This window comes from Crinia signifera, chromosome 4 (assembly GCF_055691185.1).
Source record: "Crinia signifera chromosome 4, ASM5569118v1, whole genome shotgun sequence".
Lineage (NCBI taxonomy): Eukaryota > Metazoa > Chordata > Amphibia > Anura > Myobatrachidae > Crinia > Crinia signifera.
This window is the reverse complement of record NC_139220.1, coordinates 184,749,946-184,822,034: the sequence shown is the minus strand read 5'-3', so window position 1 is coordinate 184,822,034 and position 72,089 is coordinate 184,749,946. Positions and strand designations below refer to the sequence as shown.

The 72,089-nt window shown below is 45.9% G+C and overlaps 1 protein-coding gene across 1 annotated transcript; it reads right to left on the bottom strand.

Annotated features, from left to right (window-relative positions):
- Positions 1–20,660: 20,660 nt before the first annotated feature.
- CHRNA3 (cholinergic receptor nicotinic alpha 3 subunit) lies at positions 20,661–67,501 on the bottom strand. The gene is made up of 5 exons (XM_083179699.1): positions 67,410–67,501; positions 59,220–59,264; positions 29,324–29,433; positions 24,240–25,236; positions 20,661–20,926 (listed from the first exon to the last, which is right to left on the bottom strand). The coding sequence occupies exons 2-5, from the start codon at positions 59,244–59,246 to the stop codon at positions 20,804–20,806; spliced, it is 1,257 nt and encodes a 418-aa protein (XP_083035825.1). The 5' UTR covers positions 59,247–59,264; positions 67,410–67,501; the 3' UTR covers positions 20,661–20,803.
- Positions 67,502–72,089: the final 4,588 nt, after the last annotated feature.

Sequence of the window (72,089 nt, the reverse complement as noted above, 5' to 3'; positions counted from 1 at the left end):
AGCATAAACAGGTTAGGATGACCCTGTCTGTCTAACCCTCCCCTTTAGAATGTAAGCTCTCACGGGCAGGGCCCTCTCTCCTCATGTGCCTTTCTTAGAATATATAAACCACTGCCACCCTGATAATTGCTTCAGTGTCCTGTCCCCTGATGCAACTATCCGTATTAACCATGTACTTGTCCTAAACTGTCTTGTAATGTAATTTGTTTTGTGTTTGCTCATAACTATGCTCTGTAAAGCACTGCGGAATTTGTATGCGCTATATAAGAAACTGTTAATAAATAAATAATAAATAAATATAAGTTGAAGAGTGTGTGTGCGTGTGTGCGTGTGTGTGCGTGCGTGTCTGTTGCATCGCGGACACACCGTGGCACTCAGAGCCACCAATTTCAGCAACAAGATACCTCTGGACCCGGTGGTGTGCACCTCAAAGCCGTTTTTGGGGAATTTCACTTAGAAATTTAAAAAACACCAAGTTTTAATTTTCCTTCATTGATGATCTGGGAAAAAGATTGACGATCTAGGAAACCATTGAGGAAGAAACAACTCCACACCTGATTTCATTGCTGTGATTGAGTATGAATGACACATTCTAACATTATGGTGAAGGCTTTAAACCAGGCATGTCCAACGTTGGCCCTCCAGATGTTGTGAAACTACACATCCCAGCATGCTTTGCAATAGTTTTAGCGGTACTCTTTACCTAGAAGGGCGCCCGTCGTGGTGATCGCGGGTACATTTATGTCTGGCCGCGACGCGACCGACGCGATGGCCGCGATTTCCCATTGAAACCCATGTTAAACATGGAAATCGCGTCGGTCGCGTCGCGGCAGTCCATAAATGTACCCGCGATGCCCGCGACGCGATGCACCCGATTTCCCATAGGAATCAATGTTAAATGTCCCGACCGACGCGATTTTACTGTTAAATGGCTCAATGGACCCGATTTGGCCATAGGAATCAATTTAAATGGGCCACAGAGCCCAAATAGGCACAATTAACCCAAAAATGTCCCCCTAAATTTTTAACGCCACCCCACGATCCACGGCAACCCGAAGCGTGGCGAGCGCAGCGAGCCCGCGAGGGGCGGCGGTACGCGTCCTCCGACCTTTTCATGCCCTACTATCCACTAGGGCGTGGAGTGAGAATAGAATAGTGTGGCGAGCGCAGCGAGCCACCGAGCCCGAAGCGTGGCGAGCGCAGCGAGCCCCACGAGGGGACGCGGATACCTTCACAGTTATACGCGTCCCCTCGCGGCCTTCACAGGTGTCCGTGGCGACGTGGACACCTGTGAAGCCCGCGAGGGGACGCGTTTACCTGTGAAGGTATCCGCGTCCCCTCGCGGGGCTCGCTGCGCTCGCCACGCTTCAGGCTCGGTGGCTCGCTGCGCTCGCCACACTATTCTATTCTCACTCCACGCCCTAGTGGATAGTAGGGCATGAAAAGGTCGGAGGACGCGTACCGCCGCCCCTCGCGGGCTCGCTGCGCTCGCCACGCTTCGGGTTGGCGTGGATCGTGGGGTGGCGTTAAAAATTTAGGGGGACATTTAAGGGTTAATTGTGGCTATTTGGGCTCTGTGGCCCATTTAACATTGAATCCTATGGCCAAATCGCGGGCATTGAGGCATTTTACATGAAAATCACGCTCAATCAGCCTTTTTAACATTGTTCCCTATGGAAAAATCGCGGTCATCGCGGGTAGCAGATTTTTATGTACCCGCGATTTACCCGCGATGCCCGCGATTTTTACCCCCGACGCCCGCGATTTCAATCGCTGGCGCCCTTCTAGGTAAAGAGTACCGTTTTAGCATTCTCTAATAGCAAAACTGTGACAGCATGCTGGGATGTGTAGTTTCACAACATCTGGAGGGCCAACGTTGGACATGCCTGCTTTAAACAAATAGGAATAATTGAGGATATACATAGACCACACATAACACACACATGTACACATTGTACACGCACACACACACACAGTACACCACATATGCACACATAGCACGCAACACACACACACACATATATATATATATATAGTGCACCTCACACACTTACACATTGGACAGATACACACAACAAAACACACACATAACACACCACATGCAGTACAACACAAACCCATATACACTACAACACACACCCAAGAACAGTACAACAAAGAAACAGAACACACACACTTAAACATTGTGCAGATACAGAAACACACAGAACACACACACTGAAACATTGCCAGGATACACCCTGCACACTACACCAGGGTTGCCGACTTTTTAATGCTCCTCTCCGGGAGAAGCCCGGAGAGGAGACTTTCCTTACCCGATCGGGGGGCGGGGGCTTGGCGGTGACGTCATAAAGCCCCGCCCCCACTACGGGAAATAGAAGAAATGACTGCTGTCCATGGAGGGGGCGGGGCTAAAATGACGCGATTGTGCCATTTTAGCTCCGCCCCCTCCTCTGAGACCCGCGGATTGCGGCATTTACATGCCGCGATTCGGGGGATTCAGGGGGGTCCACTAGATTCCGGGAGGGTTGCCCACCCTTCCGGGGGGCCGGGAGGGGGTCCCGATTTTCGGGAGACTCCCGGGAATTCCGGGAGTGTCGGCAACCCTGCACTACACACACACATATATACGTAGCGCACCTCACAAACGTACACATTTTGCAGATACACATAACACCACTACCAGTACAACACACACCCACTTTTACAACAACACACACCCAAAAAAGAGTACAACACACAGAACACACACACTTAAACATTGCACAGATACACAAAGACACAACACACAAATACACATACTGTATATACATAGCACACCTCACACACTTACGCATTGGACAGATACATACAACACAATACACACAACCACATACAATACAACACACACACAAAAACAGTACAACACACACAGAACACATAAAAAAGGATTTGCCATTTATTTAACAGTCTGTACCGGCAAATAAAAACTTTACCTAATGTACTGTTTTTTTCTTTTTTTCCATTATCCGTCTCTCCAGTCCTCCAACCTGTCACTGCGCTCCCCAGCCGGTTGCACTGAGAAAACTTTGTCCTGGCCAATGCACCCATTGATCAGTACAAAGTGGGTACACTGCACTCACCCTGTTAGTCAGTTGGATGTTAGGCGCTGCTCTGCCTTAAGGGTTTCCCAGACCCTTTTGATTCATAGATAATGTTTGGTTGATGGGCATGAGCGCTGCATGTATTTGTTTGAATGTTATGAGTGTAAGAAGTTGAAGAATAAGACTGAGATGAAGATTTGTCACGTTAAAGTGTACAATTTTCTCAATAAATCGTGAAAAAAATATGTGTACATAGAAGTACAATCAAGAAATGAAAGTAGGATTAAAAAGTAAATTCTGATTCAAACTGATAATTGTTTGGATGGGGGTGGGTTGCGAAACAAATCTATAGGTGGAGGGGGGTATGGATATTGGTGGCATAATTGGTGTTTGGTACACCTATAGGGGGTCCCCAGTTAATGAATAATTTTCACTACAGTGTCACTGTAGGGGGATTTCCAATTGGGGTTCAGGTGGTCTTTTAGGGACCCCTTTACAATCCTGTTGGTCTCTTCTCCTGGAGCCTACTGTCTCCCACAGTGATTGACTATCATTAAGGGAGACCATAGGCTCAAGGAGATGAGACATACGGGATTGTAAAGGGTCCCTAAAAGACCACCTGGACCCCAATTGGGAATCCCCCTATGGTGATACTGTAGTGAAAATCCCATCATTTGAGGACCCACTGTAGGTGTACCAAACACCAATTATGCCCACAATATCCATGCCCCCCACCTATAGATTTGTTTCGTAACCCACCGCCATCCAAACAATTATCAGTTTGAATCAGAATTTACTTTTTAATCCTACTTTCATTTCTTGATTGTACTTCTATGTACACATATTTTTTTCACGATTTATTGAGTAAATTGTACACTTTAACGTGACAAATCTTCATCTCAGTCTTATTCTTCAACATAGTTTGGACATGCCTGACCTAAAGTATCTGTTGGTAGAGCCTTTCATTCAATGATTTGCAAAAGGCAATTTATAATATTGACACCATAATATCGATAGTTTTATATCAACTTGGTTAAAATGTCAACATGTAGCATGTTGGCATCTGGAAAATGTTTCCATGGACAAAATAGCAACATTTGACGTGAAAACGTCAACAGTAATGTCCGGGTTAGGTTAAGGGGTTAGGGAAACTTTAAAGCTTACATCATGGGTCCTCAAACTGCGGCCCTCCAGATGTTGTGAAACTACAAATCCCAGCATGCCTTGCCACAGTTTTGCTATAAGGGAGTGTTAAAACTGTGTCAAGGCATGCTGGGAATTGTAGTTTCACAACATCTGGAGAGCCGCAGTTTGAGGACCCATGGCTTACATTAACACCATGTCAACATGATCACTGTCAACATAATATACCAAACCCCTTTATCCAGGATAAGGTCCTTTTTTAAATAAAATAAAATGTTAATGGCATGTCTTATGTTTTTTGGGGGGTTTTATAGCTTAGTTTCTTACTCCCATTTGATTTATTGATTTACTTTTTTATGTTTGCATTTTGTACATTTGGAAGCTTTATTGGTTGTTCCATTTATTTTTTTTAATTTGTATTTTATTGCCCATGTGTTTTACTTATGTATTTTCAATTTAATTTTGGTTACAAACCCTAGCCCTCACTCTATTTCCTAATCCTCACTCGCCAGCGGATTTCTGACCGCATTTCATGATAGGAACCACGATCAGTGGCTTTCTGAGGAAGCAGCTGATCATTTAAATCAGGCAGGGAAACATGTCAAAAAGAGACCCTTGATATATACACTGGCCAGAGAAGCTCTACACCAGGGCTGGGCAACACCGGCCCTCCAGATGTTAATCAACTACACATCCCAGGATGCTTTGCATTAGTTTTGCTATGTGGCCATGCTGAAACTGATGCAAGGCATGCTGGGATGTGTAGTTCACCAACATCTGGAGGGCCGGTGTTGCCCAGCCCTGCTCTACACCCTGTGAGAAATCTTTTGATAAGGCTGCATAAATTGGTAAGCACAAGTAGCTTGGAGTATTCAGTTGGATGTCAGAGGGCAACAGTGAATGTCCCCTATCTTTTAATACATTGAACTCTATGAGCAGACTAAAGGTACATACATACTGGGCGTTTTTGCCCAGCGTGTATGGAAGAGCAATGAAGGGACTAATTCAGCATTGATCGTTCATGTGAGAATTCACAGTGGACTGCCATCCAGACAGATAGGAAAGCTGCTCTGCAAAATTGTGGATGAATTGTAAATGGACCACTAATCGCTTTCCATTCACAATTTCTGAAACATCAAAGAGACTTTGGGTGAAATTTACTAAGATGTGAAATACACTTCACAGGTCATGTTGCTATGGCAACCAATCAGAAGCCACTTCTTATTTATTTACCACCCTCTAGAACAGGCATGTCCAACCTGCGGCCCTCCAGATGTGCTAAAACTACACATCCCAGCATGCCCTGCCACAATTTGGCTATTAGGGAATGCTAGAATGATGGCAATGCATGCTGGGATGTGTAGTTTTAGCACATCTGGAGGGCCGCAGGTTGGACATGCCTGCTCTAGAAGATAGTAGACAGGATGTGATCGGTTGCCGATAGCAACATGAACTGTGAAGTGTATTTCACATCTTAGTAAATTTCAAATGTGAGTAGGTCTGAGGCTTCCACTAATCTGCGACTGAGGCATGGACACACCTGCATTTTTTTAAACACACCTAGAAACACACCCGCTCCCAACACCAGCTTCCTGTCAGTCAACTGCAGCTCTATTGCGTTTATTTATATAGTGCATACATATTACACAGCGCTTTACAGAGAATATTTGTCCATTCACATCAGTCCCTGCCCCAGTGGAGCTTACAATCTATATCTGTACACGCACACACAGACATTCTAGGGTTAATTTTGTTGGGAGCCAATTAGCCTACCTGTATATTTTTGGATTGTGGGAGGAAACCGGAGTACCCGGAGGAAAGCACAGGGGAAATTTACAAACTCTGCATAGTTATGCCCTGGTGGGAATCGAACCCAGGACCTTAGCGCTGTGAGGCAGCAATGCTAACCATTACACCATCCGTACTGCCCTGGTTATGATCCATAGCATTTTCCGTCACTATTTTCCCTTGTGCAATGCATACAGTTCGCATGCATAGTCAATTATTAATCGCTTGATTATCAAATGCTCTGATAACTGATCCATGCTGAAATAGGCCCATAGTATGGTTAATGTCATGAGATGCTTGTATATGCTACATATAAGTATTTGTAAGTGTTATCAGTCTGTTAGTTGCACCAGCTTGCCTAGTTATTAAAGTAGGCTTACATAAGATGAAGCATGTAGAAAGCGGAACAATAAGATAATGAGACAACTCCAGTCCAGTTTGTAAAACTCATTTACGAGGACACAAATGTATTAATAGTCCGGTCACCTTTGCTGTTTTCTACTAATGCGTGTCCCATTTATGCACACTGATGCAATCACAGTCACATCTGGGGTAAAGTGATGCTAATCTAAACCAATCAGGTATTACATATAAAACTTAATCCATATACAGTATTTTAATAGATACAAACATCATTAAGTTTAGCCACATCTCATAATCAAATGCAATTCAAATAATAGTATTCAGACCTTATCCATTCTTATAGAGCCACAATGTGTGGTAAATATCCACAAATATTGATGTTAGTTCTTGTGAGAAGTAAATGGTCCCTTTAGAGTATAGGTATTACAATATCACCCCTGGAGGAGTAAATCCTTTATTGGAAGCAAGCAAGAAGAGACCTCATCTAGTATGGCGGTTTATAGGGTCCAAAGACTCAGTACTCCACATCTTGTAGTGGAGGTCAGTATTATGTGGATAGCAGAGGTGGCCGGTCCGGGTAGTCTGCAGATAGTGTGGCAAGCCATTATAGATTTAGAGATGAGGGCTAGAATGAGCACTTCACGCGTTTCGCTGCCTCCAAAGTACAGCTTTGTCTTAGGTGAAGCTTAGGGTGCTTTAGAATTCTATAAATACCTATGTTAGAAGATAAGTAGTACCTGTGTTCAATTATCATCATCAATGGTTTAAAATCAGAAGGCAAACCTATTTAATATATATGTAAATTAAAAATAACAGTTCTTAAAATTATAAAATTATAAATGATACATTTAATTCCCATGACAAAATTCTGAAAGTGTATGCCGATAATTGACCAATCATTTACTTGTTATAGATACTTCCTGTTCAGGGAATGTGCCTCTATAGAAACAAGTGAACAAACTGTATAATGTGCTATAGCTCACATCAGGGGCGGATTGGCCATTAAAGTTACCGGGAATTTTCCCGGGAGGCCGGCCGACAGTGAGGCCGACAGCTGCTGGTGACACTGTGACATGTGACTGAAGGGGCCGGCCACAGCGGAGTTATGGGTAATAGCAGCAGTGGCCGTGCCCGGAAGTGGTCCCCATCTCCAGCTTTGTGCGTGTAGGGGGCTTCCTGCTTCTTCATTTTTACAGAGGAGGCCAGCCGCAGCGATCACCAGCAACTCAGGTGGTGCAGCTGCGGCTGGGAAGACAACGGGGGAGCCAGTCAGTGAGCGTACTGAGCAGAGAACACATCCTCTCTCCCTCTCTCCCCCGCGCTGCTGCTGCTGCTTTCAGTGGCTGCTGCCTGTCACACTACAGGCAGCAGCGCCAGCAGAATGAAGCCCTTCCCAGCTCCCATGTCCCAACCCCCCTCTAACTTACTGTACATCAGTGACTGTCACCAGAGACTGGACAGGGGGCGGAGCTACACGGATCGGATGGGCGGAGCCACACGGGGCAAGGGGGCGGGGCTACACTGGAGAACAGCAGGGCTGATGAAAGGAGAAGATGAGCTGCCACAGATTTTAAGGTAAAAAAAAAAAAAGTGTATGAGAGCAAGTAATACTGTCAGCAAACTGTGTCCAGATGGAGCCATCCTCATTGTACCTGTCCCTGGCGCAGCAATCAGCGAGAGTGCGCTGGGGATTCTGGTATCTGTGCGTCTCCAATGCTTGCCCCCCCCCCCCCCCCATACTACCGGCAGCGGATGTGGGCGTTACATATAGGCAGCGATACTACTACCGGCAGCGGATGTGGGCGTTACATATAGGCAGCGATACTACTGTCGGCAGCTGGTCTGGGGGTTACATATAGGCAGCGATACTACTTTCGGCAGCTGGTGTGGTCGTTACATATAGGCAGCGCTACTACTGTCGGCAGCTGGCGTGGGTGTTACATATAGGCAGTGCTTCTACTGTCGGCAGCTGGTGTGTGCGTTAAACATAGGCAGCGATACTACTGTCGGCAACTGGTGTGGGCGTTACATATAGGCAGCGCTACTACTGACAGCAACTGCTGTGGGCATTACATATAGGCAGCGCTACTACTGTCGGCAGCTAGTGTAGGCATTACATATGGGCAGCGCTACTACTGTCGGCAGCTGGTGTGGGCATTACATATAGGCAGCGATACTACTGTTGGCAGCTGGTGTGGGCATTACATATAGGCACCGATACTACTGTCGGCAGCTGGTGTGGGCGTTACATATAGGCAGCGCTACTACTGTCAGCAACTGGTGTGGGCGTTACATATAGGCAGCAATACTACTGTCGGCAGCTGGTGTGGGCGTTACATATAGGCAGTACTACTACTGTCGGCAGCTGGTGTGGGCGTTACATATAGGCAGCGATATTACTGTCGGCAGCTGATGTAGGCGTTACATATAGGCAGCGATACTACTGTCGGCAGCTGTTGTGGGCGTTACATATAGGCAGCCATGCTACTGATCGGCAGCTGGTGTGGGCTTTACATATAGGCAGCGATACTACTGTCGGCAGCTGGTGTGGGTGTTACATATAGGCAGCGATACTACTGTCGGCAGCGGATGTGGGCGTTACATATAGGCAGCGATGCTACTGTCGGCAGCTGGTATGGGCTTTACATATAGGCAGCGATACTACTGTCGGCAGCTGGCGTGGGCGCTACATATAGGCAGCGATACTACTGTCGGCAGCTGGTGTAGGCATTACATATAGGCAGCAATACTAGTGTCAGCAGCTGGTGTGGGCGTTACATATAGGCAGCAATACTGTCGGCAGCTGGTGTGGGCGTTACATATAGGCAGCGATACTACTGTCAGCAACTGGTGTTGGTGTTATGTATAGGCAGTGCTACTACTGTCTGCAACTGGTGTGGGCGTTACATATAGGCAGCGCTACTACTGTCAGCAACTGGTGTGGGCATTATGTATAGGCAGCACTACTACTGTCAGAAGCTGGTGTGGGCGTTACATATAGGCAGCAATACTACTGTCAGAAGCTGGTGTGGGCGTTACATATAGGCAGCGATACTACTGTCGGCAGCTGGTGTGGGTGTTACATATAGGCAGCGCTACTACTGTCAGCAACTGGTGTGGGCGTTACATATAGGCAGTGCTACTGCTGTCGGCAACTGGTGTGGGCTTTACATATACTGTAGGCAGCTACTACTGTCGGCAACTGGTGTGGGCATTAGTTAAAATCAGCGCTATTACAGTTGGCAACTGGTGTAGGCATTAGGTATAAGCATGGCTACTACTGTCAGCAACTGGTGTGGGCATTAGGTATAAGCAGGGCTACTACTGTCGGCTACTGGTGTGGGCATTAGCTAAAAGCAGCGATATTACTGTCGGCAACGGGTGTGGGCATTAGGTAAAAGCATCGCTACTACTGTCGGCAACAGGTGTAGGCATTAGGTATAAGCAGGGCTACTATTATCAGCAACTGGTGTGGTTGTTATGTATAGGCAGCACTACTACTGTCGGCAACTGGTGTGGGCATTATGTATAGGCAGCACTACTACTGTCGGCAACTGGTGTGGGCATTATGTATAGGCAGCGATACTACTGTCGGCAACTGGTGTGGGCATTATGTATAGGCAGCACTACTACTGTCGGCAACTGGTGTGGGCGTTACATACAGGCAGCGATACTACTGTCGGCAACTGGTGTGGGCATTATGTATAGGCAGCACTACTACTGTCGGCAACTGGTGTGGGCGTTACATACAGGCAGCGATACTACTGTCGGCAGCTGGTGTGGGCGTTACATATAGGCAGCGATACTACTGTCAGCAACTGGTGTGGTTGTTATGTATAGGCAGCACTACTACTGTCGGCAACTGGTGTGGGCATTACATATAGGCAGCGCTACTACTGTTGGCAGCTGGTGTGGGCATTACGCATCGCTACTACTGTCGGCAACTGGTGTGGGCATTAGTTATAAGCATCGTTACTACTGTCAGCAATTGGCGTGGGCATTAGGTATAAGAAGCGCTACTACTGTTGGCATCTGGTGTGGGCATTACGCATCACTACTACTGTCGGCAACTGGTGTTGGTGTTAGGCATCACTACTACTGTCAGCAACTGGTGTGGGCATTACATATAGGCAGCGCTACTACTGTTGGCAGCTGGTGTGGGCATTACGCATCGCTACTACTGTCAGCAACTGGTGTGGGCATTAGTTATAAGCATCGTTACTACTGTCAGCAATTGGCGTGGGCATTAGGTATAAGAAGCGCTACTACTGTTGGCATCTGGTGTGGGCATTACGCATCACTACTACTGTCGGCAACTGGTGTTGGTGTTAGGCATCACTACTACTGTCAGCAACTGGTGTGCACATTAGTTTAAATCAGCGCTAATACTGTCGGCAACTGGTGTGGGCATTAGCTAAATGCAGCGCTATTACTGTTGGAAACTGGTGTGGGCATACGGTAAAAGCAGTGCTACTACTGTCTGCAACTGGTGTGGTTGTTATGTATAGGCAGCACTACTACTGTCGGCAACTGGTGTGTGTGTTACGTATAATCAGTGCCAAGACTTTTGGTAACTGGTGCGGACAATATGTATAGTCAGCGATACTACTGAGGGCACAGTGGGCATTATGTTATGCAAAGCTACTACTGTGGACATTTTTGGGGGAAATTTACTAAGATGTGAGTTGTATTTTACATGGGATGTTGCTATGGGCAACCAATCAGAAACTACTTCTCATTATTTTAGCACCTTCTAGAAGATAAAAGATAGCATCTGATTGGTTGCCCATAGCAACATCCCATGTGAAATACAACTCACATCTTAGTAAATTTCCCCCTTTGTGTATGGGCACTACTATGAAGTGTAATGTGAATAAAAGGCACTAGTGTCATATGAGCATAAAAGTGTGCAGCATATTGTGTGAGGGGAATTACGGCGTGTGGCATAATGTGTAAGCGCAACACAATGTGTGGCATAATGTGGAATAGGCAGCACTGTGGCATTACCACGTGAGCCATAATGTGTAATGGCATTATGGTGTTATTGGTACTGTTATGTTGCCATGCCACTTCCCCATGAAGCCACACCCCTATTTTTTGGCGCGCGCCTACGGCGTGCCCCAGTTCATGGGGCAGTCACAAATTCACTTTCTGGCACAGGGCACCAAAATGTCTAGTTATGGCACTGGTGCTGTATAATGTGAATAAGATGGTTTACTGTGTGACGTAAGTTGAAATGAGTGGCCTTGCCCCATCCACATAGTTTTTTTGTGTGTGCGGTCCCTTTGTAAATTAGGAGAGGGCGCAAATGTAAAGTTTGCAGGAGGGCACCGAACACCCTAGCACCGGCCCTAACCACAAATGTTTTTTCTAATGCATTTCATCACACAATCGTAGCCCCGTGCTGCCCCCCTCTCCACGCAGCATTTTACTGCGATTCGATGACCTGTGTGGTGATAGCAAAGCCGACATATGCAATTGTAATTTAATTTGGCTCCCCCTCCCCACAGGCCCGATAATCGAGGTAAAATGTCATGGAGGGGACGAATTATGTAAGAAGTCTAGTTACAACACTGAGCAACAACAAATTCTGCTGTTGCTGTGCTGCTTTTCAGGCTCTGAGTCCCAATATTTACAGTAAGTGCAAGTGTGTGTGAGGCAGCATTTGTATTTACATATGGCGCCATTATCATTCAGCCCAACAATGCGCCAAGATGGGGAGACGCTAGCGTCTCAAACACTTGCTTGTCCCATTGCTGCGAATGTGGTGCACAAGTATCACGCACGCACGTCCCAATCTCAGCTAATGGTGCGTCGAGATGGGCAGACATGCCGCATTGTTGGGTTGAATGAAAACTGCTCCAACTGTAATTAAAATAAATAAGTATATATAGTGGGCCCCTACCTTTAAGGGCAAAGGAATATTATATATATAAAGCAGTGCCACTCAGGGGCTTGTGCAAAACTTTGTTTTAATACAGTATGTCACATATACTACAGCATTTTGAGGTGTATAACCCCTTTATTAAGGTGTTGTTTTCGCTGAGGGCACTGGGGCAGTAGTGTTGTGTCAGTGAAGTGCTGGACTACTTTCTAACATATATGTCATGTATTACCTTTAGTAAAGTTGTGGCAAGCGAAGGTGATCTAGTCAGGTCGCTTAGAAAAGGGTCTGAAATTGCCCCATTAAGGCTTTAGGAGGGGAGCTCATAACCATGTTCCCCCTCTCTGAGAGGTGCTCTCCCTCCTCCCATTGTTCAGAATTATACATGGGCTGAAAACTTCATATACATATTTTTTAAGTATATGTATTCAAAGTAATCAGCCCTGTTTCCTGCAGTGTCCTCAGCCGAATTGTTTAGGCGGCGCAACACCTGTAACTAGGTGGAAACACGTGCATCTTTCAGCTTCAAGTTCGGCAGCAATACTGATGTAGTAACCCCGCCTACTATTATGATGGCCATGCCCATTTTGATTTGGTGCCGCCCACATGAGGCCACTTCCAGAAATTTTCCAGGGCCACTTTTGGTCCCCAATCCGCCCCTGGCTCACATCTACATTGTACACAGCCTATTAAGCTGACCATGCACTGCACAATAACCATGAAAATCACCCAACTAAATGATGTGCTTGAATGTTTATTGTTCATTGTATGGTACTAAATAATCTCCATTTACAGCCTGGAAATAAATTAGCTAATAAAATGGTTTGGATCATTTGGTTTGGTTATTAAACATATCCTATTCACCAGACTGTTATTCAGCCAGCTTTATGTTGAGATCACCACCATTGTGTAATGTACTGTATAGAGGTGCTTCAACATGGCCTGGCCTACTACTGCTATGTAGATGATACACAAGTGTATTTGTCCTTTACTCCAGGCACTGAGAACCCAATAACAATCCTAAATGGCTGTATCGCTGAGCTCCAGGAATGGATGAGTGCCAGTCGGCTGAGACTGAATCCTGATAAAACAGAGGTGCTTATGATAGGGCCTCAACATCCAAGGACAATACTGCAGCATAGGCATTCAACCGGACTGACACTTGGGTACTGAATTACAAAACTCTGATCATGTGCGGAATTTTGGTGTTGTGCTGGATGGTGGCTTGACACTTATACATCAGATATCAGACACAATTAAATCCAAATTTTTTTTCATCTGAGGAACATTCCTTATAAACATACTTGCCTAAAAACAGTTTCAGGGAGATTATAGTTGGTAGTAGAATTTTGCACAGCACCCCATTGAGGGGGCGTGTCATGCTAAACCCAAAGGGTGTGTCTAGTTCCATATATGGAGAGATTTTGAAAAAAGATCGCGAATGTGGCACCTAGAAGCGTGGGTGTGTACTGCTAAATCTGAGAGGAATCTTGTAAAATTACTTATATCCAAAAGTAGATGAGCCCCAAAGCCGGTAGTAAGAGCTACTATACTTGGTAAAGTGCTAGGAAATGGTGCAGATTTTCAATGTAAATGTATCTATCTCTCATTCCTTTTTTCCCAAAAAATTTAACAGTGTAATGTGGGCTAGGTGACATGATGAAGATTGCTAGACTAATGATGGAGAGAGGGAGATTGCTGCTATTTCAGGAGTCTCCTGCAGAATGCAGGAGGGTAGGCAACTATGCTTATAAATGACTGCTGCTTTTAAAATAAAACATCCGAGTTCAGCCGACATACCACCCGTCCACTGTAGTACATGCCTCCAGAACAACATATGTGCAATGTCAGCACTGGCGGCTGTGCATGGCTGAATAATTTCATTATGTTTTGGTTCAAGGCCAATCATGTAAATTTTGCAAACTGAAAACCGGATTTAGAATCCAAATTTTAAACTGCTCAAAGAACCAAGCCGGAGCTCAATTAGGATTCACATTATTTCAGTGGGTTCAGATTTATACAGAACCAAATCACAAAACTGTAATGTATATCAGGGTTGCCTACCTGATCCTCTCCTTCAGGAGAAAATGCTCTGTTCCTGGACTTCCCTGGTAATGTATGATTGCCATCACCTGTGGTGAAACACCTGTCTAATCAATTACCTAGCTCCCCACAGGTGATGGAATCATACATTACCAGGGAAGTCCAGAAACAGAGCATTTTCTCCCTGAAGGAGAGGGTCAGGTAGGCAACCCTGATGTATATTCACACAAATAGAACTGCAGTAAGATCTTGTTTTAGCATAATTAGACACTAAATAATCTTTTGAGTTTTGTTCCGTTAGATAAACCGTTAAGATAATATATGATAAACTGTAGTTAGTGCATCCTGATAAAGTTCATATCTAAGGCACATTTTCATATTTCATGTACAGCTATAGTTCATGTGTGGCTATTGCACTAAGCAGATTGGAAGTCACACAGGGGTATATAGTACAGTACTTCAGCATGCTCAGTAAAATTAAAAATGCTTCTTTTTTGTCTTGTCTATCAGTTGTTTAAATTCACAAAAAAGTTTGGAGGACAGTTCCCTTTCCATGAACTTGTGCTTAACTCTTTGAGTGCCAGCATCTCTGTGAGAGATGTGCAAAATGTCTGCTAAAAATGCCAGTGCCGCTCACATTTGTTATATAGATTCTAATAAAAAATGTTGAGTAAAAAAAGATTATATATCTTATATAAGGGAAACATTACAGGTCATTGTGATGAATAAAAATGTTTTCTTGCCAATTTTTACACCTATTTTGACAAATTCACTTGGTACTCAAATGTTAAATCACAACTTCGACTATAGGATTTTACCAATTTATATTTAGCAGAATGATTTAATTTTTCATCTACTTGTGATAATAAAAGTTATATTTTAGATAACATATTCTTTGCTTTCTAAGGTGCCGATACACTAGGTCAGTAGTAGCCAACTCCAGTACTCAAGAGCTACCAACAGTTCACATTTTCCAGACAACCTAGCTGCTGCACAGGTGCACTCGTTACTCACTGACACATTTTAAAAGACCCACAGGTGGAGCTAACTACCTAACTTGTGATTCTGTGAGGAGACATGGAAAACGTTAACTGTTGGTAGCTCTTGAGTGCTGAAGTTGGCTACCCCAGCACTAGATAGTACTTACCTCAAATTTTGTGCTGTCACCCCAACATCTTAGGTACTTGTGTATTATCACTGCGCCAGATTTCATCCAAATCGCATCCGATATCGCATCCGATTTATCGGCCGATTTTTGGCCGATTTGATCTGCGATGCGATTGTGCGTCCGATTTACGTCCGATTTTCGGCCGATTTTTTTGCCGATTATCGGCCATTTCCTGATGATTTGCATGTTATTCCATCCTTGCACACCCCCAGGTACTATGCGATGGTATGCGATGTGATTTTCGGGAAAATGTCCCTGATTGTACAATTAAATATCGCATAGCAACGCATGCCAGCAAGTGTCATGCGATGTGATTTGCAATGTTAAATGCACCCCCATTGTTAACGCCATCCCCACTATCAACGCCAACCCGAAGCGTGGCGAGCGCAGCGAGCCCGCGAGGGGCGGCGGTACGCGTCCTTCGACCATATCATACCCCCAATATCCACGTCGGCGTGGAGTTGATTTTAGATAGTGTAGCGAGCCCGAAGCGCGGCGAGCGCAGCGAGCCCCGCGAGGGGACGCGGATTACTTTACATGTATTCCGCGTCCCCTCGCGGGGCTCGCTGCGCTCGCCACGCTTCGGGCTCGGTGGCTCGCTGCTCTCGCCACACTATCTAAAATCAACTCCACGCCGACGTGGATAGTGGGGGTATGAAAAGGTCGGAGGACGCGTACCGCCGCCCATCGCTGGCTCGCTACGCTCGCCACGCTTCGGGTTGGCGTTGATAGTGGGGGCTGGCGTTAACAATGGCGGTGCATTTAACATTGTAAGCACCCATCAGGGTGATTGTACAATTACAAATCCAATCGCTTCACATGCATCGCATGGCATGCATCACATGCCACTATATTGCATGCGATGCACTACGATGGAAATTGGGGGTGTGCAAGGTGTGCAATAATGGAACAGCATGAAAAATCGGTGAAAATCGGCCGGAAATCGGCCGAAAATCGGCCAAAAATCGGCGATTTGCGGCCGATTTCGTGGGCGCCGTGATAATACACAAGTACCACATCTTATTTCAGTGTATCCTGACAGACAGTGATTGCCAGGGGAATATTTTATTATTTAGTTACATAATAAAATAAAATAAATTATCTTTTTGCACACAGGGAGATCAAGGGCTAATTCTAAATCGCACAAAGGGCATGCAGCAGCATCTATTGGTGATCCTCAGTCTAACAGAGTATATGGGTTTTGGGAGTTCTGCACACACAAACCAATTGACACCCTTATTTTGTGGGTGAAGTGTCCACTTGGTGTTTGTACACACTAGTGGGGGTGCTATCCCAAATTTCTTTTTTCTCTTGCCGTCCTGATCCTCAGTCTAAAAGTTTATACAAATGGCGCTATAGACTAATTTCCTTGTGTACAGCCACTCATCTGAATGTGCTGTACTACTGGTCGGTGCATCATGATACACCACCATCAGGCTCACCAACAGGAAGTGGCACCACCAGTATGGAGGTGCGGTATCTACATCTGACCATGGACTCATATACCTGCATCTGTGTGTCTGTGAATACAGCCATTAACATTTCTGGATGGCTTTGGCGGGTTAACATCAATGGCCACCTTTATTGGTTAGTTTGGTACTCTTTACCTAGAAGGGCGCCAGCGTTTGAAATCGCGGGCGTCGGGGGTAAAAATCGCGGGCATCGCGGGTAAATCGTGGGTACATAAAAATCTGCTACCCGCGATGACCGCGATTTTCCCATAGGGAACAATGTTAAAAAGGCTGATTGAGCGCGATTTTCATGTAAAATGCCTCAATGCCCGCGATTTGGCCATAGGATTCAATGTTAAATGGGCTACAGAGCCCAAATAGCCACAAATAACCCTTAAATGTCCCCCTAAATTTTTAACGCCACCCCACGATCCACGCCAACCCGAAGCGTGGCGAGCGCAGCGAGCCCGCGAGGGGCGGCGGTACGCGTCCTCCGACCTTTTCATGCCCTACTATCCACTAGGGCGTGGAGTGAGAATAGAATAGTGTGGCGAGCGCAGCGAGCCACCGAGCCCGAAGCGTGGCGAGGGGACGCGGATACCTTTACAGGTAAACGCGTCCCCTCGCGGGCTTCACAGGTGTCCGCGTCGCCACGGACACCTGTGAAGGCCGCGAGGGGACGCGTATAACTGTGAAGGTATCCGCGTCCCCTCGCGGGGCTCGCTGCGCTCGCCACGCTTCGGGCTCGGTGGCTCGCTGCGCTCGCCACACTATTCTATTCTCACTCCACGCCCTAGTGGATAGTAGGGCATGAAAAGGTCGGAGGACGCGTACCGCCGCCCCTCGCGGGCTCGCTGCGCTCGCCACGCTTCGGGTTGCCGTGGATCGTGGGGTGGCGTTCAAAATTTAGGGGGACATTTTTGGGTTAATTGTGCCTATTTGGGCTCTGTGGCCCATTTAACATTGATTCCTATGGCCAAATCGGGTCCATTGAGCCATTTAACAGTAAAATCGCGTCGGTCGGGACATTTAACATTGATTCCTATGGGAAATCGGGTGCATCGCGTCGCGGGCATCGCGGGTACATTTATGGACGGCCGCGACGCGACCGACGCGATTTCCATGTTTAACATGGGTTTCAATGGGAAATCGCGGCCATCGCGTCGGTCGCGTCGCGGCCAGACATAAATGTACCCGCGATCACCACGACGGGCGCCCTTCTAGGTAAAGAGTACCGTTAGTTTAATTGTTTCATCCATCCATGTTATCTCTGCTTTACTCTTTACTGGCATATGGGCAAATCAGAGTCCAGAGAGAGAGAAGACTTCATGGATTCAACAGGTGGCAGAGCTAGTCTCCATGTCCCTGTACCTAGCCTCGATGGCGGAAAGCTTTTGGTTCTCCCCCATCAATAGCAAAAAAATGCAACACGTGACATAGACCATTGATGGTTTTGAATCATCGATAGCTGATGTCTGTCCCTAGCCCCAAAAATGTAAGTGCTTATTGGTGTTAGATGGTCCCTTTAATGACTGTGTTCCATATATTGTGTATGCCTGTCCTGTCTGCATTCCATCCTATGTAGGCCTGTCCTGCATGTGTTCCATATCCTACGTCATCATGTCCTGTCTGTGTTTCATACGTATATTGGGCCAGATGCACTAAGATTCAAAAGTGATAAAATGGAGAGTGATAAACAACCAACCAATCCGCTCCTGCCTGACATTTTTCAAACACAGTTTGTGACGTGGCAGCTAGGAGCTGAGATGTTGGTTGTTTATCACTCTCCATTTTATCACTTTTGAAGATTAGTGCATCTGGCCCATTGTCTGCCTGTCCTATCTGTGTTCCAAATCGTATGTATCTGCCTATCCTGTTTTCCATATCCTATGTTTCCGCCTGTCATATCATAAGTGTATGCCTGTCCGGTGTGTGTTCCATATCTTGGTTGTCCTGTATGTGTTCCTTACCATGTGTCTGGTTGTACTGACTTTATTCCACACATTGGGGCAAATGTATTAAGCCTGGTGAAGAGATAAACTGGAGATAAAGTGGAAGGAGATAACGCACCGGCCAATCAGCTGTGTTTGAAATATGACAGTTGGGAGCTGATTGGCCGGTGCGTTATCTCCTTCCACTTTATCTCCAGTTTATCTCTTTGCCAGGCTTAATACATCTGCCCCACTGTGTCTGCTTGCCCTGCCTGTGTTCCTGACCATGTGTCTGCCTGTCTGAATGTGTTTAATATATTATTTCTGCCTGACTTGTCTGTGTTCAATATCCTACAGCAGGCATGCCCAAAGTCAGGCCCGGGGGCCAATTGCGGCCCGTGCTGTCATTTCAAGTGGCCCACAGCCTCCAGCTGGAAGCGGGCAGAGCATCAGATGTGGGAAGCACAGGACACTAAAGGTGGGGCCCGGCGAGCGCGCCTTTACCTTGCTGTCTGTTGCAGTGAGGAGGTGCCGGCCGCCACAGTCAGATGTGTTTGGTGTCCTACCCCTGCTGCTGCAATCGTATATCACCCTACTCCACAATCACAGTGACAGCAGTGTTTGGGGAGGGGGGCAGCAAGGGGGAAGATTGCTCCCATAACATGCAGAGCGCAGGAGGGCAGCAGCGGGAGCCCAAGGATCTCCTGTCCTTGCAGTGCATGCTTTGCCTCTCCTTCCTCTGGCTCACACAAGGGGCTGGAAAACATACAGAGAAGGGAGGCAGCAGAGTGGGGGACATACAGTGAAGGAGGGTCAGGATGGGGGACATACAGTGAATGGAGGCAGTGATGGCCATTCAGAGAAGGGGGAGCAGGGCAGGCTGGGGGACATACAGTGAATGGGGGCAGAGTGGGGTACATAATGAATGGGGGTCATACAGTGAGTGGGAGTTATAGAGTGAAGGAGGGTCAGGCTTGGGGACATACACTGAATGGAGGCACTGATGGACATTAAGAGAAGGGCGGCAGGCTGTGGGACAGAGTGAATGGGTGCAGAGTGGGAAACATATAGTGAATGGGGGACATACAGTGAAGGAGGGGCAGGCTGCGGGACATACAGTGAATGGGGGCAGGCTGGGGGAAATACAGTGAAGGGGCAGGCTGGAGGACATAGAGTGAATGGGGGCAGAGTGGGGGACCAATCTGATGTGATTAATGATTCAAAGAATGTCAGGCTGAATGGTCGGCCCACACATTTTCACCTCACCAAATCTGACCCTCGTCGCAAAAAGTTTGGACACCCCTGTCCTACAGTATGTATGATTGTCCTGTTTGTGCTTCATATAGTGTGTCTGCATATACTACCTATTGTATGTGTGAAAGTCAGACACTAGTGGCAATATTTAATTGGGTACAAATTTGTGAAACATGCGGTATGCTGGCTGATCTCAGAAGTATTTTTAAAGAGGCATTAATTTTCAACTTAGGTAAAGATTTTGATTCTATTAACTGAGTTGCAGGTGTGACTAAAAGTGCCTTTGTGGCTGCATCAGATCCACGATGTGTGTATTTATATATGCACTGTATATTATTTACTAATGTACAATTATAAAAATGTCCAAAATATAGAACGTGTAGACCAATGTGCCCTCACTGTCAAGACATTAATAAAGCTAAACAGAGCTTATTTTAGGAGAAATATTTTAAATTTATAATTAGTCTTAAGTCATGCACTTTTTGCCCCACTGCATACATGCATCAACATTCAATTGAATAACAATGAAATAAATACATTTATTTAGTGTTCCAATGCCAGACTATGTTCACATGTTCAGTTTCAAGGGAATCTGTATTTTCATACTCATGCAGCATCCTCTTGCATCTTCGTTCCCAAATCACGTGCTTACAGTATATGTGTTTGGATGCCACAAAGAGATAGTCAACCCTCCTTCAGTCGCCAAACATCAATGGTTGCAAAAAAAGTCCAGCAGTGCCCAGGATGCAGACCATTACAAACACCCAGAGGAAGATGCGATCGATCACCATGGCAACATATTTCCAATCATTTTCAATCTAAAGACATAAGATCAACCTTTGCATTAATATCACTACTTACAATATAGAAATACTGTATATGTTGGTTTTCTATATGTATATGTTGAATGTTTCTTAAAAATACCCAATCATATCAGATATTGTTTCAAACAAACCCTAAATACTGTTAATCCCTTTTTCCCCCATAATAGTACCCTAGTTCACTTTTTTAACCATAGTAGTATCCCAGTATATTTTATGAGCCATCATAATTCCCTAGTTTAAATGATGTCACATTGTATGGATGCCAGTACATATCATGCCAAACAGTACCTCCAATTCATATTATTACATACAGTATCCCCAGTTGTGGTGCTGCAGACAGGGATATGGCCTCTCAAGAACCCCACTGGTGTCATTAAAATGGGCATGGCCTTTCTAAGAAGCTGCCAATTACATCACTCTGGGGGCCAGATGCACTAAGCATCAAAAATGATAAAATGGAGAGTGATAAACAGCCAGCCAATCAGCTCCTACCTGACATTTCTCAAACCCAACCTGTGTTATGGTAGGTAGGAGCTGATTGGCTGGCTGTTTATCACTCTGAATTTTAACACTTTTGAAGCTTAGTGCATCTGGCGCTGGGAGTTTGCAGGCTGTCCCTGGAGACTGTTCCAGTACTAACGGCTCCTTCTCAGTGACAGAGGCCAAATGCTGAAGGATGAAGTCACAGTGCAGCATCCGGCTCGTGTCAGGATGCTGACAAATTATTTCTTAATCAGTATACAGTATATACAATGGTTTTATAGCCCAGAGTGTCAATTTTCTCTGGACTTTGTCACATTTTTTTGTGTGCCATTTTTCATTATTAGACCCTGTGATTTTGCAGCTGAAAAATATCCCCAGGCTCCACAGCCAATATCATTAATGATACACACTGAACAATATCAGTGAACGATATGATCAGTTACACCATACCTCCCAACTCCGCGTGAGCGTCCGAAAAGGGGGTGTGGCCTACGCAAATGAGGGTACAGCTTATGCAAATTAGGCAGCGCCCACATTTACGGCCGCGAATAGACGCTGTGCGCTTGCGCACAGCATCTATTCAGTCAGATCATGTAGTAGTGATTATCTCCCGTGGCAACCTCCCCCGCCCACGGGACACTGCCGGCAGCGGGTGGGAAAGTGGGACAGGCCCTGATTATCGGGACTGTCCCGCTAATATCAGGACTGTCGGGAGGTATGGTTACACTGCTTCCCTAGCTGCTACATGCCATTGTGTTTATGATTTAGTCAACACTGAGCATACAGCACAGATGATGGGGGTGTCACTAACGATATTGAGCATACAAGAAAGCAATTTTTTAAAACATGTCTCTCAGAAGGGCCAAATGAACTATATATTTTAAAAAGTAGTTTAGTGTGTATGGGGCTTAACCCTTTACTGTCCTTTTTTTTTTTTTCAATTCTGGTTTAAAAATGTTTAAATGTTGGAACCTACTGAGGTCCCCTTAAAAATCCTTGTTAATAGATGTCTGCAGCAACACTTCAGGGCTAATTGTATAGCCTTGGAGTATCAATTAGCTGGCATTAAATAACCATGGGTATGTATGAAACACAGGATCTCTTATTTTGTTTCATTCCACCGTCATTTGAGTTTTTTCCACTTCTTATTTCTAAGTTTTCTTTACTGGAATAAAATGTACCTAATTTACAATTGACAAATTGTAAATGCCAATTACAGTAATGCTAAATCAGGAATATTGTTCTAAATTTACAAAAACATCATAAATTTACTCAGGGCCTCCACTAGGAATCGCGGGGCCCAGGACTGACTCCCCCCACGCCTGAGTACCATTACGTGCACCCCGCCACCCCTTCTCCCCCAGAGTACCATTACGGGCACCCGCCACCCCTTCCCCCCCAGAGTACCATTACGCCCCCCCCCCCACCCCCCCCCCCCCCACCCAGTACCATTACCTAGCTGCAGAGGTTCCTGCACGTCTCCACTGGCACGCATCTCCTCTGGAGTGCACACTGCACAGTGCAGCCTGCAGAGTGCCAAGCCCCTCTGTAACCTAGGCTCAGCGCTCTGCAGGTTGCACTGTGTATTGTGCGTGCCTGGCTGTGGGGGGAGCCGGGACCGGGTGGGGGAGGCGGTGTTCGGCCACGGGGTGGAGGGGGTGGCACCATGTGGGCAGCTGCCTGGGCCCCTCCAGAGGCCGGGGCCTGGGACAGCTGTACCCACAGCACCCCCCTGTTGGCGGCCCTGAATTCACTCAGGGAGGCAGAGCCTTACCTGTCATACTCTACTATACTACGGAGTTTTGTGTATAAAAATGAATTAGAATTATATAAAGAAGATATTTATAACATCATCTATATATACGTCTAGCGTCTGTGTGTCTCTGCAACACTGCCCTCTGTTGGCAGCGAGTGAAACAACATCTCTATTTCTCTCACACATGCACAAACACAGAGGCAATCACAAGGTAGCAGACTAGCTTTCAAAGCATTTGCTAAAAGCTCAGCCTCCCTTCTATGATGGACAGAGACTGCCTGAGGCTGTGGGTAGTGCAGCCTCCTTGACCAATAATACAGCAAAACACAGCACAAGGAGAGGCAGCTATCAGATCTGCCTGAGGGGGGCATGGCTTGATGCAGTGTCAGGTGTCTTAAGCTGGCCCTACATCTACAGATTGAATGTCAAATATGTCTGGCTGGAACAAAAACCTGGTAGTATCTGAATGACAGTTTGGCAGTTTTTCAGCAATTCAAAGCAAATGATCAACTGTCATTTACTCACATCCATTACCCGGTTTTTGTTCCAACCAGCCAGATCTGCCAATCAATCTGTAAATGTATGGCCAGCTTTATCCAGGAAGTTGCCCAGCATGAAGGAGAAACTGATAGTTACAAATGAACATGCTGGTGAGTGGCTCCTGGGGCTGTGCAGGAGGTGCATAGGGTTGGTCCACTCCTGTCCTGTTGGCAACATACCACCACCACAGGTAGGAAGCAGGCAGTTCTCAACAAGTTTGTAGGCTTCTTCTGCAGAGGTTCTGCAACATGTTTTGCATGATATTTTATGGTGGGCACCTGCTCCCTGTGGGCACTACCCTGAGAAGAACCAGACATGGTATCAGCTAGTGATAAGCATCTCTGGTAGCTCATGTAATTATGATCAGTCCTTGGAAAGAAGAGGTTATGTAATATCACTGCCCATCACTGACTAAATTAAAGTTCATTCATTCCATTGGTATAATGTGTGAAAGTCCTTATGACCCAGCAGATTGCTACATGGAGGTAAGCAATGGATGCATATTGTCATATAGGAAAGTGATCTTACCTCTTTCGATTCATTTTGTATCTTCATATTGTCTGCAATAAAATGTACATTTTCTATGACTTCTCTTATCTCTGTGGATAATAGTGAATTTGAGATCAGATTGTCCATTGATTCCAGGCTGGAGCCACGAGTAAGATTACATGCAATGTCTGAGGTATATAATCTTTTCATTTGCCCACATGGGCATGAGTTGTCCTGGCAGAACAGTTGGCCATTACAACTTCTAATCTCAGAACTGCTGATGCTATTTATGTTGAAGAGATCTTCATTTGATTGTGGTTTTATGTCTTCCTTTGTTGGTCGTGTCATAAACATTATTTTCGGGAGCTTGTCCAAGAAGATTTTCTTTACCCACTGGGGCATTGTGTGTGTTTTAGGAGTTCTGTAGTGTACATTCAGCACAAATACAGTTATAACAATAGATAGAGTTACAAATATCATGGTAAAGAGTAAATATTCACCAATGAGAGGGATCACCAGGGAGGTTGAAGGGATAATTTCGGTGATAACTAGAAGAAATACAGTCAGTGATAATAGTACAGACATGCACAAAGTAACCTTCTCTCCGCAATCTGATGGCAAATAGAAAACTAAGATAGTTAGGCATGAGATGAGAAGGCAAGGAATGATCATGTAAATGGTGTAGAACAATGGTAGACGTCTGATATAAAGGGAATACGTGATATCCTGGTAAATTTCTATACAGCAGTTGTATTTAATCTCATGCTTGTATCCTGGAGCACTAATGATGACCCACTCGCCGCTCTCCCAGAATTCCTTTAGGTTCATCTCAGAACTGATCATAACGAGATCAATTTTGGCTTTATCATATGTCCATGACCCAAACTTCATAGTGCAGTTCTGGTAATCGAAGGGGAAGAACGTCACATCTATCCAGCAGGAGCTCTTGAATATAGCAGGTGGGATCCAAGTTATGTCTCCTGTGTATTTTAATATTGCTTTGGCTTTGTCATCCACTTGAAATATCCCAACCGCACTAAATAAAATAAAATATTTTAGTCGTATGTTTCTATGAGCTCTCTTGTCAGCTGATAATGGGGGTTATTTTGGTTCACTCTTTCTGACAAATTCCTTCTTAGATGGACAAGACCATGTGCACTGCAGGGGGGGGGGGGGGCAGATGTTACTTGTGCAGAGAGAATTAGATTTGGGTGGGGTTTTACTTTAAAGTGAGATCTATATTGCAGTGTAAAAAAAAGCAGCCAGTATTTACCCTGCACAGAAACAAAATTACTCACCCAAATCTAATTCTCTCTGCACATTTTACATCTGCCCCCCTACAGTGCACATGGTTTGTCTTTCTAAGAAGGATTTTGTCAGAAAGAGTGAACCAGAATAAGGCCCGATGTGTCAAAACCTTTTGTTAAAGTTCATCAGAATTGAGGACAGTGGTAACTATTGCTAACCAAACTAACATCTGGAAATATTACCATATTAGTACTAATACCGACTGGATTTACTATTAATGAAGTATCTGAGTGCACTAACAGGACTGTTGGCTACTAACCCAGGTTGTTATATTGAATTGTGTATTTTATATGTATTTTTTATTGACTATAATGTTCTACTTACCAGCTTTATATTAATAACTATATTATACTGTTTAAATAAATAGTGCAGTGCAGTCTGTCAGCGTAGCCCAACTGTAGCGTAGTGTCCCTGCGGCAGCCCTGTGTAGTCAGCTTAGTGTCAGGCAGCGTAGTCACCGCACTGTCCCCGCGAGCTGCTGCTCTGTCCCCGGTGTCCCTGGCAAGCCTAGTGAGAGCCTCTCATACAGCGCCGGTAACCGCCAGATCCCCTGCGCTGGCGGACGCCGGCAGGGAGGTGATCATGCGGGCGCCGGCGGAGAGACGCTCCATCTGCCTGAGATTTGCGAGCGCATCGAGCCGCCGCACCCAAAGCGTGGCGGACAACGATCTCCACGCTTCGGGCTCCTTTGCATGTCCCATCACGGGGCTCGCTGTGCTCGCCACACTTCGTGCGCGGTGGCTCGCTGCGCTTGCCACACTTTATAAAATCAACTCCACACCGGCGTGGATAGTGGGGGTATGAACAGGTTGGGAGGATGCATACCGCGTCCCCTCGTGGGGCGTGCTGCGCTCTCCACGCTTGCGTGGATAGTGTGGGTGTTTCAGGAACACATTCACACTTGTCATTTCATCCATCTGAAACAATAATGATGAGACGTGTTAACTGTCAAATGGATTTTACTGACATAAAGAATAAATACAAAAAACAATGAGCAATGTTAAATAATAATGTAGAACAACAAGTCCCAGAAAGGTCTAAAACATTTATTCCTCCGACACAGCAGCCCCTCCAGATGCAGCTGATGTTGATGCAGCAGTCTCATCCTCGGCATCGGCTGCTTTGTCTGCAGTTGGGACAAGAGTCAGTGCATGTAATATGCGCAGGAAAGCATCCTCCACCCCTAGGGTTTCGCGCCATATGAATTCCTGCAAGTATGAGTCAAGGTACTGGCGTGCAGTGCCCCTCTGCCTCTTATTCCTCAACTTGCAGGAGCCCCAGAGCCTCTCGATATTCTGGGTATGGACCCAAGTGTCTGGGTCCACAAAGTTATAACGGTGGTTGACGTGCATGTGGTGGTACCCCGCCTGCTCCAATTCTTGCGTTTTGTACGCACGCCAACAGTCTGAGTAGATGGTGGTACCTGGCTCTATGTGTGCTTCGATGGCAGACATTAGGGTCCTGGCGTCACGGCTGGCCACTGGTGTGATGAAGCATTGGTCTCACGCAATATCCCACCGAAGAGCCACTGCTGTGGTAGGACGCGTCCAATGTGGCTCTTATGCTGGACAAACAGACTTTTGTCCACCTCAATGATTTTGCCAGGTCTGCCAATCTGGTGTTGGGGCTGTGACATCAGATCGAGGGTACATGCCTCCCGCATAAGATTGTTATATATAACGGCGGTTTTGCTCAAAATCTTGAGGTGGCGCTCACAAAATGTAATGCTTGTCAGCTCCTCCACCCATGAAAATATGAACCACAGAAGGGTCAGAAATGTCAGGTGACATTGCGAAACCATTGTGCAGCCCGGAGACTGACCTTCTTCCCACAGCTTCTTATGTGCAGCACCACATACGTTCCTTTACATTGAGCCTTATAGGATGCCCGTTGACACAGGTCTGTGTCTCTGGCAGCAAGTTGTGGCGTTGGAAAAATGCCACCAACTCCTCCTTCCTCTGCGGCAGGTTGGAGATGGTTAATGGTTCGGGAGCCATAACTTACACAATCTAATAAGTGGTGACAAAATGCTGACTGCGTAACGCTGACTGACTACGCCAACTACGTAATCTCCGGCTAGCCGCGAACGTACTGACTATGCTGACTAAACGCTATCTGCGTAACGTTGACTGACTACGCTAACTACGTAAGCTCTGGCTAGCCGCGAACGTACTGACTAGGCTGACTACGCTGGCTGCGGGAACACGACGCTGATACTGACAGGGACGCTGACTACACTAACTACGCTGGTCATGGGAACACTACATTGATACTGACAGGGACGCCGACTATGCTAATTATGCTGGCTGCGGGAACACAACGCTGATACTGACAGGGATGCTGAATACGATAACTACGCCGGCCTCGGGAACACTACGCTGATTCTGACAGGGACACTACGCTGACTACATAACTGCAGCCGTGAAACTACACAAGTACCAAAATTCTTTACCCTTTACTGGTAGTATAGTTTCCTCCCACAGTGCACAACCTAGCTTTCTTTTCAGTTCAAGGTCTGTTAAGCTAAGTCCAGTTAAGTCCAGTCTGGTCTAGTCCAGTCAATTTTTAGCCTGGTCCTGTCTAGTCAAGTCCAATCTGGTTCAGTTGAGTTAAGTCCAGTCAAGTCCAGTTTGGTGAAATCCAGTCCGGTTAAGATCTTTTGTATCCAGTCCAGCCTGTCGGATTTAGTTCTGATCTACTAGCCCTAACTAGATGTGTTGCTTTCTATTCTATACCAGGTGACCGAGGCAGAGGGCCATGACCTGAAGGTCGCACACAGCTAAGGCCAAAGCCCATTGATTATGTGTAGGTCTTACATTAGACCAGCCTCATTCATAGCTTCTACTGCAACATTGGGACCTAGGGCCTTATTCTGGTTTACACACTCCCCTGCACATTCGCATGGGGGAGCAATGTTTTCCTTATGCACATGAGCATTTCTGTGCATGTGCATATGCTGGGTGCGAGCGGGCATGGCAAACTGCTAATTTTTAAATCCCGTTTGCACCTACCAGTGCGGACAGGGGGTGAGGAGCAGCAGCAAGGTGACGCACCCATGGGAACGCCCAGCATTTCATGGGTGTTCCCATTAAAACGCTGGGTGTTTCCATGTAAATGCTGGGTGTTCCCATGTAAATGCTGGGTGTTCCCATGGAAACGCTGGGTGTTCCCATGGAAATGCTGGGTGTTCCCATGGAAACGCTGGGTGTTCCCATGGAAATTAGGCCATGATGTGGCTGCCAGCGGAGGGCAGCTGACATTAACGTATGTTAGCTGCCTGCCCTCTTCTCATACATGAGCATGAAAGCTAAGACACCAGAGAGTGCCTTCATTTTGCGTGCTCCTTCCAAATCATTTGATGGTCGGTGACCATCAAATGATTTGGCCTCCGCACCCAAGGCTGTGAATGGATGTTTATGCAAAACATCCATTTGGAGCTGTGCGGTTAAATTGCCGAGCGAGTGGCATCCGGCGTTTAATCCACATGCAACGCTGCGAAATTTGCAGCTTTGCATGTGGACCAGAAAAAGGTCCCTAGTCCTAACCAGACTCCACCTCAATCTAGTAGTGTGACAATAAGTTCCTGCCTGTATTTCTCAGCATTGAGAATAACAATCCTGACCAAATCCCCAACTCCACTTGCTGAAGTGCAACCTCCTCCATGCTTCACTGTTGCCTGAAAACACTCACTTTGCATGTTGTTAATTGATACAAGCTAATACTACAATTTTTTAAAGCATCTTTGCAGCATTTATTCCACACTTTTGCACAGTACTGTGTATATACACAAACAGCATAGATTAGATAAGGATTACTTGTTATAGAGAACTATGTCTGGCCTCCAGATCTGGGAAGAGGGAACTCGAATATATTCAATTCCTCCAAAATGACTTGGAACCCACTTAAGCTTGTAATCATTCCATATCTGTAAAACAACAGAATAGCCATGAGCCGTACATTGTACAGTGACTTCATTTATTCCATAAAACTCAGTATATGTTCTGTATTTATGCAAATTAGAAAATATTTGTGAAATTAAAATATATAGTTTTGCAATAATAAATTATATACAGATGTGTCCTCATACACCTTTGCTCTTTAGTGCACCACATACCTTGTAACTTTGTTGCAGCAATTGTACATTTAAAAAAATGGGCCATATACCTGGATGTTCGGAAGTTCAGTGTCGCATACAAGCAGCTTTGAATTTCCATGTGATCTCTAGCAGGGGCATGCAGGAGACATCTCAGTGGAAGAGATACCTCCTTCATGGAGCTGCAATCCTAGCAGTGTGGCAAATGATCCCTGCAGGTGGCCATCTAATTAAGCCTCAGCTTGGGCAGCTGCCCAGCGAAAAAAGGGGACTGAGGCCTCCTCTACTGAGTGCCTTGCAGAACTCCATTTGCAGAAGAACCAATGTATGCGCCTCCTCGCTGCGCTCGCCACGCTTTGGGCTCGGAGGCTAGCTGCGCTCGTCACACTATATAGAATCAACTCCGGACGTGTACCGTCGCCCCTCACCACTCTTCGGGATGATGTATATAGTGGCGGGGGGGGGGGCAAAATAAATGACATTATATGTAATTTTACCATAAAATGGCATTATTCTAGGTTCCATCAGAACCGATATCTCATTGCATCGCATGCCATACAATAATAGCATGCGATGCGATTTTTTATCGCATCCTATCTTTTTAATAGATTCACTGACACAGGGCAGTGAATACATTACATAGTAAAATTGCATCGCATTACATGGCATACAATATGGCATGCAATGCGATGCAATTCCGCAAATGGAGTAGTGGGCGCCGTGATAATACACAAGTACCCCTGCTGCTAATGAAAACTGACACTCAAAAAATGGCTGCCCCCATACAGCAGACAGTTTTTAAGGAGGCAGGGGGGGGTTGTAACACTACTTGGAGATGGGGCGGGCATGGTGGTTCAAATTTAACAGTTATACCTCTGATACTGAAGCACAGTATCACGTTATGTACGGGTGAAAAATCATTTGATGGTCGGCGACCATTGAATGAGTGTGCCACCCGTTCGCAAATACAAGTCAGCCTAGACTGACTTTTATTTGCGAGCGCCTCGATGCAGACCAGGCGGGCAGCTTTGGCACACCTGTGTTTACAAGTGGATGCCAAGCATTTTTATGGAGCCCCCTGTCCACACCGCTGTGAATGTATTACTCGCCTAAGGCATTTGCACAGCCAGTCTGCACATGCGCATTTTCGCCAATACACATGCGCAGACCCGCAACATCGGACCACGCTGCGAATTCAGCTCTTCGCGAGCCCAGCTGAATCAGGAACAACATTTGCAATATTTTGAAAGAATTGTCTGTTCTGTTCCTATAGAGGGAGCCCTTGGACTGAATAATGCTTCCTGCCATCACTATTATGTTTTCTGTTTTAGTTCCATAATGTGGAAGTTCCATAAAGGGAATACACTAGAGTGGAGTACACATTAGGCAATACATTGGATGATATGTTGTATTGAGGCAAATTGGAATGACATATTATAGACATAGCATAGTGTGTATGCTTAATCTTGTGTTCACATGCATAGGCATCTAATGTGCTGCTTCATACTGCTGATGACAGGAAGCAGGTGAATGGAAGAAGGAAGGATATACTGTATATCGTACACTAGAGAATTGTTTATTAATACATTTATGCAATATATTCTATACAAGGCATTTCATTAAAAAAAAAACTAAGGGTGACATTCTATGGGATGAGATAAAAGTGCATTTTTTATCTCATCGCCACTCTTCGCACTTTTTGAAATCACATTTTTTTTGTAATAATTCGCATATTTAATGGGATGCGATTTGGAGGCTGAAAAGTGCGATGTAGTGCGATTTGCGGCAAAGTGGTGCGATTTTATGACACAAAAAAGTGCGATTTCTTCCGCCGGTCATGTGCAAGTTTTGGACCAACCGGAGTGCGATTTACAAGACTGTCTCCGCATGACTAAGAACCCCCTAACCTATTGGCCCACCTCTGTCCCCTCCATTATGCATCACACCCCCTATATAAAGGGGCACTGGTGCCATTTCACTCTTTGATAGGAAGTAAGGAGCATGGAGAGGAGCAGTGGCAGTGTGAGCAGAGGAAGAGGTGTTGGTGGCAGAGTGAGGAGTGGCAGAGGGCTGAGTGCCTCAGAATATAGGCGTCATGGCAGTTCCCAGGGAAGCCTGCTACTACACTTAGGATTTTGAGATGACCATCACATACCACCTGTACGTTCAAAGAGTGCCGCCCACGCCGATTGACATAGACGTATCCCCGCACGTGCAGTTCCCTAATCCCAATGTGTGTGCAGTCTATAGCTCCTAGCACGTGAGGGAATGCTGAGAGTCTATAGAAAGCCACCTTGTGGTCCTGCAACTCCAACTCAGAACATGGGAATCTGATGTATGTCCGCCACAACTTCTTTAAAGCAAGTAACACTTGAGTAAAATGCTTAGAGAAAGTGGGCTGTGATACCCCCAAGGACCATGAGGTCACAGACTGAGTGGAGCCAGTGGCCAAATAGTAGAGGGTACACATTAATTTCTGCAGCCCAGACACTGCATAGTTGCCTCCCCCGAAAGGGTCCAAATCATCTCTCATCTGCTCATACTGTATAAGTCCAACAGGTTATTGCGGTTCAGCCTAAACATTCTCACAACCTGTTGATCCAAGAGGGAGTCCAGGTACAGCCGAGCACGATACATACGTGGGGTACGCAGTAGTTGGGGGGCTACCTGGATCTGGTGTGCAGCTTCCTCCCTCCTGCGCAGCTCCTCCAAATGGGCCACACCACAAATCAGCAACTCCAAACCACTCTGCAAAATATCCATGTCTCAAACCCTCACAGGTGTCCTTATTGATGTTGGGGTATATGTAGGGCTTTTTCTGAGTGAAATTGAGGGCACCTGTGTTCAAATTAACCATTTGTGCACTTGACCAAAGTGAGTTCTGGGCCAAATCGCCCAACAGAACCTGGTCTGAAAAAAGTGCGATTATTAGACACCTTAACCCCTTCCCGACATTTGACGTATATATACGTCATGGCCGGGATGTACTTCCCGACACATGACGTATATATACGTCATGACTTTAAACTGTCCCCGCGTCTATAGACGCGGTGACAGTTTAAACATGTCTGCTGTACCTGACAGCAGACATGTCCCAGCATGTCCAGGGGGGGCGGCGATGCCTCCCCCCCGTCGGCGATCGCTGTGATTGGCTGTTCAATGTGAACAGCCAATCGCAGCGTTTTCCTGTGTTACCGGCGAATATGACGCTCGGTAACACAGGTGTCAATCACCGCCGGGTGGGAGGGGGTGTGAGGGGGTCACCGGTGATGACCACACCTCACCCCACCTCACCCCACCTGCCCCCAAGGCTGTGATTGGTCCGTCGGACCGACGGACCAATCACAGCCATAGCGCGTTATTTAAACTAACGGTGACTGCGCTGCAGATGCCATTCCGGTCAGGAATTGCATGCAGAGCGGTCACCGGCCAATCTGTCGTGATATACATACCTGATCCTTGCCTGATACTTACCTGATCACCGCTGGTAGCGTGCTGCCAGCAGCTGGATGCTTACTGGATCTTGTCACTTCCTGTGTGCTGCTGCTGCAGTGTCATAGAGTGACAGATAGTGAGAGATAGTCAGAGATAGTCAGAGATAGTCAGAGATAGTGACAGAGAGTGATAGAGAGTGCTATATTTTGTGTCTGCTGCACCCCCTTTTGTGCTGATCAGTATACTGTATCTGTGCTGATCAGCAACTTTTTGGGGGTGCAGGGGTTATTTTTTTTATATATATACCTGTCAGTTGCACCAAAGCTTGTGCTGCCTGTGCAACTGACTGCTGCCCCCCTGCTGCCCCCCTGCTGCCCCCCCTTTTGTGCTGATCAGTATAAATTAACTGATCAGCAACTTTTTGGGGGTCCAGGGTTTTTTTTTTATATATATATACCCTGTCAGGTTGCACCCACAGTTGGGTGCCTGCTGCCCCTCACTGCTAATCAGTGTTGCATCACTGCATCACTGATCTGCAGTTTTTTTTTGGAGAGTGCAGTGGGGTTTTGTTTTTACACCCACGTTGCTTTTGTGGGTGTCCTGTGGCCGCTGAGCGCTGATCAGTGACGTACATCACTAAACAGCATTTTTGGCACAGGGTTGATATAATTTTTTTTCTGCAGTTTTTTTAAATTGTTTTTTTTTTTTGGAGAGTGCTGTGGTTTATTTTTTTTAAATTGTTTTTACACCCACGTTGCTTTTGTGGGTGTCCTGTGGCCGCTGAGCGCTGATCAGTGACGTACATCACTGAACAGCATTTTTGGCACAGGGTTGATATAATTTTTTTTCTGCAGTTTTTTTAAATTGTTTTTTTTTTGGAGAGTGCTGTGGTTTATTTTTTTTAAATTGTTTTTACACCCACGTTGCTTTTGTGGGTGTCCTGTGGCCGCTGAGCGCTGATCAGTGACGTACATCACTGAACAGCATTTTTGGCACAGGGTTGATATAATTTTTTTTTTTGGATCAAATTCCTGTTGCCTTTGAGCGCTGTTCAGTGACGGACGTTACTGACCAACATCTGTGCTCAATTTTTGGCGCAGGACCTTTTATTTTTTTTTTTAACCCCTTCAATTTTTTTTTTTTTTATTGGGATCAAATTCCTGTATAAAGTATTTTTTTTTCTGCACTACATACACACTACACACTACATACCCCCCGTGTTGAAATAAAGTTTGTACCCCCCCTACACTATACACGTGTTGAAACATTACACTTACAGAAACACAAAAATAAAAATGGCATCCCAAATGTCATCCCAAATGTCATCCCAGTCATCCAGAAGAATGTATTCAGCGGAGGAGGCATATGCCATGCTTGCCTCTGACTCTGACACAGCCAGTGATGCAAGTGGGGAATTTGAAGGATTCGTCTTAAGCTCCTCTTCCTCCTCTAGTGATGAGGGACCCCCTCAAAGACGCCCCCGTAGAGCAGCTGAGAACCCCCCCAAATGATTGATCCCGTATGGACCCCACCACCAGACAATTTTGAGCCCCAGGTTCCTGAGTTTTTGGCCATCCCAGGAATCCAATTTGATTCAACAGGTCTCAGAGAAATTGACTTTTTCAAATTATTTTTCTCTGATGATTTTATAAATTTAATGGTGGACCAAAGTAATTTATATGCCCAGCAGTTTATTGATCAAAACCCCACGTCATCATTTGCTAGGTGGACCCCTGTAGATGCAGTAGAGATGATGACGTTTTGGGGTCTGGTGTTACATATGGGCATAGTAAAAAAGCCAGAAATTAGGCAATATTGGAGTACAGATGTTCTGTACAGCACCCCACTTTACCGTATGGCCATGGCTCGGACTCGTTTTGAGACAATCCTTAAATTTTTACATTACACCGATAATGCACAGTGCCCACCCAGAGATGATCCCACCTTTGACCGGCTATTCAAAGTCAGGCCGGTCATTGATCATTTCAGTGCCAAATTTGCAGAGATGTACATCCCTGAAAAGTTTATTTGTATCGACGAGTCCCTTATACATTTTAAAGGAAGGGTTAAATTCCGCCAGTACCTTCCCAATAAGAGGGCAAGGTATGGCATAAAAATGTATAAGCTGTGTGAAAGCACCTCAGGGTACACCCACAGGTTTAGGGTATATGAAGGGAAGGACTCAAGAATTGAACCGCCAGAATGCCCCCCCTCCCTCGTAGGTGTTAGTGGAAAAATTGTCTGGGATTTAGTGCACCCCTTCCTGGATAAAGGTTATCACCTCTATGTGGATAACTTTTACACTAGCATCCCCCTGTTTAAGGCCCTTGGTTCAAGAGGTACAGCAGCTTGCGGTACTGTGCGCAAGAACCAAAGAGGCCTCCCAAAAACGCACGTTGCCCAATTACTGAGAAGGGGTGAAAGCAGGGGAATATGCACCGAAAATATGTTGTTGGTCAAATATAAGGACAAGAGGGATGTCCTTATACTGACAACAATTCATGGAGACAGTACCACCTCCGTCCCTGTACGAGGTACCAGTACCCACACCTCAAAACCTAATTGTATCCTAGATTACAATAAGTACATGGGCGGAGTGGATCTTTCAGATCAGGTACTGAAGCCGTACAGTCCCCTGCGGAAAACAAAAATCTGGTACAAGAAGCTGGCCGTGTATATCATCCAGATGGCACTGTATAACGCTTACGTGCTATTCCGTTCTACCAGCCAGAGGGGGACATTTATGCACTTTCAAGAGGAAGTCATAAAGGGCCTAATATTTGGGAACCAGCAGGCAGAGGGCCCCAGTACTTCTAGTACTGGCCCCCGTATTGTACCAGGGCAGCATTTTCCTAACGAAATCCCCTCCACTGCAAAAAAGGGCAGGAAACAAAAAAGGTGCAAAGCTTGCTATAAAAAGGGAATAAGAAAGGATACTATTTTCCACTGTGAAACTTGCCCCGACAAACCCGGCCTATGTATAAAGGAGTGTTTTAAAATATACCACACATCTATGGATTATTAGGTTCATCATTTCACCGTGCTTCGGGGGTCTTGCTAATGCCACAGAGCACCCACCATTCATTCCACCACAATATGAGCTGCAAAATCCAAAAATCACTCCTTCCCTTCTGAGTCCTGCCATGCACCCAACTGGTATTTTTTGGTCACATATGAGGCATTGCCATACTCGGAAGATATTGGGGCACAGATTTTGGGGTGCTTTTTCTCCTTCATACCTTATGAAAATGAAAAATTTTGAGCCAGAACTGCATTTTTGTGTAAAAAAATGTAATTTTTCATTTTCACAGCCCAGTTGTACCAAAATTGGTGAATCCCCTGGGGGTTTGAAATGTACACTATACCCCTAGATGAATTCCCTGAGGGGTATAGTTTGCAAAATGGGGTCACTTGTGGGGGGGTTCCACTGTATTGGTGCTTTGGGGGTCTTGCTAATGCGACATAGCACCCACCAACATTCCACCAGAATCTGTGCTGCAAAATCCAAATATCACTCCTTCCCTTCTGAGTCTTGCCATTTTTTGGTCACACATGAGGCATTGCCGTACTCGGGAGAAATTGGGGCACAGATTTTGGGGTGCTTTGTCTCCTTCATTCCTTGTGAAAATGAAAAATTTTGAGCCAGAACTGCATTTTTGTGTAAAAAAATGTAATTTTTCATTTTCACAGCCCAGTTGTACCAAAATTGGTGAAACCCCTGGGGGTTTGAAATGTACACTATACCCCTAGATGAATTCCCTGAGGGGTATAGTTTGCAAAATGGGGTCACTTGTGGGGGGGTTCCACTGTATTGGGGCTTTGGGGGTCTTGCTAATGCGACAAAGCACCCACCAACATTCCACCAGAATCTGTGCTGCAAAATCCAAATATCACTCCTTCCCTTCTGAGTCCTGCCATTTTTTGGTCACACATGAGGCATTGCCGTACTCGGGAGAAATTGGGGCACAGATTTTGGGGTGCTTTGTCTCCATTTATTCCTTGTGAAAATGAAAAATTTTGAGCCAGAACTGCATTTTTGTGTAAAAAAATGTAATTTTTCATTTTCACAGCCCAGTTGTACCAAAATTGGTGAAACCCCTGGGGGTTTGAAATGTACACTATACCCCTAGATGAATTCCCTGAGGGGTGTAGTTTGCAAAATGGGGTCACTTGTGGGGGGGTTCCACTGTATTGGTGCTTCGGGGGTCTTGCTAATGCGACATAGCACCCACCAACATTCCACCAGAATCTGTGCTGCAAAATCCAAATATCACTCCTTCCCTTCTGAGTCCTGCCATGCACCCAAATGGTATTATTTGGTCACATGTGAGGCATTGCCGTACTCGGGAGAAATTGGGGCACATATTTTGGGGTGCTTTGTCTCCTTCATTCCTTGTGAAAATGAAAAATTTTGAGCCAGAACTGCATTTTTGTGTAAAAAATTTAATTTTTCATTTTCACTGCCCAGTTGTACCACAATTGGTGAAACCCCTGGGGGTTTGAAATGTACACTATACCCCTAGATGAATTCCCTGAGGGGTGTAGTTTGCAAAATGGGGTCACTTGTGGGGGGGTTCCACTGTATTGGTGCTTCGGGGGTCTTGCTAATGCGACATAGCACCCACCAACAATCCACCAGAATCTGTGCTACAAAATCCAAATATCACTCCTTCCCTTCTGAGTCCTGCCATGCACCCAAATGGTATTTTTTGGTCACATGTGAGGCATTGCCGTACTCGGGAGAAATTGGGGCACATATTTTGGGGTGCTTTGTCTCCTTCATTCCTTGTGAAAATGAAAAATTTTGAGCCAGAACTGCATTTTTGTGTAAAAAATTTAATTTTTCATTTTCACTGCCCAGTTGTACCACAATTGGTGAAACCCCTGGGGGTTTGAAATGTACACTATACCACTAGATGAATTCCCTGAGGGGTGTAGTTTGCAAAATGGGGTCACTTGTGGGGGGGTTCCACTGTATTGGTGCTTCGGGGGTCTTGCTAATGCGACATAGCGCCCACCAACATTCCACCGGAATCTGTGCTGCAAAATCCAAATATCACTCCTTCCCTTCTGTGTCCTGCCATGCACCCAAATGGTATTTTTTGGTCACATGTGAGGCATTGCCGTACTCGGGAGAAATTGGGGCACATATTTTGGGGTGCTTTGTCTCCTTCATTCCTTGTGAAAATGAAAAATTTTGAGCCAGAACTGCATTTTTGTGTAAAAAATTTAATTTTTCATTTTCACTGCCCAGTTGTACCACAATTGGTGAAACCCCTGGGGGTTTGAAATGTACACTATACCCCTAGATGAATTCCCTGAGGGGTGTAGTTTGCAAAATGGGGTCACTTGTGGGGGGGTTCCACTGTATTGGTGCTTCGGGGGTCTTGCTAATGCGACATAGCACCCACCAACATTCCACCAGAATCTGTGCTGCAAAATCCAAATATCACTCCTTCCCTTCTGAGTCCTGCCATGCACCCAAATGGTATTTTTTGGTCACATGTGAGGCATTGCCGTACTCCGGAGAAATTGGGGCATATATTTTGGGGTGCTATGTCTCCTTCATTCCTTGTGAAAATGAAAAATTTTGAGCCAGAACTGCATATTTGTGTAAAAAATTTAATTTTTCATTTTCACTGCCCAGTTGTACCACAATTGGTGAAACCCCTGGGGGTTTGAAATGTACACTATACCACTAGATGAATTCCCTGAGGGGTGTAGTTTGCAAAATGGGGTCACTTGTGGGGGGGTTCCACTGTATTGGTGCTTCGGGGGTCTTGCTAATGCGACATAGCACCCACCAACATTCCACCGGAATCTGTGCTGCAAAATCCAAATATCACTCCTTCCCTTCTGTGTCCTGCCATGCACCCAAATGGTATTTTTTGGTCACATGTGAGGCATTGCCGTACTCGGGAGAAATTGGGGCACATATTTTGGGGTGCTTTGTCTCCTTCATTCCTTGTGAAAATGAAAAATTTTGAGCCAGAACTGCATTTTTGTGTAAAAAATTTAATTTTTCATTTTCACTGCCCAGTTGTACCACAATTGGTGAAACCCCTGGGGGTTTGAAATGTACACTATACCCCTAGATGAATTCCCTGAGGGGTGTAGTTTGCAAAATGGGGTCACTTGTGGGGGGGTTCCACTGTATTGGTGCTTCGGGGGTCTTGCTAATGCGACATAGCACCCACCAACATTCCACCAGAATCTGTGCTGCAAAATCCAAATATCACTCCTTCCCTTCTGAGTCCTGCCATGCACCCAAATGGTATTATTTGGTCACATGTGAGGCATTGCCGTACTCGGGAGAAATTGGGGCACATATTTTGGGGTGCTTTGTCTCCTTCATTCCTTGTGAAAATGAAAAATTTTGAGCCAGAACTGCATTTTTGTGTAAAAAATTTAATTTTTCATTTTCACTGCCCAGTTGTACCACAATTGGTGAAACCCCTGGGGGTTTGAAATGTACACTATACCACTAGATGAATTCCCTGAGGGGTGTAGTTTGCAAAATGGGGTCACTTGTGGGGGGGTTCCACTGTATTGGTGCTTCGGGGGTCTTGCTAATGCGACATAGCACCCACCAACATTCCACCAGAATCTGTGCTGCAAAATCCAAATATCACTCCTTCCCTTCTGAGTCCTGCCATGCACCCAAATGGTATTTTTTGGTCACATGTGAGGCATTGCCGTACTCCGGAGAAATTGGGGCATATATTTTGGGGTGCTTTGTCTCCTTCATTCCTTGTGAAAATGAAAAATTTTGAGCCAGAACTGCATATTTGTGTAAAAAATTTAATTTTTCATTTTCACTGCCCAGTTGTACCACAATTGGTGAAACCCCTGGGGGTTTGAAATGTACACTATACCACTAGATGAATTCCCTGAGGGGTGTAGTTTGCAAAATGGGGTCACTTGTGGGGGGGTTCCACTGTATTGGTGCTTCGGGGGTCTTGCTAATGCGACATAGCACCCACCAACATTCCACCGGAATCTGTGCTACAAAATCCAAATATCACTCCTTCCCTTCTGAGTCCTGCCATGCACCCAAATGGTATTTTTTGGTCACATGTGAGGCATTGCCGTACTCGGGAGAAATTGGGGCACATATTTTGGGGTGCTTTGTCTCCTTCATTCCTTGTGAAAATGAAAAATTTTGAGCCAGAACTGCATTTTTGTGTAAAAAATTTAATTTTTCATTTTCACTGCCCAGTTGTACCACAATTGGTGAAACCCCTGGGGGTTTGAAATGTACACTATACCCCTAGATGAATTCCCTGAGGGGTGTAGTTTGCAAAATGGGGTCACTTGTGGGGGGGTTCCACTGTATTGGTGCTTCGGGGGTCTTGCTAATGCGACATAGCACCCACCAACAATCCACCAGAATCTGTGCTACAAAATCCAAATATCACTCCTTCCCTTCTGAGTCCTGCCATGCACCCAAATGGTATTTTTTGGTCACATGTGAGGCATTGCCGTACTCGGGAGAAATTGGGGCACATATTTTGGGGTGCTTTGTCTCCTTCATTCCTTGTGAAAATGAAAAATTTTGAGCCAGAACTGCATTTTTGTGTAAAAAATTTAATTTTTCATTTTCACTGCCCAGTTGTACCACAATTGGTGAAACCCCTGGGGGTTTGAAATGTACACTATACCACTAGATGAATTCCCTGAGGGGTGTAGTTTGCAAAATGGGGTCACTTGTGGGGGGGTTCCACTGTATTGGTGCTTCGGGGGTCTTGCTAATGCGACATAGCACCCACCAACATTCCACCGGAATCTGTGCTGCAAAATCCAAATATCACTCCTTCCCTTCTGTGTCCTGCCATGCACCCAAATGGTATTTTTTGGTCACATGTGAGGCATTGCCATACTCGGGAGAAATTGGGGCACATATTTTGTGGTGCTTTGTCTCCTTCATTCCTTGTGAAAATGAAAAATTTTGAGCCAGAACTGCATTTTTGTGTAAAAAATTTAATTTTTCATTTTCACTGCCCAGTTGTACCACAATTGGTGAAACCCCTGGGGGTTTGAAATGTACACTATACCCCTAGATGAATTCCCTGAGGGGTGTAGTTTGCAAAATGGGGTCACTTGTGGGGGGGTTCCACTGTATTGGTGCTTCGGGGGTCTTGCTAATGCGACATAGCACCCACCAACATTCCACCAGAATCTGTGCTGCAAAATCCAAATATCACTCCTTCCCTTCTGTGTCCTGCCATGCACCCAAATGGTATTTTTTGGTCACATGTGAGGCATTGCCATACTCGGGAGAAATTGGGGCACATATTTTGTGGTGCTTTGTCTCCTTCATTCCTTGTGAAAATGAAAAATTTTGAGCCAGAACTGCATTTTTGTGTAAAAAATTTAATTTTTCATTTTCACTGCCCAGTTGTACCACAATTGGTGAAACCCCTGGGGGTTTGAAATGTACACTATACCCCTAGATGAATTCCCTGAGGGGTGTAGTTTGCAAAATGGGGTCACTTGTGGGGGGGTTCCACTGTATTGGTGCTTCGGGGGTCTTGCTAATGCGACATAGCACCCACCAACATTCCACCAGAATCTGTGCTGCAAAATCCAAATATCACTCCTTCCCTTCTGAGTCCTGCCATGCACCCAAACGGTATTTTTTGGTCACATGTGAGGCATTGCCGTACTCGTGAGAAATTGGGGCACAGATTTTGGGGTGCTTTGTCTCCTTCATTCCTTGTGAAAATGAAAAATTTTGAGCCAGAACTGCATTTTTGTGTAAAAAATTTAATTTTTCATTTTCACTGCCCAGTTGTACCACAATTGGTGAAACCCCTGGGGGTTTGAAATGTACACTATACCCCTAGATGAATTCCCTGAGGGGTGTAGTTTGCAAAATGGGGTCACTTGTGGGGGGGTTCCACTGTATTGGTGCTTCGGGGGTCTTGCTAATGCGACATAGCACCCACCAACATTCCACCAGAATCTGTGCTGCAAAATCCAAATATCACTCCTTCCCTTCTGAGTCCTGCCATGCACCCAAATGGTATCTTTTGGTCACATGTGAGGCATTGCCGTACTCGTGAGAAATTGGGGCACAGATTTTGGGGTGTTTGTCTCCTTCATTCCTTGTGAAAATGAAAAATTTTGAGCCAGAACTGCATTTTTGTGTAAAAAATTTAATTTTTCATTTTCACTGCCCAGTTGTACCACAATTGGTGAAACCCCTGGGGGTTTGAAATGTACACTATACCCCTAGATGAATTCCCTGAGGGGTGTAGTTTGCAAAATGGGGTCACTTGTGGGGGGGTTCCACTGTATTGGTGCTTCGGGGGTCTTGCTAATGCGACATAGCACCCACCAACATTCCACCAGAATCTGTGCTGCAAAATCCAAATATCACTCCTTCCCTTCTGAGTCCTGCCATGCACCCAAATGGTATTTTTTGGTCACATGTGAGGCATTGCCATACTCGTGAGAAATTGGGGCACAGATTTTGGGGTGCTTTGTCTCCTTCATTCCTTGTGAAAATGAAAAATTTTGAGCCAGAACTGCATTTTTGTGTAAAAAATTTAATTTTTCATTTTCACTGCCCAGTTGTACCACAATTGGTGAAACCCCTGGGGGTTTGAAATGTACACTATACCCCTAGATGAATTCCCTGAGGGGTGTAGTTTGCAAAATGGGGTCACTTGTGGGGGGGTTCCACTGTATTGGTGCTTCGGGGGTCTTGCTAATGCGACATAGCACCCACCAACATTCCACCAGAATCTGTGCTGCAAAATCCAAATATCACTCCTTCCCTTCTGAGTCCTGCCATGCACCCAAATGGTATTTTTTGGTCACATGTGAGGCATTGCCGTACTCCGGAGAAATTGGGGCACAGATTTTGGGGTGCTTTGTCTCCTTCATTCCTTGTGAAAATGAAAAATTTTGAGCCAGAACTGCATTTTTGTGTAAAAAATTTAATTTTTCATTTTCACTGCCCAGTTGTACCACAATTGGTGAAACCCCTGGGGGTTTGAAATGTACACTATACCCCTAGATGAATTCCCTGAGGGGTGTAGTTTGCAAAATGGGGTCACTTGTGGGGGGGTTCCACTGTATTGGTGCTTCGGGGGTCTTGCTAATGCGACATAGCACCCACCAACATTCCACCAGAATCTGTGCTGCAAAATCCAAATATCACTCCTTCCCTTCTGAGTCCTGCCATGCACCCAAATGGTATTTTTTGGTCACATGTGAGGCATTGCCGTACTCCGGAGAAATTGGGGCATATATTTTGGGGTGCTATGTCTCCTTCATTCCTTGTGAAAATGAAAAATTTTGAGCCAGAACTGCATATTTGTGTAAAAAATTTAATTTTTCATTTTCACTGCCCAGTTGTACCACAATTGGTGAAACCCCTGGGGGTTTGAAATGTACACTATACCACTAGATGAATTCCCTGAGGGGTGTAGTTTGCAAAATGGGGTCACTTGTGGGGGGGTTCCACTGTATTGGTGCTTCGGGGGTCTTGCTAATGCGACATAGCACCCACCAACATTCCACCGGAATCTGTGCTGCAAAATCCAAATATCACTCCTTCCCTTCTGTGTCCTGCCATGCACCCAAATGGTATTTTTTGGTCACATGTGAGGCATTGCCGTACTCGGGAGAAATTGGGGCACATATTTTGGGGTGCTTTGTCTCCTTCATTCCTTGTGAAAATGAAAAATTTTGAGCCAGAACTGCATTTTTGTGTAAAAAATTTAATTTTTCATTTTCACTGCCCAGTTGTACCACAATTGGTGAAACCCCTGGGGGTTTGAAATGTACACTATACCCCTAGATGAATTCCCTGAGGGGTGTAGTTTGCAAAATGGGGTCACTTGTGGGGGGGTTCCACTGTATTGGTGCTTCGGGGGTCTTGCTAATGCGACATAGCACCCACCAACATTCCACCAGAATCTGTGCTGCAAAATCCAAATATCACTCCTTCCCTTCTGAGTCCTGCCATGCACCCAAATGGTATTATTTGGTCACATGTGAGGCATTGCCGTACTCGGGAGAAATTGGGGCACATATTTTGGGGTGCTTTGTCTCCTTCATTCCTTGTGAAAATGAAAAATTTTGAGCCAGAACTGCATTTTTGTGTAAAAAATTTAATTTTTCATTTTCACTGCCCAGTTGTACCACAATTGGTGAAACCCCTGGGGGTTTGAAATGTACACTATACCACTAGATGAATTCCCTGAGGGGTGTAGTTTGCAAAATGGGGTCACTTGTGGGGGGGTTCCACTGTATTGGTGCTTCGGGGGTCTTGCTAATGCGACATAGCACCCACCAACATTCCACCAGAATCTGTGCTGCAAAATCCAAATATCACTCCTTCCCTTCTGAGTCCTGCCATGCACCCAAATGGTATTTTTTGGTCACATGTGAGGCATTGCCGTACTCCGGAGAAATTGGGGCATATATTTTGGGGTGCTTTGTCTCCTTCATTCCTTGTGAAAATGAAAAATTTTGAGCCAGAACTGCATATTTGTGTAAAAAATTTAATTTTTCATTTTCACTGCCCAGTTGTACCACAATTGGTGAAACCCCTGGGGGTTTGAAATGTACACTATACCACTAGATGAATTCCCTGAGGGGTGTAGTTTGCAAAATGGGGTCACTTGTGGGGGGGTTCCACTGTATTGGTGCTTCGGGGGTCTTGCTAATGCGACATAGCACCCACCAACATTCCACCGGAATCTGTGCTACAAAATCCAAATATCACTCCTTCCCTTCTGAGTCCTGCCATGCACCCAAATGGTATTTTTTGGTCACATGTGAGGCATTGCCGTACTCGGGAGAAATTGGGGCACATATTTTGGGGTGCTTTGTCTCCTTCATTCCTTGTGAAAATGAAAAATTTTGAGCCAGAACTGCATTTTTGTGTAAAAAATTTAATTTTTCATTTTCACTGCCCAGTTGTACCACAATTGGTGAAACCCCTGGGGGTTTGAAATGTACACTATACCCCTAGATGAATTCCCTGAGGGGTGTAGTTTGCAAAATGGGGTCACTTGTGGGGGGGTTCCACTGTATTGGTGCTTCGGGGGTCTTGCTAATGCGACATAGCACCCACCAACAATCCACCAGAATCTGTGCTACAAAATCCAAATATCACTCCTTCCCTTCTGAGTCCTGCCATGCACCCAAATGGTATTTTTTGGTCACATGTGAGGCATTGCCGTACTCGGGAGAAATTGGGGCACATATTTTGGGGTGCTTTGTCTCCTTCATTCCTTGTGAAAATGAAAAATTTTGAGCCAGAACTGCATTTTTGTGTAAAAAATTTAATTTTTCATTTTCACTGCCCAGTTGTACCACAATTGGTGAAACCCCTGGGGGTTTGAAATGTACACTATACCACTAGATGAATTCCCTGAGGGGTGTAGTTTGCAAAATGGGGTCACTTGTGGGGGGGTTCCACTGTATTGGTGCTTCGGGGGTCTTGCTAATGCGACATAGCACCCACCAACATTCCACCGGAATCTGTGCTGCAAAATCCAAATATCACTCCTTCCCTTCTGTGTCCTGCCATGCACCCAAATGGTATTTTTTGGTCACATGTGAGGCATTGCCATACTCGGGAGAAATTGGGGCACATATTTTGTGGTGCTTTGTCTCCTTCATTCCTTGTGAAAATGAAAAATTTTGAGCCAGAACTGCATTTTTGTGTAAAAAATTTAATTTTTCATTTTCACTGCCCAGTTGTACCACAATTGGTGAAACCCCTGGGGGTTTGAAATGTACACTATACCCCTAGATGAATTCCCTGAGGGGTGTAGTTTGCAAAATGGGGTCACTTGTGGGGGGGTTCCACTGTATTGGTGCTTCGGGGGTCTTGCTAATGCGACATAGCACCCACCAACATTCCACCAGAATCTGTGCTGCAAAATCCAAATATCACTCCTTCCCTTCTGTGTCCTGCCATGCACCCAAATGGTATTTTTTGGTCACATGTGAGGCATTGCCATACTCGGGAGAAATTGGGGCACATATTTTGTGGTGCTTTGTCTCCTTCATTCCTTGTGAAAATGAAAAATTTTGAGCCAGAACTGCATTTTTGTGTAAAAAATTTAATTTTTCATTTTCACTGCCCAGTTGTACCACAATTGGTGAAACCCCTGGGGGTTTGAAATGTACACTATACCCCTAGATGAATTCCCTGAGGGGTGTAGTTTGCAAAATGGGGTCACTTGTGGGGGGGTTCCACTGTATTGGTGCTTCGGGGGTCTTGCTAATGCGACATAGCACCCACCAACATTCCACCAGAATCTGTGCTGCAAAATCCAAATATCACTCCTTCCCTTCTGAGTCCTGCCATGCACCCAAACGGTATTTTTTGGTCACATGTGAGGCATTGCCGTACTCGTGAGAAATTGGGGCACAGATTTTGGGGTGCTTTGTCTCCTTCATTCCTTGTGAAAATGAAAAATTTTGAGCCAGAACTGCATTTTTGTGTAAAAAATTTAATTTTTCATTTTCACTGCCCAGTTGTACCACAATTGGTGAAACCCCTGGGGGTTTGAAATGTACACTATACCCCTAGATGAATTCCCTGAGGGGTGTAGTTTGCAAAATGGGGTCACTTGTGGGGGGGTTCCACTGTATTGGTGCTTCGGGGGTCTTGCTAATGCGACATAGCACCCACCAACATTCCACCAGAATCTGTGCTGCAAAATCCAAATATCACTCCTTCCCTTCTGAGTCCTGCCATGCACCCAAATGGTATCTTTTGGTCACATGTGAGGCATTGCCGTACTCGTGAGAAATTGGGGCACAGATTTTGGGGTGTTTGTCTCCTTCATTCCTTGTGAAAATGAAAAATTTTGAGCCAGAACTGCATTTTTGTGTAAAAAATTTAATTTTTCATTTTCACTGCCCAGTTGTACCACAATTGGTGAAACCCCTGGGGGTTTGAAATGTACACTATACCCCTAGATGAATTCCCTGAGGGGTGTAGTTTGCAAAATGGGGTCACTTGTGGGGGGGTTCCACTGTATTGGTGCTTCGGGGGTCTTGCTAATGCGACATAGCACCCACCAACATTCCACCAGAATCTGTGCTGCAAAATCCAAATATCACTCCTTCCCTTCTGAGTCCTGCCATGCACCCAAATGGTATTTTTTGGTCACATGTGAGGCATTGCCATACTCGTGAGAAATTGGGGCACAGATTTTGGGGTGCTTTGTCTCCTTCATTCCTTGTGAAAATGAAAAATTTTGAGCCAGAACTGCATTTTTGTGTAAAAAATTTAATTTTTCATTTTCACTGCCCAGTTGTACCACAATTGGTGAAACCCCTGGGGGTTTGAAATGTACACTATACCCCTAGATGAATTCCCTGAGGGGTGTAGTTTGCAAAATGGGGTCACTTGTGGGGGGGTTCCACTGTATTGGTGCTTCGGGGGTCTTGCTAATGCGACATAGCACCCACCAACATTCCACCAGAATCTGTGCTGCAAAATCCAAATATCACTCCTTCCCTTCTGAGTCCTGCCATGCACCCAAATGGTATTTTTTGGTCACATGTGAGGCATTGCCGTACTCCGGAGAAATTGGGGCACAGATTTTGGGGTGCTTTGTCTCCTTCATTCCTTGTGAAAATGAAAAATTTTGAGCCAGAACTGCATTTTTGTGTAAAAAATTTAATTTTTCATTTTCACTGCCCAGTTGTACCACAATTGGTGAAACCCCTGGGGGTTTGAAATGTACACTATACCCCTAGATGAATTCCCTGAGGGGTGTAGTTTGCAAAATGGGGTCACTTGTGGGGGGGTTCCACTGTATTGGTGCTTCGGGGGTCTTGCTAATGCGACATAGCACCCACCAACATTCCACCAGAATCTGTGCTGCAAAATCCAAATATCACTCCTTCCCTTCTGAGTCCTGCCATGCACCCAAATGGTATTTTTTGGTCACATGTGAGGCATTGCCGTACTCGTGAGAAATTGGGGCACAGATTTTGGGGTGCTTTGTCTCCTTCATTCCTTGTGAAAATGAAAAATTTTGAGCCAGAACTGCATTTTTGTGTACAAAATTTAATTTTTCATTTTCACTGCCCAGTTGTACCACAATTGGTGAAACCCCTGGGGGTTTGAAATGTACACTATACCCCTAGATGAATTCCCTGAGGGGTGTAGTTTGCAAAATGGGGTCACTTGTGGGGGGGTTCCAGTGTATTGGTGCTTCGGGGGTCTTGCTAATGCGACATAGCACCCACCAACATTCCACCAGAATCTGTGCTGCAAAATCCAAATATCACTCCTTCCCTTCTGTGTCCTGCCATGCACCCAAATGGTATTTTTTGGTCACATGTGAGGCATTGCCGTACTCGTGAGAAATTGGGGCACAGATTTTGGGGTGCTTTGTCTCCTTCATTTCTTGTGAAAATGAAACATTTTGAGCCAGAACTGCATTTTTGTGTAAAAAATTTAATTTTTCATTTTCACTGCCCAGTTGTACCACAATTGGTGAAACCCCTGGGGGTTTGAAATGTACACTATACCCCTAGATGAATTCCCTGAGGGGTGTAGTTTGCAAAATGGGGTCACTTGTGGAGGGGTTCCACTGTATTGGTGCTTCGGGGGTCTTGCTAATGCGACATAGCACCCATCAACATTCCACCAGAATCTGTGCTGCAAAATCCAAATATCACTCCTTCCCTTCTGAGTCCTGCCATGCACCCAAATGGTATTTTTTGGTCACATGTGAGGCATTGCCGTACTCGTGAGAAGTTGGGTCACAGATTTTGGGGTGCTTTGTCTCCTTCATTCCTTGTGAAAATGAAAAATTTTGAGCCAGAACTGCATTTTTGTGTAAAAAATTTAATTTTTCATTTTCACTGCCCAGTTGTACCACAATTGGTGAAACCCCTGGGGGTTTGAAATGTACACTATACCCGTAGATGAATTCCCTGAGGGGTGTAGTTTGCAAAATGGGGTCACTTGTGGGGGGGTTCCACTGTATTGGTGCTTCGGGGGTCTTGCTAATGCGACATAGCACCCACCAACATTCCACCAGAATCTGTGCTGCAAAATCCAAATATCACTCCTTCCCTTCTGAGTCCTGCCATGCACCCAAATGGTATTTTTTGGTCACATGTGAGGCATTGCCGTACTCGTGAGAAATTGGGGCACAGATTTTGGGGTGCTTTGTCTCCTTCATTTCTTGTGAAAATGAAAAATTTTGAGCCAGAACTGCATTTTTGTGTAAAAAATTAAATTTTTCATTTTCACTGCCCAGTTGTACCACAATTGGTGAAACCCCTGGGGGTTTGAAATGTACACTATACCCCTAGATGAATTCCCTGAGGGGTGTAGTTTGCAAAATGGGGTCACTTGTGGGGGGGTTCCACTGTATTGGTGCTTCGGGGGTCTTGCTAATGCGACATAGCACCCACCAACATTCCACCAGAATCTGTGCTGCAAAATCCAAATATCACTCCTTCCCTTCTGAGTCCTGCCATGCACCCAAATGGTATTTTTTGGTCACATGTGAGGCATTGCCGTACTCGGGAGAAATTGGGGCACATATTTTGGGGTGCTTTGTCTCCTTCATTCCTTGTGAAAATGAAAAATTTTGAGCCAGAACTGCATTTTTGTGTAAAAAATTAAATTTTTCATTTTCACTGCCCAGTTGTACCACAATTGGTGAAACCCCTGGGGGTTTGAAATGTACACTATACCCCTAGATGAATTCCCTGTGGGGTGTAGTTTGCAAAATGGGGTCACTTGTGGGGGGGGTTCCTAACTTTTAGCATCTTATGGTGCCTAGAAACCTACATGGTGCCTAAAAAATAATCTCATAAAAAGGAGGCTCCAAAATCAAGTAGGTGCTCCTTCTATTATGAAGCCTGTGGTTTGGTCAACGTGCACACTAGGGCCACATATAGGATATTTATGAAAACAAAAGAATTGGGGGAATCAATTTTTGGTCACATTTCTCTAGTACAATCTACTGTGTTCCTTAGAAAAATGTATTAAAATTGAAAACCTGCAAAAAAAATGAAATTTTGAAATTTCACCTACACTTTGTTTTAATTCCTGTGAAACACCTAAAGGGTTAACAAACTTCCAAAATGCTGTTTTGAATACTGTGAGGGGTGCAGTTTTTGAAATGGCATTATTTATGGGGGTGTCTCACATACAAGTCCCTCAAAGTCACATCAGAACTTAACTGGTCCCTAAAAAAATCAGTGTTTGAAATTTTCTTGAAAATTTGAGAATTTGCTATTCATATTTTAAGCCTCCTAGTGTCCAAAAAAATTAAAAGGATGTTGAAATAATGATGGAAACATAAAGTAGACATATGGTCTATGTTAGTTATTAACTATTTTGAGTGGTCTGATTATTTGTCTCACAAGCAGAATATTTAACATTTTGAAAATTGCTACATTTTCCATTTTTTTACGACATTTTGGTATTTTTCACAAAAAACACAGACTGTATCGACCCAAATTTACCACTAACTTGAAGTACAATGTGTCACGAGAAAACAATCTCAAAATCACTGGGATAAGTAAAAGCAAAAAAAAGTTATCCCCACTTAAGTGATACCTGTCAGATTTGAAAAAAAGGGCTCTATCAGGAAGGCAAAAACAGGCTGCTGCGGGAGGGGTTAAAAGTACGATTTTCTAAAACGCATCCCATTAAATAAGCGATTTGTATACTTTTCTGTAAGAAAACATCTGGATGCGATAAAAATGCGATTTTTTTCACACACTTTCAGTCCGCTTGAGTTATCGCGCATAATATGCGATATCCGTCCCTTAGCGCATCCTATTAAATATGCAAGTTCAAGGAAAAATGCGATGTCGCCATTTTTTTACTAATATTCGCCAAAAAACACACATCTCATCCCATAGAATGTCACCCTAAATGTTAATTGTCATAAATTGTGAAAGGCGTGGTCACCTCCCGCTATTAGACACACCCCCCCGCCCCTTTTATTCCGAGGAGAGTGGGAAAAAAAACTCTAAAGTCAAGGGGGTAGAGTTATTATCTACCCACCCCATCAGCAGCAGCACATGCCTACAGCATGTGCTGTGCTGACAGCAGGCTCAGCATGAGCTCTCACACTGTCAGTGAGACACTCATGCTGAGCCTACTGTCAGCACAGCACATGCTTTACCTGTGTGCTGCTGCAGCTGCCCGGGAGGGACTGAGGGGGTTGGATCAGGGCCCTTGCTGGTCCTCTCCAGCAAGCCCGGGCCTGGGTAATTAGTACCTGCTCCCCCCCCCCCCCCCCTCGGCCACCCTGATTGTGGAAAAGGCTTGTTGTTGCGACCCAGAGTATAAGAAACTCTTTCTTACCATTCAAATGCATCCAAGAGACTCATGCACAGTGTGCATCCTGTGGGCAAACTGGTATCAGTCCGGCATGGCCAGCAAACATCCAGTAGCACTCATCCTGACCAGGACAATAGTATCCAGTGGCGTAACTACTGTAAGGCAGCCCCAGCAGCCGCTTGGGGGACAAGCAGCAGCGGGGTCTGTGTGGGCGCCGGCACCCACTCGACGCACTGACATGCTGCTGCCTGCCGCTGCACACTGCTGCCCACTGACTGAGCACTGGAGGCAAGTCATCCACAGCACGGGAGCGGCCATGGCAGAGATAACAAACCCCTTCACTGATTCAATTGACTGTACATAGAGCCAGCTATTGGCTACTGTGCACAGGATAGGAGGGCGGATGGGCGTGCTAGGGCGGCCTGGGATGCGTCGGAGCCAAGGGAAGCAGCAGTGTCTGCGGGTCTCTCTTCCTCTCTCCTGCTTCAGCTTCTCCGTTATGCGTGTGATGTCATCACGTCACACACTGGGGAAACACGCTGGAGAGGAGCCTGGGGGGGGGGGGGGGGGGCGACCTCCAACTCTTTGGCAGGGGGGAGCAAAATGTATAGTTACGCCACTGACAGTATCGTAGGCCCTAGGCAAAGCAGTACACTGGGGCCCCTACTAAATTTTAAAAAATCATAACTTCCTGCGGTGTCTCTTCACCTGCTATCAGCTATCCAGTAATTAGCATGCTTACAGCCAGTAACTGTTTGGCTGCAGGCTGGTAGAGAATGTTTCCCAGCAGCTCTGATTTTGTGCAATTCATAATCAAAGCAGCCGGGCTGCAATATTGAATAGCCTCATAAGAAATTCCAGAGGCACCAGCAAACCCCTGCTTGAAGGCCCCGAGCATTGTGGGGCACAAGTGCAGCTGCCCAGTAAGCCCATGCATTAAGATGACCCTGATCTTGACACTATGGTGCTATCTCCTCTGTTGCAGGTGCTTGGTTCACATAGCACTCCGCAATGCTCATCCTCATCACCATGTTTGCAGACTGTAGCCATGCCTCCAGCTCACCGAGATTCCCTCTATTCTCCAGACATGGGTGTGGCCATCTTGGTTTCAGTAACATGACTTTTTACAGCCAATCCTGAGAACTCTATTCTTATATTACTATGACTTAGCCTATTAGCTGGCAGCGGCTACTTTTAGTATGTTTAATCTGAACTAGCAATCTGCCAGTGAAATGATGTCTCCAGTGTAGCTGCATCTCGTGATCTTTTCCTGTGATTAGCCTGCTGTTTTCAGTATTGTGCAAGTCTCCATCCTGCTGCACAGCCTGGCTTCCTCCATCCATCACATCTCATCCCATAGAATGTCACCCTAAATGTTAATTGTCATAAATTGTGAAAGGCGTGGTCACCTCCCGCTATTAGACACACCCCCCCGCCCCTTTTATTCCGAGGAGAGTGGGAAAAAAAACTCTAAAGTCAAGGGGGTAGAGTTATTATCTACCCACCCCATCAGCAGCAGCACATGCCTACAGCATGTGCTGTGCTGACAGCAGGCTCAGCATGAGCTCTCACACTGTCAGTGAGACACTCATGCTGAGCCTACTGTCAGCACAGCACATGCTTTACCTGTGTGCTGCTGCAGCTGCCCGGGAGGGACTGAGGGGGTTGGATCAGGGCCCTTGCTGGTCCTCTCCAGCAAGCCCGGGCCTGGGTAATTAGTACCTGCTCCCCCCCCCCCCCCCCCCCCTCGGCCACCCTGATTGTGGAAAAGGCTTGTTGTTGCGACCCAGAGTATAAGAAACTCTTTCTTACCATTCAAATGCATCCAAGAGACTCATGCACAGTGTGCATCCTGTGGGCAAACTGGTATCAGTCCGGCATGGCCAGCAAACATCCAGTAGCACTCATCCTGACCAGGACAATAGTATCCAGTGGCGTAACTACTGTAAGGCAGCCCCAGCAGCCGCTTGGGGGACAAGCAGCAGCGGGGTCTGTGTGGGCGCCGGCACCCACTCGACGCACTGACATGCTGCTGCCTGCCGCTGCACACTGCTGCCCACTGACTGAGCACTGGAGGCAAGTCATCCACAGCACGGGAGCGGCCATGGCAGAGATAACAAACCCCTTCACTGATTCAATTGACTGTACATAGAGCCAGCTATTGGCTACTGTGCACAGGATAGGAGGGCGGATGGGCGTGCTAGGGCGGCCTGGGATGCGTCGGAGCCAAGGGAAGCAGCAGTGTCTGCGGGTCTCTCTTCCTCTCTCCTGCTTCAGCTTCTCCGTTATGCGTGTGATGTCATCACGTCACACACTGGGGAAACACGCTGGAGAGGAGCCTGGGGGGGGGGGGGGGGGGGGCGACCTCCAACTCTTTGGCAGGGGGGAGCAAAATGTATAGTTACGCCACTGACAGTATCGTAGGCCCTAGGCAAAGCAGTACACTGGGGCCCCTACTAAATTTTAAAAAATCATAACTTCCTGCGGTGTCTCTTCACCTGCTATCAGCTATCCAGTAATTAGCATGCTTACAGCCAGTAACTGTTTGGCTGCAGGCTGGTAGAGAATGTTTCCCAGCAGCTCTGATTTTGTGCAATTCATAATCAAAGCAGCCGGGCTGCAATATTGAATAGCCTCATAAGAAATTCCAGAGGCACCAGCAAACCCCTGCTTGAAGGCCCCGAGCATTGTGGGGCACAAGTGCAGCTGCCCAGTAAGCCCATGCATTAAGATGACCCTGATCTTGACACTATGGTGCTATCTCCTCTGTTGCAGGTGCTTGGTTCACATAGCACTCCGCAATGCTCATCCTCATCACCATGTTTGCAGACTGTAGCCATGCCTCCAGCTCACCGAGATTCCCTCTATTCTCCAGACATGGGTGTGGCCATCTTGGTTTCAGTAACATGACTTTTTACAGCCAATCCTGAGAACTCTATTCTTATATTACTATGACTTAGCCTATTAGCTGGCAGCGGCTACTTTTAGTATGTTTAATCTGAACTAGCAATCTGCCAGTGAAATGATGTCTCCAGTGTAGCTGCATCTCGTGATCTTTTCCTGTGATTAGCCTGCTGTTTTCAGTATTGTGCAAGTCTCCATCCTGCTGCACAGCCTGGCTTCCTCCAGTGGTTAATATTGGTAATCATTTTTGGTTCCAACCAATTCTCATTGCATCTACAGTACTATTACCTTCCCTGGTTATCATCACCCATTATCATCACCCATCCAGTTACCATCATTACCAGTAATCACCATAAATACCATTGTTACCAGTGACCACCATCTATACTGTCGTTACCATCAATACCATCATTGCTCAGCTCTACAGTACCACCTCATTCTCCTAAACGTCAAGTAGAGTCATCATTGATATTAGCCACCATTGGTGTACCAACATCGGTAACTGTCATCATTGGTTTACTCCCCATTGTGCCTGTGTTATTGATATCTGACCTGAGCAACTACAACTTACCTGCAGTGTATTCTCCTCCGCTATTTATTATTATTATTATTTTATTTATAAGGCGCCACAAGTGTTTCGCAGCGCCGTGCAAAGGAACAATACAGGGAGACAAAACTTGGCATAACATTGAATAAATAACAAAAATACAGTACAAATTTCTTCATCATCGATCGTTAACATTAGACAATTCAGATAACCTTTATCCTTTGGTTTTAGTCGATTTATACATCCTCTATCCTTCGGTTCCAGTTAATTCCAAGTATATTCTCTGGTTCCAGTCCAGTTTCAGTCATCCGACAGTTCCAGATGACTGTTTCGGACAACAATCTAGATTTGGCAAGCAAATATTGCGGTGTCCCAGCAGCTCACTGACACATTTGGCCACTCTGGGTGGCTTTATCACCTTTGATAAAGCCACCTAGTGTGGCGAAACGCTTCAGGAAGCTGCTTGGACATCCTAATATTTGATTGCCAACTCTGGATTGTAGTCCAAACCAACCCCTGGAACTACAAACTTTCCTTAAACAGAGGACCTGCATTTACCATCATCCACCAGAAAAATACCCATCCTGGTAAAGTCCACCCATTGATACACCAGTGGACTGGAGTATTATTCCGAACAGTGGACTGTCAGTGATTCGTGCCATTCCGACCCACGGACATCTGGTGGAGGACACTCATACCCTGCCAAGGGTGGTAACTATTCTAGCTTATTACAACTATCCTTTGGGGTACATAGGAACGGACTCTCCGGCAGCAATGAAATTCTTTTGGGTGCCCGTTGTTTCCTTTAACTGCATGCAATATTCAGTTTTATCATTATATCATTTTTACACGCTATAGTAAACATTTGTAAAGATCATCCAATCTTTTATTTATTTTATTAACATTGGTTTTTCAAAACTTGTGCGCTGCTCCAGCTTTTTTCATTTATTGTCTTTTCACAGGACTTACTATCCCACTTATTAGCAGCTGCAGGAAGACCCTCTCTTGGTAAGTTCCCCCCAGGTCTGCCCCATAGGTCAGTCCTATTCTCTACTCTTGTCACTCACCACATCCCTGACTTTCCCACTAAACTCCTAAGTGCATCCGTCTCTGGCAGGAACAGTCAAGCACCTTGTTCCAAGACTTAACTGTTTTTCACGCTGCTGCTGAAGAGTAGGGTGATGTCAGGCACCATCTTTACACTGGGTGCCATGCAAATTCAATTCATAACTATCAGATAATATTAGGAACATGGACATAAAGCCCCTGCACCCTGAGCCTGTGTCAGCAGCCATGTTGACCCCCCCCCCCCCCCCTCCGGCGATGTCCCTTTCTGGAGATAGCGCATCAGTTAATACTGATGCGCTATCTCCTGACCCCCGGCCGGCTGCACTGGGCATGCGCGGGATCTCGCTGTTCACGAGATCCCCAGCGCAGCCCAGACCGCTGTCCCTGCTGTTTAGATAGGGCTTCGCCAGCATGATGCTGGCGAAGCCAAAGCAGGCTTCGTGCGGAAAGGTCAGCGATGCTGACCGTTCATACATTCGGCCTGCTATCATTTTGATAGCAGCGCCGATATGGACAGGGGAGCATAGCGCCCCTGTCCATTACCGCATCCCGGCTCTATCATACATGGGGGAGAAGCGGTATCAGTGCACATAACGTGCGCTGATACCCTTCTCCCCCATAACGACGGATAATACATCTGCCCCACTATTGTCCTTTAACTGTTACCTAGCCAGCCAGTAAGGCTAGGACCCGGCACTGCTCAAACTCTGGCTGTGCAGAACCCTGCTCTTTCTCCTTTCCCATTTTGCTGCAGAGGCCAGGGAAGGAGGATCGCTGCTCCTGTCCCCTGTGTCTCTGTGTAACTGTGTCATGACTTTTTCTAGTTGGAAAAAATAGAAATACATTGGCTGTATGCAGGGCCGGCGCTACCCGCTCAGCAGAGCCTGCAAAGCAGGGAAGCGCCAGGCTGTATAGGCAGCGCTGTCCCTGCTCTGCGACTCTGCAACTGTGCGCAGGGGTATGTGGTGCTGGTGCTGCTGCTGCGCCTGTCACGGTGTGTGACAGGCAGCAGCGCTGGCAGCAGAGGAGAGGGAGAGATGACAGCAGCAGCAGTAGGGACAGGAGTGACTCAGGACGGAGGGCTTACATCAGAGAGCAGCAGCAGTGGAGGTCCCTTCACCTTCCAGGCTTCCACACTGCGGTGCTGAGCCCCTCCCCCTGAACTCTGCATCAGTGTCAGGACAGCATGTGCCGAGCTGTGATTGGAGGTGCTCCGCACATGCTGATTAGCAGAGCCCTGATTGGAGGAGCCTGTCATCACATGCTCCCGCCTCCCCTGACCCCTGGAACATCGAGGATCTGACTGACAGCATGGCACCCTTTGAGTCTGTGTGTATGCACCTAGCCACCTCTGTCTTTTCACCTCCTGCCTCTTTGCAGCTTCTCTCTCTCTCTCAGCCCATCATCTGTACCACCCTCTCCCTGCCTTGTATCTATCCCCTCATCACCTCACCCAGTCCCTACCCCCTCTTCCTGTCCATTTCCTCCCCCCCCCCCCCTGCCCAGTACCTATCCCTTCATCTCCCTGCCCAGTGCTTACCAGCATATATATCCCCCTCCTGGCATTATCTATCCCCTCATCCCCCTTCCCAGTACCTGCCCCCCTCTACTGTCCAGCATCTGAGTCCCCCCCTTCTGGCAGTATATATCCCCATCTCTCCCTACCCAGTACCTGCCCCCCTTTCCCTGCCCATTACCTGCCACCTTTCCTGCCCAGTATATATCCCCTCATCTCCCTGCCCAGTACCTGCCCCTCTCTCTGCCCATTATCTGCTCCCCCCACTCCTGCCAAATACCTATCCCCTCATCTCCCTGCCCAGTATATGCCCCTCCCTTCTGCCCAGTATCTATCCCCCCCTCTCCCTACCCAGCATATATCCCCCCTCCTGGCAGTATCTATACCGTCATCTCCCTGCCCAGTACCTGCCCCCCTCTCCCTGCTCAGTATCTATTCCCTCTTCTCACTGCCCAGTATCTATCCCCCTCCTCTCCCTGCCTATCATCCGTCCCCCCTCTCCCTGCCCATTATCTGTCCCCCATTTCCCCAAACCTGTCTCACCCTCACTCTTCACAGCATCTCCACTCCCCGCTGACTCCCCAGCATTTATCCCCCCCTCTCTCCCCACATCTTCCCAGCATATGCCCATCTGCACCATCTTTGTGATACTTAATGGTGTAATTGAATTGGTGGTACTATTGTACCACCAATTATGCCCCTTCCTTATGATACCACATCCTTTAGTTGTGTGTTCTGTCCTTTTATTAAATATGCGGGGGGCGCAAATATAGCGTTTGCAGAAGGGTGCCAGACACCCTAGCACCAGCCCTGGCTGTATGATCACCCCCACTCCCCATCAGGTACCTGCATTTCCTATGTTCTGGAGATTTCTGCTTACTAATTGTATCATGCGCTGCAAGCCACTCTATTTGAAAAGTAAAATAAATATTTTTGCTATGTAATTGCAGCTTATAACTTTAACTTAATTGTTGATTCACCAACAAGTTTTATAGTATGCAAAAGTTTTAAAACTTTTTATGGATAATAAAACACAGATAATTCTGCCCCAAAATTCATAGTAAAGGAAGGAAACAGTAAGACAAAAATAAAATACATTAGCCATAACATGAAAACAAATCACATTGATCCCCACACAAAAAAATAATGATAATCATATTCTCCCCCATAGGTTGCAAAAAGGAAGCACATTGACCCCCAGTTGAACATAGTACAGCAGGGGCCAGGCTCATCTGCTTGCAGAACACAGGAGAGACCTTATGCCAATGCCAATTGTTTTCACTGTGTAGTGTCCCAGGGTGTAGTGTTAAAAATGCCGTCATCTGATAACCATACGAGTCACTGCCTTGGTGAAATTATGTTCTTCTAGGAGTTAGTGGGGACAGTATAACAGCATGACACCTGAGCAGCTACTCGCCTAGTTCCCTGTGACTCATCTTCTCTAAATCTGATTCTTGCCCAATGTAGATACCAGGAAGCTTCTTAAGCAACGAGCCCTTGAACCGGGACAGACACTGACACCATCAATGTGAGAGAGGGAGCAACAACAGCCACAGCCAAACAATGATGATTAATTATGACAAGAGGAGGAGGGGCCAGCAGCCACATCTAGAACCCATAACATTAGAAAGGGGCGGTCTCATATGACCAGGAAATACAGACAGAACTGGAGCAAGAAGAGACCAGTGAATAACAGTTGAACTCGTGGTGGTGGCTGTAAACTGTCACTGGTGTGGACATCTTTACCTCTGGTGGCACACTTAAGCACAGCTCAATGCACACTAGTGTGCCATCACACAGGGGTTGAAAAACGCTGTTGTGAAGTATTATTTTCTTTATGTACTTACATGTTTCAGCCAAAGGTTGGTTTCCATAATCTGATTAACTTCATCCTGTGATTATACATAGAGAAAGCCATTTTACAATTACAATATCTGTACATATCCTGTAAATAATCATTAGTTCTTTATTAATGTAATAGTTTAATAATACTTCTGCAAATAGTGTAAACATTTATTATATATACATAACTTCCAACAATTAGAGCAAATATAATTCCCATGAACACTTGTAACTCTTTAACCTACTGGCCCTATGGCATGTTTCCTTATCATTTTTGTTTTTTTAAATACTATTCTTAATTAAATATTACTATTAGTACAGTACATACAGGTATATATGTAACACCCTTTTGGCATATGCCTTTGGATTGGGCCTTGTACAAATAATAATAATTATTATTATTTTAATTATGAGGCGCCACAAGTGTTTTCAAGAGCCGCACAATGGAACAGTACAGGAATACATTACAGTAAATAAAAAACAGAAATAGATTACAGGTAAAATGAATGCCACAGTTCAATATACATTACATTTTAAATGTAAGTAGTGAGGACTTGATCAATGTACTACTAGGGGCTGGTGGTCAAAGATGGACACTGAGGGGGAAATTTACCAATATGAAAAACCTAGTTTTTCGTATTGGTATTTCCCCTACGACTGCATACGACTGTTTCAGTCGTATGCAAAGTCGTGTTCCGGAGGGGAATGTACAAAGCAGTCATATACGACTGCTTTGTAACCCACCGATGTGAATTCGTATTAGCTGGCCATATATACGGCCGCTAATACGAATTCGTACAGGCAGCCTGCACGGATCAGTCAGATCCATGCAGGCTGCAGAGTGTAAAAAAAATAGAAAAATTAAATAAATAAATAAAAAAACCAGCGTGGGGTCCCCCACACAGCTGTAACCAGCACCAGGCTGAAGGAGCCGGGGCCGGTAATTAAAAATCAGGGAACCCGACAAATAGGGGTTCCCCGATTTTTAACAACCAGCCCCAGGCTCCTGCTCTGGGGCTGGTTCCCAAAATACGGGGGACAAAATGAGTAGGGGTCCCCCGTATTTTAAGAAGCAGCCCCAGGCAAAACCAGCCAGCAGGGTAATGCTACAGCCGGGGGGAGACTTTTTATACAAGTCCCCCCGGCCAAAGCATTCAGCCCTCTGACCAGTCAGCCTGGCCAGGGGCCCTGGAGGAGTGGGGACCCCCCCAATAAAGGGCCCCCCCCCTCCAGGACTTACCTGACCAGGCTGAAGCCTGGTGCTGTCCCCGATGCCCCTGGGCGGTGGGCATCGGGCTGATTCAAGTGTAAAAAAAAGATTAAACTATTGTTTTTTACTGTGGCACTACAAGTGCCAGCAAGCTGGGACTTGGAGAACCACAAGTCCCAGCCTGCTGGGCATTAAAGGGCCCGCTGGCACTTTTAGTTCCACAGTTAAAAAAATAGTACACAAAACACACTGACACAAATTTTAAGTAAAAGTTTAATACACACATCACACACACACTGATACTTACCTATCTTAACCCCTTCCCGACATTTGACGTACATTTACGTCATGGCCGGGAGGTACTTCCCGACACATGGCATAAATGTACGTCATGACTTCTAACTGTCACTGCGTCTAGAGACGCAGTGACAGTTAGGTGATGTCTGCTGTCCCTGACAGCAGACATCCCCCCTCGCCGCCCAGGGGGGGCAGGGGTGCCCCCCCCGGTCGGCGATCGCTGTGATTGGCTGTTCAAATCTGAACAGCCATTCACAGCGTTTCCTGTGTTACCGGCGGCTAAGCCGCTCGGTAACACAGGGATCGGTGGTGATCGGTGCTGTCAGGTACAGCACCGATCACCACCGATGTGCAGCCCACCCCTCGCACCCGCCGGGCACTCACCCGGCAGCAGCAGCGGCTCCCACGGCTCCCCCGGAGCGTCTGGAGCGCACGCAGCGCTGCCCTCCTCCCCCCTCCCCCCCGCAGCAGCAGCAGCAGCATCAAGCTGCTGAAAAAGTTGTAAAATAAAATATATGCACTGAAAATATATGTATATATATATATATATATATATATATATATATATATATATATACACACACATATATATATATATATGTGTGTGTATATATATGTATATATATATATATATATATATACATATATACACATATATATATATATATATATATATATGTGTGTGTGTGTGTGTGTGTGTGTGTGTGTATATACCCCACCGATCGCCAGCCCCCCCCCCCCTCCCACCCGGCAGCCCCCCTCCCTCCCACCCACCCGGCTGCCGCAGCGCCAGCACCCCTCCCACCCCCCCGCCAGCCGCAGCGCCAGCCCCCCTCCCAAAGCTGGTGACTAAAATGGGGTCACTTGTGGGGGGGTTCCACTGTATTGGTGCTTCGGGGGTCTTGCTAATGCGACATAGCACCCACCATTCATTCCGCCACCAAAAATCACTCCTTCCCTTCTGAGTCCTGCCATGCACCCAACTGGTATTTTTTGGTCACACGTGAGGCATTGCCGTACTCGGGAGAAATTGGGGCACAGATTTTGGGGTGCTTTGTCTCCTTCATTCCTTGTGAAAATAAAAAATTTTGAGCCAGAACTGCATTTTTGTGTAAAAAATTACATTTTTTTACACAAAAATGCAGATCTGGCTCAAAATTTTTCATTTTCACAAGGAATGAAGGAGACAAAGCACCCCAAAATCTGTGCCCCAATTTCTCCCGAGTACGGCAATGCCTCATGTGTGACCAAAAAATACCAGTTGGGTGCATGGCAGGACTCAGAAGGGAAGGAGTGATTTTGGATTTTGCAGCACAGATTCTGGTTGAATGACCCCCGAAACACCCATACAGTGGAACCCCCCCACAAGTGACCCCATTTTGCAAACTACACCCTTCAGGGAATTCATCAAGGGGTATAGTGTACATTTCAAACCCCCAGGGGTTTCACCAATTTTGATACAACTGAGCTGTGAAAATGAAAAATTTATTTTTTTCATTTTCACTGCCCAGTTGTACCACAATTGGTGAAACCCCTGGGGGTTTGAAATGTACACTATACCCCTAGATGAATTCCCTGAAGGGTGTAGTTTGCAAAATGGGGTCACTTGTGGGGGGGTACCTAACTTTTAGCATCTTATGGTGCCTAGAAACCTACATGGTTCCTAAAAAATAATCTCATAAAAAGGAGGCTCCAAAATCAAGTAGGTGCTCCTTCTATTATGAAGCCTGTGGTTTGGTCACCGTGCACACTAGGGCCACATATAGGATATTTATGAAAACCAAAGAATTGGGGGAATCAATTTTTAGTCACATTTCTCTAGTAAAATGTACTGTGTTCCTTAGAAAAATGTATTAAATTTGCAAATCTGCAAAAAAAATGAAATTTTGAAATTTCACCTACACTTTGTTTTAATTCCTGTGAAACACCTAAAGGGTTAACATACTTCCAAAATGCTGTTTTGAATACTGTGAGGGGTGCAGTTTTTGAAATGGCATCATTTATGGGGGTGTCTCACATACAAGTCCCTCAAAGTCACATCAGAACTGAACTGGTCCCTAAAAAAATCAGTGTTTGAAATTTTCTTGAAAATTTGAGAATTTGCTATTCATATTTGAAGCCTCCTAGTGTCCAAAAAAATTAAAAGGAAGTTGAAATAATGATGGCAACATAAAGTAGACATATGGTCTATGTTAGTTATTAACTATTTTGAGTGGTATGATTATTTGTCTCACAAGCAGAAAATTTAACATTTTGCAAATCGCTAAATTTTCCATTTTTTCACGACATTTTGGTATTTTTCACAAAAAAACACAGACTGTATCGACCCAAATTTACCACTAATTTGAAGTACAATGTGTCACGAAAAAACAATCTCAAAATCACTGGGATAAGTAAAAGCAAAAAAAAGTTATCCCCACTTAAGTGAGACATGTCAGATTTAAAAAAAAATGGCTCTGTCAGGAACGCAAAAACTAGCTCTGTCAGGAAGGGGTTAAACCCGTCGGTAGGTCGCTGGCTCCGGTGTCGGCGTCCTGTCTGAAGAAAATCCATGGTGGACCTGTGGAAGGAAATCCTACTCACCAGGTCCTCCATGGATGGTCTTGTGTCTTCTGTCTTCTTTTCCAGGGCTTATTTCTTTATCTTCTTTCTTCTTCTTTACGCTCCCGGGACTTTCAGAGCTTCAGAGATGTTTCCTCCTCGACTTCTGGACTAAGAATGAATTCTAGCCAATCAGGAGCCGACTTTACTGGCTCCTGATTGGCCGCTAGGCGGCTCCTGATTGGCTAGAATTCATTCTTAGTCCAGACGTCGAGGAGGAAATATCTCTGAAGCTCTGAAAGTCCCGGGAGCGTAAAGAAGAAGAAAGAATAAAGAAGATAAAGAAATAAGCCCTGGAAAAGAAGACAGAAGACACAAGACCATCCATGGAGGACCTGGTGAGTAGGATTTCCTTCCACAGGTCCACCATGGATTTTCTTCAGACAGGACGCCGACCCCGGAGCCGCCGACACCGGAGCCGCCGGAGCCGCCGACACCGGAGCCAGCGACCTACCGACGGGATCATGATAGGTAAGTATCAGTGTGTGTGTGATGTGTGTATTAAACTTTTATTTAAAATTTGTGTCAGTGTGTTTTGTGTACTATTTTTTTAACTGTGGAACTACAAGTGCCAGCGGGCCCTTTAATGCCCAGCAGGCTGGGACTTGTGGTTCTCCAAGTCCCAGCTTGCTGGGGAGGCTTGCTAGCACTTGTAGTGCCACAGTAAAAAACAATAGTTTAATCTTTTTTTTACACTTGAATCAGCCCGATGCCCACCGCCCAGGGGCATCGGGGACAGCACCAGGCTTCAGCCTGGTCCGGTAAGTCCTGGAGGGGGGGACCCCTTTATTGGGGGGGTCCCCACTCCCCCAGGGCCCCTGGCCAGGCTGACTAGTCGGTAGGGATGAATGCTTTGGCCGGGGGGACTTGCATAAAAAGTCTCCCCCCGGCTGTGGCATTACCCTGCTGGCTGGTTTTGCCTGGGGCTGGTTCTTAAAATACGGTCGACCCCTACTCATTTTGTCCCCCGTATTTTGGGATCCAGCCCCAGAGCAGGAGCCTGGGGCTGGTTGTTAAAAATCAGGGAACCCCTATTTGTCGGGTTCCCTGATTTTTAATTACCGGCTCCAGGCTCTGTCAGCCTGGTGCTGGTTTCGACTGTGGGGGGACCCCACGCCGTTTTTTTATTTATTTATTTTATTTATTTTTACACCGCAGCCTGCACGGATCTGACTGATCCGTGCAGGCTAAAACGAGAATACGACAGGAAAATGGTGTTCTATTTTTCTGCCGTATTTTCGTGGACAAAAGCAGCCGTATTTTCTATACGGCTGCTAAGTACATCAGGAACCACCATTCTTTTGAATGGTGATTTCTGTCGTATCCTAACGATGGTGTAGACATTCGTATTTGTAAATACAAATACGAATGTTCCATCCCTAGGACTACGAATTGTTGTATTTTGGGGATAGAAAATCCCGAAAATACAAATTCGTAAAAAAAAGGTGTATTTCTCCCTACGAATACACCTTTTTTCTACGAATCCATATTAATAAATTTCCCCCTGAGTGTTTGAGTATGGAAGAGCTGTGAGTGAAATGTGAAGATAAGAGGGCTTAGACGACAGGAGGGAAGAGGGCCCTGCTCTGAAGAGCTTACAATCGAGTAGGAAGGGGCAACAGACAGATTACATGAGGTACAAGCAGGTGGGAGGTCGGTTGATGGCACGATGTAAGCAGGCAGAGACTGTCAACGCATGTGGCAGGGGTCAGAGGACAAGCCTCAGGACTAAGTTATGCAGCGGACGGGTACGCTTTGATGAATAGGTGAGTTTTCAGTGCGCACTTAGCACACAGTGCACAATAATGCACACTTACTGTATAAACCAATTTTTCATAATCTCTTGGTTTAGATATAGGCAACACCTACACACAAGTCTGTACAGGCCTTAGAAGTGATAGTTGGGTCTTCTGTCTCACTCTGGTAGACGGAACCTCTGCCCCAACACCTCTAACCTTTTATACTGCTTAATCAGTATAAACCACAATTGTATATTTATATACTAATTATAGAAAATTAACTGTCAGTCTCTGAACCATCAAAATGATGACATTAATCAGCAATAGCCATTATAAGAATTTAAGGCCCTTATTCTGATCGGTGCGGCCGGAGCCGATTATGCGGCCAGGACCGTGCGTGCGAAACCCCGCCTTCCATACGGATCGCCAACTCCGTCCGTATGCGGTAAGAAGCTGTCCGAACGGACCGCACGTGTATTTTTCACGGAATACGCCTCCTCCATCTAAGGGAACCTCCCCCATCATTCGATGGTCGCAGATCATCGAATGCAGGACTGAGTGCTCCACCAGCACCCGCAACCTCAGACCACACGGACATTTTTCCGTGCAAAAGCAGAGATCTGGGCGGGCAGCTGACATCCGGCGATGTCATATGTCCGCCCCCTACACGTGCATCACGGCCGCATTACCATACGTACGCCCAGCGTTTTCATGGGAACTCCCATGAAACGCGGGGCGTATGCATATGGTAATGAGCCCAAATAGCCCTTCACGCCCCTCTCCACCCCCTGTTCGGAGTGTTCACATATCATGCGGAATTTGGCCGTACGCCCCGCTCGCACATGTGCAGAGACGCCTCTGCACATGCGCAGACACAAAACATCGGCGGGCCGAACGCACGCGGATATATCCGCACCGATCAGAATAAGGGCCTAAGTCCTGATCTGGATTTGGGCATACCTCCCAACTTTTGAAGTTGGGAGGTCGGGACGTTCGCGCGCGCTCCCGAAAAGGGGCGTGGCCTCAAGAAAAGGGGCGTGGCCTCACGGGGTGACACGAACTCCGGCCACGCCCCATTTTCGCCGCTCGTCGGCGCTGAATAGACGCTGTGCGCATGCGCACAGCGTCTATTCTCGGCAAGCTGGGGGGGCTCCCAACTGTCCCCCCCACCGCGGGACAATGGCGGCCCCGGGCAGGACGCGGCAACGTCCCCGAATATCGGGACGTTCCCGCGGAAAGCGTGACAGTTGGGAGGTATGATTTAGGGTGCCTCCAGATGAGTTGAATCTCAATTTATAAATACATCAATGAGTGATAAAGAGGTGCTGTTATCATGTAGGAGCATCTTGCTGTGGCTGGTGGCTTACTATATGTTTGCCAATGTCTGTAACATTTATTACATACATATCTGCATTTCTATTATGTAAGATGTACACAGGGCCAATAAGAGTGCCCACGGTCTTGGGTTCTGTTGGGAAATGTGACTATAGTTGGAGAGGTGTGGCCAATAAAAAATACATAAAATAAATCCAAGCCCTGGTAAATACTATTCGTACCCCCTCATGTCCCCCCCATTCTCGGAATTACTTGATATACTGTAAGTCCCTCTTGATGATCTATGTCAGTGTGCTGGGGAAATAGTTTTTTTTTTTCTTGTCTAGATTAACCCCTACCTTACATGTAAACAACCACCATTCTATGTGTCAATGTTCTAATAGGCTTTTATGGGATCAGTAGGGGGGATTGCTGATCCTTTTAGTGCCATATTGGTGGATGCTGACAGGGACACTACGCTGACTACTAACTGCCACAGTGAAGCTACACAAGTACCTAAGATTATACTGGGTTGGTTCAGCCTGATGCTGGATATTGGAAAATAGGGGGAAACCCTGGTTTAGAGGTAAAGGGCTTGTCACTATTTTCTTTTTTGATGCGGCTATTTCTTAAAAAATACACACATATATATATATATATATATATTTTTTTTTGTGTAGCTCTGCCAATGATTATGTGAATTTGTGTGTGAGTGGCAGCCAGTCTTTCAAAGATTGTAAGATTATATATGGTGACACAATCCTTTCAGCAGATGCAGATTAGAGATCTGTAGCAAGACTTGACAGGTGTGTCGGCATAGACTGTATGTTGAATCTATGACCAAAGGTCTCCACTAGGGTTGTGTAAACAATCTGGTCTGGTGTTGGATCCCCGGGAGATTGGAGAAGTGTGTCCTCAGGTTAAGTCAAGGTGAGAAAGTTACTTAGCAACCTCCAGTACACAAAAAAAGAGGGGGACGGATGGACTGAAAATAGCGTAAATCAGAGCAACAGTATTAAAATAGCAAATCTTACCACTTTAACAAGCTGTGATAATGACACCTCAAACTTGACAATGACTGGATCAGACACATTCTCCACAGGTCGGATGTATGGATTGTAATTGTCAAACAACTTTTTATAGAGTTTGTGTTCTGCACTGGAGCAAAGAAAGCCTAAAAAATCAAACACATTATTAGAAAGTGATGTTCATCATGAAAATATTCTGGCGTAACTGGATTTATCTATAGAACTCTCTAAATAACAATGGTACCTGTGTAGATTCACGGCGGCAGTTACGTCGTCAGCGTAGTGTCCCTGTCAGAATCAGCGTAGTATTCCCGCGACCAGTGTAATTAGTGTAGTCAGTCAGAAGTAGCGTAGTGTTCCCACGAGTGTCCCCGTCAGAACTAGCGTAGTGTTCCTGCGGTCGCTTAGCGTAGCCAGCGTCTCATTATTATACTTTGTTAAGTTGCTTTCTTCTTCTTTATTATTAATAGAGACAGGATTATATGCATTTGCATATTTGCATATGCATTTGCATATTTTGCCCATTCTCACTGGTTATTGCATATTTTACCTAAAATCTAGTGATGGTGCATATTTTAGGCCCCGTCCTCTTCCCACCCGCGAGTTACAGCACTGCTTTGCCCTGCTGCTGCTGGCCAGGTAGTGGTAGAGTGTGCAGGCTGGGGCAATATGTGCGCAGTGTGGGGAACCTTGGATATACGCTATGTCTGACACTGCTCTAGGCTGCCAATCCATGTTGATAAAAGTCAGTCGGGGCGGATGCCATTACAAAGCTCCTGAACCTTTGCCTGCCGCTGGCCTGGGACTTTACACCAAGAGACAGACTTCTGCAGCAGAGGAGGCGGGCTGAAGGGTTGTGACATCACGCAGCGTGGAGGAAATGCCGTGTCACAGTGAGTATGCAGCGCAGGGAGGAAGCCTTCCACTGCGCCGCCCTCACATGCTATGCTGACATTTGATCCATCGGCACTGGAGATGAGGTTCCGTGTAGTTGAAGCAAGAAGAGCCTAGGATGCTGCAGTATGCTGTAGCAGCCAGGAAAAAAAAATCCTGTGTACAGCACTAGACATCTGCAGATGCTGTGGGCCTATTTTTGAGGTTTATTTGCAACTAATTGTATGCAGATTTTTAAATAAATAAGTTAAAAAGTACTTTTTTATTATTTAATTTAGCATATTTTAACACTTTTCATGCATATTTTAAGTATTTTTCATGCATATTTGCATGCATATTTCAAGCTTTTTATGTTGCATATAATCCTGTCTCTAATTATTAACTATAATCCAGTTACCAGTTAACACATGTCGTCATTACTGTCTCTGATGTATGATATGGCAGGTGTGAATGTGTTCCGGAAACACCCCCACTATCCACGGCAGCCCGAAGTGTGGCGAGCCCCGCCATGGGGCCCGTTTTGCGTCCTCCCAACCTTTTCATATCCCCACTATCCATGTTGGCATGGAGTTGATGTTATAAAGTGTGGCGAGCGCAGCGAGCCCCGCGAGGGGATGCGGATTACATGTAAAGTAGTCTGTGTCCGCTCGCCACGCTTCAGGCTCGGTGGCTCGCTGCGCTCACCACACTTTGTAATATCAACTCCACGCCGACGTGGATAGTGGGGGTATGAAAAGGTCCGGAGGACACGTAACGCATCCCCACATGGGACTCGCTGCGCTCGCCACGCTTTGGGCTGGTGTGGATAGTGATTTGCACACCGCACCCCCACCCCCCTTGTACAGAAGATGCACATGCTACCGAACCCCTAACCCTGTCGGCAGAGTTGCCGTACCCAGCCGCAATACTAACTGAGACGCACAAGCGTCTCATACAGGTGGAGTGCCCGCATGATCCCTTCTCCGCCAGCGTCCACCAGCAAATGGGATCTGGCGGTTACCTGCGCTGTGTGAGAGGCGCTCACTATGCTTGCCAGGGACAGAGCTGCAGCTCCCGAGGACAGTAAGTGACTACGCTAACTACGCAGGGTTGCCCCGGAGACAGTACACTTACTACGCTACGCTGACAACGGAGCTTAGGCTGCCGCCGTGAAACTACACAAGTAAGGCAGCCATTGGGCTACGCTGTTCTATGCTGACAACGTAGATTCAAACATAGCTTAGGTTGCCGCCGTGAAACTACACAAGTACCATAACAATTGCTACTACTAACCTGGATTTCATGTAAAGTGTAAAGATACAGTAAAGCTGGTATCAGGACTGCCATTGATGTCATGTTTGGCCTGCAGTACCTCTGGTTTGCCAGAGGTACTGCTGTTATGTTTGGACTGCAGTACCTATAGATGGCCAGAGGTGCTGCTATTATGTTCAGCTTGCAGTACCTCTGTGTGGCCAGAGGTGCTGCTGTCATGTTCGGTCTGCAGTACCTATGGATGGTCAGAGGTGCTGCTGTTGGGCCGAAGTATGGTTTCTGAGAGCAGTCCCAGCTGGTGTAATCAGCTGGACCAGGCTGTTCTCAGAATACCATTCCCAGCTGCAGCACATATTGAGGATTGAGGGGCCTGTCTCTGTATTTTCCCTAAGCTTCAGGGCCAGTTATAGTCTTACTAGCCTTGTCTGTTGTGCTGTACCTTGCCTGTTCCTGTTACCTGTTCCTTTACCTGATGCCTGCTCCTGTTTGCTGATGCTGAAGCACTATTCCTGTACCTGATTTATTATACTGATAATACAGTGGCATGTATTCAATGCTCCTATGTCGCCGTAAATAACGGTGAGAGTGCATGTTTTTTGGAGAGTGGTGAACTTTTCTCTCCTATTTTGTGCTTCCCTGTATTCAGCTCTGTTGCTTCTCCAAAAATATATTGCGAAGCTAACTCAGTTCACCCTGCACTTCTCACCATTTCTGTTCAATGGGGATTTTAGTGTCTCTCTCCAAAAGTGTATTCAATGCACAAATTGCGAGTCCTGCTGGTTTCTTTTTTTACAGTAGTTCTCCATTTTTCCCTCGGCATCTTTTTTAGGTGAACTGTAGGATTATCTTTGTTAAAGTTGTTATTTTTTTTGTTTTTTATGGCTTATAAATTAAAAAAAATGTACTCTAATGTATTTATTGCAAGTGCCATAATGCTGTACTTCTATATTAATTTATTTGGAATTTAATAAGTTATTTTAATGGTATCCAATAAGAAATCAGTAATGCTCCTAGTTATCAGTAATGCTCCTAGTAATCAGTAATCAGTAATGCTCCTAGTTAAACCAAGGCAGGGAAGCTCAGGGAGACCCCCCCTAACATAAAACCACAATTTAGGGGTGTATTAAAAAAAAAAAAACTAAACCAAAGCCCCCAAAAAGGCATTTAAAAACGCTAACAATTACAAAATAAATAAAATAAAAACCCAAGGCACTGAAACCACGGCCAAAGCACAACACAATAATAAGAATAAATGAGGACAAAATACACAGCACCAGTCTGCAGCCACAAACCCAATTAAAATTGTCACACAGCCATGTGTTGTAATAAAAACAATGCACAAAACACTAACCTTAAACCTGTTCAGAAGCCAAGATCCACAGATCCCCCGAACACACTGCTCAAACACAAGTCAAGTCTGCACACCTCATGTGGAGAGCAGGAGAAACCTGATCTCTCCTGCTACAGCTCACCCTTTTCCCCTCGCATAATTATGCAGAGTTCGCAAAAAGGGATGGTGAGCTGCAGAAGCGTTGAATAAAGACAGAAAGGAGGAGATGATTAAAAGTGGTGAGTGCTTCAGCGAGGTCACGGTGACATGCACGAGCGAACAGTGAGCCTGACTCGCAAAAAGCATTGAATACATGCCAGTGAGTTAACATCCATCCTACCTCCGTTGTCTGTTACTCCAGCAGGTATTACTACTAGTCTTGCAGTCCACATGGACTCCTAACAGCTAGCCATACATCAGAAGGATTTCAGGCCCAAACGTACAATTTTGACAGGTCGTGCGATGCATTATGTGTTTTGAGCTCCCGGTACTTGTTTCCTAGCACAGCCACAAAGATCTTGATCGTGGGCATCGTGAGGAAAAATCGGGGGCATCGCATGCAGTAAAAAATCGGGTGCGATGGTACCGACGCGATGCCCGCGATTTTCCCATAGGGAACAATGTTAAATACCTCAATTTAGCCGCGATGCCCCCGATTTCCCATAGGAATCAATGTTAAATGGCTCAATTTACCCAAATCATCATAGGGAACAATGGGAAATGGGCCAGAAAACCCCAAAAACACAGCTGAACACTGAAATGTCCCCCCAAAAGTAGTTGACGCCACCCCACAATCAACGCGAACCCGAAGCGTGGCGAGCGCAGCGAGCCCGCGAGGGGCGGCGGTACGCGTCCTCCGACCTTTTCATACCCCCACTATCCACGTCGGCGTGGAGTTGAGAATAGAATAGTGTGACGAGCGACGAGGGGACGCGGATACCTGTGAAGCCCGCGAAGGGACGCGTTTACCTGTGAAGGTATCTGCGTCCCCTCGCAGGGCTCGCTGCGCTCGCCACGCTTCGGGCTCGGTGGCTCGCTGCGCTCGCCACACTAATCTATTCTCAACTCCACGCCGACGTGGATAGTGGGGGTATGAAAAGGTCGGAGGACGCGTACCGGACGCGTACCGGACGCGTACCGCCGCCCCTCGCGGGCTCACTGCGCTCGCCACGCTTCGGGTTGGCGTTGATCGTGGGGTGGCGTCAACTACT

What these genes read in the sequence shown, in the direction of transcription:
- CHRNA3 (XM_083179699.1), bottom strand. Translation starts at nt 59,246, where the DNA reads ATGGAAACCAACCTTTGGCTGAAACAT. An exon ending in GACATAGTTCTCTATAACAA is followed by an intron (nt 25,237 to 29,323) that starts GTAATCCTTATC and finishes TATTTTATTTAG; the next exon opens with TGCGGTTGGGATATTTCAAG. An exon ending in TACAAAATGAATCGAAAGAG is followed by an intron (nt 20,927 to 24,239) that starts GTAAGATCACTT and finishes TTATGTCTTTAG; the next exon opens with ATTGAAAATGATTGGAAATA.